The sequence below is a fragment of the Plodia interpunctella genome, chromosome Z (assembly GCF_027563975.2).
Source record: "Plodia interpunctella isolate USDA-ARS_2022_Savannah chromosome Z, ilPloInte3.2, whole genome shotgun sequence".
NCBI lineage: Eukaryota > Metazoa > Arthropoda > Insecta > Lepidoptera > Pyralidae > Plodia > Plodia interpunctella.
In genome coordinates, this window is record NC_071324.2 from 10,176,558 (window position 1) to 10,248,646 (window position 72,089).

Below are 72,089 nucleotides of genomic sequence, written 5' to 3' on the forward strand. Positions count from 1 at the left end.
GTACAGTATTGAGATTCTAGCTCTGTGAGATCAAGAGGTGGTTGCTTATGAGGGGTTGCAGACCAAATGGAAACGAGCCAGCGGTTTCCTATAACCAAATAGTGATCTAAATTAAGATTTTCAATCAGAGCATAGTTAGTTTCAGGTGTGATGCTAAAATAACAAGAAATTTAACACTGCTGCTATGAACTATCTGTTAACAATTTCATAAAGAGAAAAGTACTATCTATATTAAGAGTTTGTTGAATTAGTAATCTACTTTAATACCTGTATGTCTGTCCAGCCAGTAGTCTGAATATCTTGAGCAACAGCACACAATGTTTAAAATTATCAACGATCCCAATATCACCGAGCTAATAGCAATCGCTATGTAAAACTTCGTGAAATCGCCAACGTGGGAAACAATCGGGTTTATTGCTTTGTAAGTACCATTTCCTGTAAAGTAAGCAAGAGAATCAGTTCCCGACATTCTCTTATATGTACCTGTAGAAGAAAAAAAACAATGAAGACTCAAGTGTATCGTACTCGTGAGCCGCACCTACAAAATGTTATGGGCGTGGTAAAAACTTAAAAACTGTAAACTGCTGTTGTATTTTTATGAATACCTATAAGAGTTTGAAAGCAACATTAATTTTAAAAAACATGAAAGTATGATACTTACTGTTCTTTGTATTGAAGTGAAGATAAAACGTTACTTAATTCCAAAATACCCGAAAAATATACCGATTTTTACTAATGGACGAGCGTTTGCAAGCGGCGACCGCGTCGTTCGTTTCGTTTTACCTACCTAGGTAGGTACTTTTTTGATTGATTGACTAGACCACAAACAATATAGATTTTGACAGTAATATTAATGTTGCCATATCTCAATATTGAGCTACTAAAGCTGTTCTTCCACAACCAGTCCAGTCAACTCTTTTTCCAATACGTAGCCAGAGACAGCTATGGGTCTATATTTTTCATTTCGCTCATACAAGAAAGTAATAGGGAATATTACGCAAAGCTCGGCGCAGATGGCGATACTGGTACAACTAGGGTACACAAACATCGCCAATTGAGGCAAAAAGCGCCAATTTTCAATATTGTTGCAGAATTACGACCAAAAATACCTTCTACGCAAACGTGGTGCAAATTTAAAGGAAAAAGGAAGGATTTTGTGGATTATCCTGAAAATAATAACACTATTTTAGGTTATGTTCTGCATTATATGGTCAACTGTGGTCATAAACTGATATAAACTTGATTTTAACTGAAGATCTTACCTGTATGAAGTCCATATTTTAATAAGTCTTCACATATGAAGTGTTCCGAGCTTTTTTCGACTATTTATTACGGGTCGAAAATGTTACAGCGTGAAGCGTATCCCATAGTCTTCGAAGTTTTTTATCTTGTGGAAAGGATTAATAAAGTACTCTAAAAAACGTTTTAATCGATATAGCAAAAGGCGGCAAAGCTTTTGTGTACCTAACATACAGTGCTGTACTCTGGCGGGATAAATGTGCAGTGATAGTCCCTATTAAAAGACGGCGCTGTCTCCTGTTGGATGTTTTCTATTATAATCTTGATTGACCAATATATACGGTACATTGCCATTGCATTGGCAAAAACGTATTTCGTCAAAATCAGTTTTCTTCTTTTTCTTGACAGACTGTACAAGCCTAAATCATGAAAAACTAGAAAGGCACCTACCTAAAAACGATTTTTGTATTCAACATTACTTATTTCAAAATTAAAATACTTGTTTTATTAACTGTACTCCACTCCAAGATTGATTCTCGTTTGTATTTGTAAAGATCCGGTTGTAATTTTACGACCGGCCGTGTGGCTAACGTAAACCCTCTTTGAGAATGGTGTTGTAGATGTCAAGGCTTTTTTATTTATCTATATTTTGAAATAAAAATAAAAGTCATAAATGAATTTAGGTATACATATCTCATTTATTTAAAAAAAAAAAACACAATTTAGCATTAGAATTAGGGACTATCATAAGTTGTTTTGTTCATCATGTTTTTGACACAATCAAACATATAGGATCTTACAATAGTAACATCCTATTGGAGAAAATACCAGTAGACAACAAATATCATGCCCTGTACCTACCTATTACAGAATAGGGTTTTACAGAATTATCCTGCAGATTATTATTCTTCAGATTTATAACTATAAGGTATTTTAATTTCATTTAGTTCAGTATCAGCATTATGAAATTTATCCATTGTAGGTGCTTTATAGAACAGATATCACGTAATTTGGAGTCTTTATTCACCACCACCAAGAGTAGTTTTACCTACTCAAAATAACATAAATTAAGAAGAAAATATCGTAACACTTTTTCTTTTTCTATGTCTTAGGATTTTCGAATGATGAGTGTTTTACCTACAAATAAAACAGAAAGAGAGAGAGAAAGAGAGGAACACCTACAAAATTGTGGTTAATTTAAATTACAATCTCGTTTGTAGTAAGTATATTAACTAATTTAAAGTAGGTACATCATTAGGTACATAATTAGATTTTGAGAAAAGTCTAACGATTTTATTTGGATAGTGTTTCTGCACAGGAATTGATTTACGTAAATGCATTAAGTAGTAAATGTGGTAAGTGCCACAGGAAAAAATGTGATGCATTTAAAAATTATAAACTTACATTTAACAATATAAAAATCATTTAAAGAAAGACATGGAAAAGGAAAATGGGAATATGCATGGTAAAAAGTAAATGCCTTTTTCATTAAGTATACCTACCAAATATATATATCAATGGAGGAGCTATTGGTATAAGGCTAAATCTTTCGTTTCTTTTTGTAGGTAAAACAATATTATTTGTGCACATATGTAGTGGTGTCCAAACAAGCCAAGTCGCAAAATCCAGCAAATTTATATTTTTACACTGCATAAAAATACATTGATGGAAAGAGGCTCTATAATTAGCACTTATTACTTGAAGTTGAGAAATACACGTTACCTATATAAAGGTGTAAATTCAGTTAATAAGAAAATGAATGAATTTTATTATATTATTATGTAAATAGTCATTTATTACCTAGATAACACTGGATACCGATTCGAAAATTGGGAATATATATATATAAAGATATACCAACATTCCCCCACCTAATATACAATAAAAAATCAAAGAGCGAGGTTTTGGGACTTCATGCACATATTTACATACGAATATTTTATTTACATGCAATACACAACAAATAAACTTCATTAAATTAGGATTATTATATAAATTACAATGTCACAGTCCCGCCGGAACATTTAATATAGAAATACACTATTATACACTATTTGCGAATTCAGACGGAGGCAGACGCGAATCAAGATCCATTGCTTAGGAGGCATGGGCGTTTTTGTTACACCAACGAGAAATCAGCAATGTACGTTGAATTCGCTACGTTTGGTGAACTATTACTTGCTTTAGAGTATTCGACCTCCATTGCTGGCATACTGGCTACAAACATCATTACTGAAACACAGTATAGGGCTCATTTCGAGGCCTGCAAAAGAGCTAAACCAATGTTGTATTCCGCTGGGTATTCTCATCCTGCATAAAGGCTGGTTACAATCTATGTTAATAATGTTTAAAAATATCCAAACCATTGCACAGTATTCGAGTGAGTTTTGTGTATAAAAAAACACGTGTATTATAATACACGTAAGAACTGTAACCACAGAAACCGCTTTTAAAAGGCTCAGTATGCCAGCTGTTAAAAACTTGATTTTATTTGAAGTTAGTTTGTTTTACTTTTTATTTCTTAACGTAACATTTTGGCACAATCCTCAGTTTCTTCACACATGCTACCTTCCTTGACTTTCATTACACCTGTAAATAAGAATGTAGGTAGAAATTAAAAAGTTAGTATAATAAATAGGTAGAAGGTAGAAATTCAATATAATTTTTGTAATCACCACAGCTCTATACTTATCTAAAACTTAACTAAGTATATAGGTATCATAAAAAAATAGCATTTCATAACTAGACGTCTGCCTCAGGATATTATCTCAATTTATGTCAGAACCTCAACATATTTAATTTAATTGCGAATTTGCTATCACCGCCGCATGGAGAACCAGTATCGTAAAATTTTCTGGACCATATGTAAGACTACGAATGTCCACTATGAAACACTGAAATCTCGCAATAGTCGGTATCTCGCATTTTCCCGGTTTCATCCTTAGCCATTGAGCGTCGGAACCCAGGGTCTACATTCCTACATTTTTGTCTCCACTTCGCACGGTCGTCGGCATCCCTGGTCAGACCATAAGCACTCATAACATTCTTGACGACCTCGGTGGAGCAGTGGTAAAGTGCTTGCCTCTGAACTGAGAGGTCCCGGGTTCGATCCCTGGTCGGGTCATGATGGAAAATGTTATTTTTCTGATTGGCCTGGGTCTTGGATGTTTATCTATATATGTATATGTTATAAAATATAGTATCGTTGAGTTAGTATCCCATAACACAAGTCTAGAACTTACTGTGAGGCTAACTCAATCTGTGTGATTTGTCCTAATATATTTATTTATATTTGTATTATTCATTTGACGACATCGAGCCAACATTTCTCGGGTTTGCCTCTTATGTCAGGGGCACCTACCTACTCAATTTGCTAACGGAATATTCGAAGTAGGTATTTGCGTGTATCATGCTCTTGCTAAAAAATGGACGAGATAACTCACCCCGCCGTAGTTTCTCTTCCTGGCCAAGACTGGTGGCCGTCCAGGGTCCTGTTTACTGCAAACAAAATTAGTCATGTGATGTAAATTTATTAATAGATATCCAAGTGGCGTGGTTCTAGAAATTTTGGAATGTCTGTGGTCTTTTTCTTCTTTCAGTGTTCTACGTGAAATGGAACACTTATGTAGGTACAAATTAATGCTATTACCTCTACCTGTAGCTAAGTACATATGCAAAACTGAGAAAAAAACCGTAAAACATATGAATCTGTATCCTACCGATTATAGTTTTCAACAGTTTGCAAAAATAGTTTACATCCTTCGTCGGTGCTGGCACATGCCTGACACAATTTGTTTGGCACAACCGGGATGGTTTAGGCCATTTCTTTATTATTTTGGTCGATTGTTATACCGTCTAACTAATAGTACCTATCTATAACTTATTTCACATTCAAAGCCCAAAACGCTACCGGTTGTGCTAGTAGCATCTCCTCTAGCAGAGATCAGGTGTCATAGGAAACATTTTTATAACTAATTATGTTTTACGTAAGCTAACACTCGCATAAGCAAATTGAACACAACACAAGGGTTCTAGTAGAAAATCATTAAAGTGAATGCAGTACATATCGGAAAATCATTTCGCTTAGCGCATATCGCGGTGGTTTTAGGAGTCGCAAACATTGTACATACAAAAATCAAAATGATACAAGATTCATACACTTACCTATACTGTCCTATACAACGGCGGATCTCTTACATTCAACCGGTGATAGGTTAACATGATAAAACGATATGAATGAATTGGTGGCTCTAGCCTATGTGCAACAATCGTCTAAAGGTGCCATGACACCAAGTGAGCGAATGCTCATTCTAACCACTTAGGTGTCAGTGGCTGTTGGCGGTCCGCCAAAGCCTCTTTATTATGCCGGCAACACACTATCTCGGAACTCTGACAGATGCCGACGCGAATGCATGAATATTGCCTAGTGTGTATGAGTGCTTTTATTTAACGTAATGAAAACCCAGCCTTGCCGAATCCGCCAAGTTTTTCGAACTGAGAGCTGAGGGCGAAGTGCTGGTTGGCGTTTCACTTCTCACCATCGAATCGATTCGAAACGAGACACAGCGACTCTGATCAATGACATTGCGGTGTGGTTGTCGTTGCGTCACAATGGCGCTCTATGATTAGTTAGCTTCGTCTCACTGCGAATCGACTCGATGGTGAGATGTATATAGCGAAGTCGGACTACGCACACTGGTTCGTGATAGTGTGCAACCGACAGTGGCTAGAACGGACAAAGAACGAACATGCATTCGTTTAATCATTAACGCCCCCTCGTACTTATAATATAATACCATATTATTAAGCAGTCTTACAGCTCTTTCTGTCCGACAGTCTGTTTTTTCTCCTCTCTCTCTGAACAGGCTTGCGCTTGGAGGTCGCTGACCTCACCAGGCTCTCGATAATTTCTTCATCGGGCGACAGGTCAACGCTGAAATTGAAGTTTATTTTGATGCAAACAATTTAGGGTGAATTGCACCGTCAAATTTTACGTTGACTCTAACCGGTGCGCCGCTGACGTTAAGACAAATGAAAATTCTTGTTTTAGTAAACGTCAAAGATGACGGTGTAACCTACCCCTTACATTGAACATTTTCATTTATGAGACCATCGTTTAGATTTTTTTGTATATATATATATATTGTTCTCTGTAACAATTAAACTGGGAATACACAAAATTTATCGAAGTACTTGTTTTAATTTGACAACTAATTAAAATAAGTGAACAAACAAATGTAAGTGACAAAGTGGGTACTTATTTGTATGCTAGGCATAGCACAACATACGCAATCTTATCCTTAATCATGAAAAGACTTTCAGGATTTTCATGGGGTTTTCATCTATTGATTGTGCGATTCCTTTACGTGTATAATTTATTAAGTTTTAACCTGAATAAAGCCAGGACGGGCCGCTAATCTATACTATTATTATAAAGAGATAAGCCTTTGTGAGTTTGAGGCGGGTATTCTCCAAAACTACCTAACCGATTTCAAAAACTGTTTCGCTATTGGAAAGGTACATTATCCAAGACTGCTATAGGCTACACTTTATTTCAAAATTCCCATGGGAGCGAAGCCCCGGCAAACATCTTAGTATGTTTGACAAATAAATGATTGATTGAGTACCAATTGCTCTTGACGATGGGTCGTCGCATGCTGGGCTTGCGGCGGCTATCGGTCAGGCTGTGGGAGTCGGCGTCGGTCTTCAGGAGCTCCTTCAGCGCGCTGTCGGCGCTGTGGTCGCCGTTCTTTGTGCCGTAATTCGTCACCTATCGAGATAATTACATTAAGTGTGTCGTATTCGCACTATTACCACTCATGTTTATTTCATCAAATTTTCAGGCGTAATAGATAAGTCTTATGATATTGAGTTTATTATTGTTATTATTTTATTGTTATTATTTTATTGTTATTAAACTCAATCGTTTGAAACATAAGTTAGACAGGACTACTATACAATTACTGCATGAAAAAATCTGTGAAAACATGTCGGACCCTTAGCTTTAGTGCTCAAGGGCTAAGGAATCAAAGGGGAAAACGCTAAAATGAGAGTGAGAAAAGGGAAATATTGTGAAATTGATGGATTACGCAAGAATCTGATAATTAGGCAATCTTTTCCAGTTAATTATTAGTATGAAAGCGATTCATTTTAGATTCCTAAAATGAACAGCGTTCCGTAAAAGTTGATCGTAGGTCTGTTAGTGCCATTTTATTGACTAGATTAAAATATAACATTTTGCATAACAAAATTGAATATTCACATCAATGATCATCTTGCCCCTGGTCTTGTTCCGTTCGCGGTGGTTGGCCCTCTTCTCGAGCTGCTGCAGCACTCGCTCGCGCGTCGTGCGGTACTCCAGTGCGAACTCCGCGATCACCTTCAGAAACTCAGTCGCCTTGCTCTTCGACACGTCTGCTGGAGGCACCAGCAGGTACATCAGAAACTTGTCAAACCTGTAATACATCCACAACCAACCCCAAAAGATTAACCACAAATAGAATATTCGCAATCGCTTAGCTGTGTGTGTCTCTGAGCTCAGGTGTGTCGATATCTTTATTGAAATTTGAGCTCGCAGTAACAATTCGAATTTCTTTGTGCAGCTCAAATTTCAATCGAACTCGTACCTGTTCATAACTCTCTTTTTGATCTCTGTCAACAAGATGATTCGTTCAGCAGCGTCCGTCAGAAATTCATTTATCTTTGTCTTAAATATTTGCGGGTCATGTTTCGCTATTTTCTTCAAGTGGTCCCAAGCCGCCTTGCAGTCGGCCTCTAGCTTTTCCAAATTTGCGCTGAGCATGTCGAAATCCACCTTTGATGCTCTTATCACTGGACCCACCTGGAATATATTGGGTATTGCTTTGGTATTCTTGAATTGAATCTTACATAATTAAACTACATAATATACCATTTCTAAAGATTTATATTCGAAGCTCTGAAACCAAACAAGTCTGTGTGCTGAAATATTAAAAGTTTTAACTATTATGTACAAGAATTTAATACCTAACATAATTCCCCCTACTTATCTCGTTCCTTTATCGAACGCATGACATGATCAAGGTTTTTATCATAATTATGTGGTCGATATTTGTCCACATCGCACCTATCCATTCATCTCCTGCATGTTGTTATGCAATTGTGATCCCGAAATCGATTTAGGAATCTTCACGGCAAGAGCGAATAGTATTTGTATTTGTTTGTTTACGTGTACCATTTAGAAAATTAAGTTAGAAAGAGATTAAAGTTAAACACACTCAAATTTTAAAAAGAGTTGTAGAACTCACCTCGCTAAACAGGTCCGTAGTGTCTGGGAATTTTTCAATGATCATTTCACAAACATGGTATAACAATGGGTGTTTGTGAACTGTATCCTTAACCTCCATAACCTTCGACAGATAATCTAATCGGAAGCCTTTAACTTGGCTACCATTGAGGAAGCTGCCAACCGTCCGCAGTGTTGACAATATCACTTTGAACGTCTTGTTGTTTTTTAAAAGTTCAATACCTTGCATGAGGTCCATTAATGGTTCCGCAATTTCTTTCTGTGGACATATTATACTCGTATGTATGATGTATAAAACGAAATTTCGGTATTCGGTCTTAAAGATCAAACCCAGAATCAAACATTAAAAATGTATACCTGTCTATAAGAGTTAATTAAACGATTTATGAAAAAATAGCTATTTACCTCCAAGTTATCGAAGTCTAACTTAAAGACCCAGAGCTTGAGACGGGACGACAGTTCGTTGATGGAAAAGGTTAGAAGAAATTGTTCGGCACTGCCCAGCGGTAGATCTGGATTTGCATACTACAAAAAGAAAAGATAAAGAACTTGCAATGAACGGCACAATCTAATAAAAAAAATACTGCAAACAATTTATTGGACATTAACATTAAAAAATATATTATTATCTTATATCTTATTTCAGTTTTGGTGAATGGTTTCGATTGAGAGATAACACTGCAGAAAGATATCGATGATGACAGTTACCTCTTCTCTTCACGCTTGATCTACTCAAGCAATCCTAATGAAAAACCTGATAAGAAATGGGCCATCAGACCATGTGCACATAGAAGGACATAGGCTACTCTACAACACAGAAAATACCGTTTCCATGGATAAAATACGTGGGCTTAGATAAGTAGCTAGTACCTGTGCTTCTTGAATTTTAATTTTTTCCTCTTCAGTGGGCAGAATAGTCAATAGCTTCTCAATCCCTTCCCGGCTGATGACTGTAGCGTCCATCTTCATAATAGCAGCTTTGATTGACTGTGGCGTTGGCAACTTCTTCATCGCAATATTTATTGCATTTGATCTCTTTGCGTCCAAAACGAGGTTTCTCTTTGGTTCTGATAGTTTCTGGAAATGTAAAGATAATATTTTCTTTCCGTTATTTGACTAAAATAAAAGAAGTTTTCCATTCTTTAACTAATTGAAATTGATTTAAGATTTTAAATAAGAATAAATAACAATACTTACTTCCTGATGTAGCAAAATCAAAGAACGGGAACAAGGAAGAAACATGAAACAAAAAAGTAACAATTATTTAATGTTCGGATGGAATCTGGGATATACTTATTTGAACTCTAAATCTGTTAACTTACTTTTATATTTAAGTCATTGGTTCTGGACTCGAAGAGATGCTCCAAAATATTGGTGTCGATGGGTATTTCTGGAAGGTCATCCCAAATGCTTCCACCGACTTTAGACCTGAAGTTTATAGGTATGGGGTTGTCTTGGATTTCACGCCAGAAAAGTTTGACAGTCTTTTTGTTTTTCTTGATGGTTGAGCTGTCGGAGTCAAGGGGCTGTTCAATGGTGGAGGAGGGTTTGGGCGGGGGAGTGGGGATACTGTGCATGCTTTGGAAGGAATTGGGTAGTGGGGGCGGGGGTCCCGCGAACAACATGTTTGGAGGCGGCGGGGGAGGGCAAGAGGGTGTGTTGGTGGCAGGCGACGTCACGTCGTAGTCCAAATCCTGTCTCAGCTCCGAAAAGTCCAGGTCACAAAGGTGGAATGCTCGCTCGGCTGCGGACTTTTTCAGCTCCTCCCAGTGCAGGTCGTTCTCGGATACTTTCACCTCGTGTGTCACTTTAGGCGCTTTTTCTATGCTTGGACTTTTTATAACTTCTGCAATTATACAAGAGAGTTGCGTGATAATGTAAGATCTAAGTAATGAACAACATTTTAATGTATACGAATTACCTATATTTAGATAATTTATCGTTATAGATTTAAATTATGGAATATTACCTTTAGTCTGTGATTTAGCCAATTCTTCTTTTGCTTTCGATACAATTCCTGCCATCTCGGCAACTCTTAATGGTTTTTCTTCTGTTGTTGGACTAACTGGACTGGTCAGTCTCTGTGCCAATTCTTTAATACTATGTTCTCTATTTAACAGTATCTCTCTATCATCTTTGACTTCAACACTATTCTCCAATTGTTTTTGACGAATTGCTGCTAAAGCATCAACACCGTTTACGCTGTGTCCCAGGGTTCCATTTTGAATTCTTTGCTTGAGACCAGTAGTATATCTTTGGTTACCTGAAATAATGTATTATGAAAGTTAATAATGTATTAGGTATTTATTAATATTAGGCAAGTTAATAATGTATTACAAAAATTCTATCAAAAGCCAAATAAGCCAAAGAATTCATGAAAAAATGCTGATGCGAAAGATAAGTTTAATTGAGTGGGTATTTAGTGTGTTAGTAAATGAACAAACCATTCATAAGAGTTTCAGCTGGTGACCCGTTTTTAGACGAAAACCATAGCGGGCGTAAACTTTCCTCCTGGTGGCCATTGTACCCGTTCGTGTAATGTGTAGACCCATTTGAGTTAACTCCATTCTTGACAGGGTCATTCAGAAGCTCCTCTTGATGACTGATGTGATGAGCTTGTCTTAGGAATCTTCGTTTTCTTAAAGTAGTTCTTAAGTCTATACAGTCTTTGTTGTCTACAATAGCTGGCAGGAATTGTGGTCTATGGTTGTTCTTATTTTTTTCTGGTTCCGGAGCTTTTGTTGATGTTAGTGAAACGCAAGACACTGAAGCATTAAATTTTTAAAAAGACAATGGAAAATATAAATATTAAGTATTAAGTAGGAATCATGATGATGTTGGTATAAAATTAAATTATGCGCCACAAGGTTACGCGCGAAGTTATTAGGGCAATATGATATTTTCAAAGAACAAACAGCGCGTGCACAAGAAAAAATTCAAACTCAAGAACACCATACAATTTTATACAAACACAATTACAATTGTAATACAAATCAAAGTAAGTATCTGTACTATATACCTTTCTCTTTCATCTGTTGCCGTTTTGATTTCCTGCGATCGGGTGAATTTACATGTATACTTCTTTGGCGCACTGTCGATACTATAGATTCGTCTAGAAGTCTGTAATAAACGAAAAAAAAAATTAGAAATGCACTATATTACAATCTTGATGATTATTTGCAATATCTTTTACTGAAAAACTGAGTAGATAATTGTTAACTACCATCTCACTATATCAAAGTGAGACGGTCAAAATCTTATAGGACTGGTAGATCCAGAGAATAGCGCTATGAGATACAATATTTAAAAATAAGTGTGTAATTAAGCGTATCACTTTGTACTGAAAATTTAAAAAAAAATGTATAATTATGTCATTGATATTAGCAACTAACTTTAATGCAGTGCCAGTTTCATCGCCATCTTCGTATTGAAGCACAGCACTGAAGATTTGCAATTGTCTTAACAGGTCTAAATCAGTGCCTTGTTTGGACATGTATAGCTGAATTATATCATCCATGCCTTGGTCCTGCAAGGCATCTACCTGATCATAGTACGTGTCTCTGTTTGGAATCTTATTCAGACAAGCATTGATGAGAGTTGTGGCATATATTAATAGTTCTGTGTCCGACGCATCGACGTCTTGAAGAATCTTCATCACATTATACCAAGGCCATCTTCTCAGCGGGTGATCGACTGCTTTTATAGCTTCGATGAGGAGTAAGCTATTGTTTTCAGAGTATTCTACGAAAATGACTAGTAATTTGAGGGTGGTTTTGACTACGTGGCGGTATACGCTAAGGATAAGAGAGTAAAGCCATTCGATGCAACCCTGGTGAGCCATGACGCCGTGCATCCCGTCCACGTATAACAAGATCTGAAAGCATTTACAGATAAGATTAATACATAAATAGGAAACATTTGCGTTTTGGCAATTGACAATGGAACTGATGATTTCGTCAGATCTATCTATATGTTTAAGTTTTAGTAATAGATGTATCTGATTTCTCTTTTTATAATTTTTATGGAAACGGATTCAAAGTTTAAACAAAACAAAATAATTTCGGTACCAAATAAATTCTTGGGTTGGGTGGGCAGTCAATAAACAGAGGTTTAAAATGATGAAGTTTCTAACTAGATGGTACAGTAAATTTAATCAAGTTTCCTCTGGACTATAAAATAATTCCGGCGTATAAAAACAGGCTGAGTGTTTAGTGATAGCTAGATTTTATTTTTCTCCAGCTTTTTTACTTTAGTAGTAAGTAGATAATAAATATTTATATATCTTATTATAGGTACATATTTAGTAAATTATTTACATACCTGTCCAAGGGCTCTCAGCGTGTAATCGATGTAGTTCTGCTGTTCGAGGTTGCTGACCTGCATAAGGCAATCTAAGCCCTTGTTCGCCACGAACTCGTGTACGAAGTCTTTGTCCATTTGCAAGATTTGCTTCAACGAGAACAGAGCTCGGCGCAGATCCCGACCTTGCGTGTTTAAAAGCCTCTCTGAAAAGGTTAAATGAATAAGCTCTTCAACGCGGCTCGCTAGACCTAAAAATTATTTATAACTTTAATCAGCTGAGCAGATTTTTTTCAAGAGCCCTCGAGCAGTGGAGCGTTCTTGACGCATATAGTCTGCTCTTGCCTTTAAGTCGCAAACGGTCGAAAATACGAAACATGGGGTTGAGGTGGCTTCGCTCCTTCGCGTTCGTGCATTTTGCCTGTTCGATGCAGATAACTGAGACAATTTTGATGAAATATAGTTAAAATAACATAATCGCGGTCAATAAAATAGTTCGAATTTCTTTAAAGATGATGATGAATCCTATGATCCGACTTACCAATGATAGCATGTACTCGAACTGGGAGCTGGGTTCGCAGCACGAGCGAATTCTTTCGACTGAAAATAAGAAAAACTCAAGATCAATAATTTCAATCATAAAAATAATAAGAATCGAAGTATTTTTATACAAACACTATAAAATGACAAATACATAAATTCAATCAAGCTTCGAAGGATGGCGTCATGTTCGTTCTTCTTTATAATTTTGTACAGTTTGTTCTAACAATTGGACAAACGAAGGTGGTTTTGTCCACTCAATTTACATAATTGGCGGCTTTGGTGGCAGCGGGCGTTTTCACGATAATTATTTATTTTGGAGTACCACATCCATCTATTTTACTAAAATATTTAAAACTTTAGTTAAAATTGATGGATGGATGACATATTTTGTCGTTTTCATAGACAACTTTAGGTGGTTTTTTATGTACTTTAAACAAGTTACTTAGTTTACTGCATTGTTTACTATTGATCAACACTAAAATAAAAATTATTCTTCTGTGAAAATGGGGACCTCTTTACAATATTTCTGTTGCATTGTAGATAGATACTTGAATGCATACGATCTACTGACACTTTCAGCATGTAAACGGGATTACGGGATAACATATTTTACGAAACAGAGTGTTTCAAAAGGTCTAGTCTTATTTACTTGACAAACGTTATAGCTGGTAAAAATCATCAAAATTTAACGATAAATCACAGACACCACACTGATTGTCCTTTGGGAGGTTTCGTTGCACACTCATAACACTCACTCTTCTTCATTTTCCGTTTCCTCGTCAAGGGATTCCTCGCAGAAGCCGGAATCCATGGAGAGTTGAGTCGGCACGAGCAAGCGTTGGGCTGCCCGTGGCGCGTCACAGTCAGCCCACCACCACAACTCATCTGATTGATTCATTTTCTAAACTAAGCCTGGGAAAATGCGACGCATCGGAGGATACTACGGGATGATGCTAAGTAACGCATGGGAAATTTACTTGTTTTTTCACGTTCTGATTGTAATACTAATATATATTAAATATATATATTAATAATAAATAGTTTGTTAATACAATGTGAATAAATGGTACTTTTTAAAAAACGTGTATTAATTTAGAAATATTGTAGAATATCTCGAAATAGGGGTTGTTAATTTAATATGGCAGTAAATTTAAAACTTTTGTACCTTTGAATTAATTCAAAGAAGTGGATAAATTTATCATTTTAGATTAGGTTTTGATTTACCGGACTCCCGAAGTCAGGAAAGAGGACTGGGCAACGTGTGTTAACGCGGGCGGCCGCACACGAAATGAGGATAGGGGCAAATCGACCTAAATAGTCCCGGTTCCAGTGTCAACAATCCATTCGTCACATTTATTTGATCTAACCTACGTTATTTGCACGCTCAACAATTTTATCAAGTTCAAGATCATGATGTCATAACTTTTTTTAAATAAAAAAAAACACCTTTTGTGAATTTCACGTCACTATGCTGCTGTTTCCTGTTTCATTTTCTAATGATTTATGCTTCATTTAAGTATGTTCACTATTTCAGCTATATTTCACTTGTTAGGGCGTTGGCGCCGGTATGGTCACCCACTCCGTGACTGACCATACTGGATTTGCTTTACTACCAATGTAACAGGCTACGAACCAGTGGGTGTTTGAGCTTCTTCAGATTAAACAATGGAGACTATAAATTATTGGCACTATGATTTAACCCGAATAGTTGTTGTTACCTTTTTGAAACACACTGTATTGCAGCTGACAAGTTCATTGTTTTCGAACGAGACTTTTTGCACAAATTGTGAGCGATTCAAAAAACTTCGATAGAAACACTCACGGTTTCGCTGCCTATAGTTTTCTAGACTTTCTACGGCACAATGTTTATACTTAGTTCGATAATTACTTACATCGATTTGACAATATTATTTCCGAGCGTGTTGTAGGTTAGACTTGCCATTTGTAAGTAGGAAAAAAATATTGGTAGGTATTATGATATTTTAAGTGGATGACTTTACAACTACCGCCAACTAAATATTTTTTGTTAACAAAAATTCTGATTACAAACAATAGTCTCTTATTATTTTGATTTCTGATTGCATTCATATTCATGACGTCATGAAGCTTTTTTTAATGCACAAAATTCAACAGCTGACATAAACACCCAGAATTGCAGGCAAATGTCTGCGAAAACTGCGAAAACAAATACTTTTTTTTTGCCTGGTAGCGGACGAGTGTTATAGTGACCTCACACCAAAGAGGTCGTCTGATGATGATAATGTTGCACTTCACGTGTTAATTCAATTGTTTCATTTAGTTTGGCATAATACTTATTTACTAGGTGTACCTTTAAGGTGTGCCTAGATCCCTTTTGCATTTTCGTTATTCCCTTCGTAATACGGATTCGGTACAATGGATCTTTTCGATATAAAATGTAATCATTATAGTCAATGTCATTTTGGTCTCCCTAAACAATCTGTCGACTTCCTCGCTCCCCCAACGAGTTGATGGGATAATGTACGGAAGCTGCAACTGCAGTAGGATATGCGCATAACATTTTAACACACACATACCCAACTCCATTCATATTTTTGTTTGTTTTGAATTTATGTCTTGTGTTTTTAAATAGGTCTACATATAATTTCTTAAAATCTTTTTAAGACAAACGTTTGAGTCAAAGTTTAAGTTAAAGTTGTATAAGTTTTGCGACTATTAGCTAGGATACAATGAATCCTCCACATATCTTTGTACAGGTCTTATGTATGGAAATATGGTATGCGAGGTTCTTTGATAGATATGACACTTCTTTCTCTCTCTCTGCTATCGCTACAGAATAGAGGGAATAATTTTATATATTAAAAAAATTGTTTTGTATTGTAATTGTAACTGTTGATATAACTGGCGTCGAACTAACAACGCTATGGGTATTTATGAATATTCAAATGAAATAGGTTCGCATTGAAAAAATAACCAAGCAAAATTTTGAATGAACAAGGAACCGAACTAACAGGCATCGATGAATTTTCACATTAATAAGACATCTTTCCTCACGAAGTTCCATTTAATTACTCGTAGGCATATCGTACCGACGATTGTTATTCCGGATAAAGAATTTTCTGACTCAAATAAGGAATCTCATCTTTCGAAAGTGTCCGACCTTCTAATATCATTAGGATTAAAATGTCGAGATCATTTTCCTTTGGCACGCTGCAAATAGATCACAACAAGATCCAGCACATTAATTCACGCGGCCGAAAATTCAGGTTACCTCGTGAACTATTTTTTATCTTATGTGATCTGGTGGTTTCCTAGTTCCGGGTATTGATTTGATATTTATTTAACGCTATATGACATATTTTATAATGCTGCAAGATAATTGTACTCACTTATCTTGTAAACCTTCCAATTCTTCGTCCTGCTCGCCCAGCGTGGAGTCCAGATCCAGGTACGGCCCGTAGTCTCCATCTTTAAAAACTTGAAGAGTCGCATCGTCCAACTGCAACAATGGTAGTTTTTCTTAGTAATAGTAACTAAGTATATTTTCTTTTCTTTTATTTACACGTGTAGTATATAATAAAGCATAGCAGAATATTTTTATTCAAAACTTTTCGGAACAGTTCGCCAAACTTTGGCGGATTCATGAATGGTTTTTCATTGATTATTTCAAGATAAAAGATTCCTAATATATGGAAGAGGAAATACTCCTAACATATGGAAGAATTTCTTTGAACGCAAGAAAGTACCAGATCATGAAGAGATATATTTATATTTAGAACTCCATCTTTGTTATACTCTTAATAATGTCAATACCAGATTGGAATCACGCAGATTGCTCTTGGCGGAACGAAGGCGGGAGCTGCGTATGCGGTTAAATTTTCCCCGCAAGTTCGTTTTATTACAAATATCCACTGGTAGATGGCGTTCTCGATAAACAAAGTTTTTCTAATCGCGTGGTTGAAAAAAGGCCGCTTACTTGACGCCATGGAATGGTCTAATTAGTTGGTCCAACAGGATTTTCTTCTTCGAGGTTTAACTAGTTTTGCCCAAACTTGCTAGACTAATAAATATGATAAATCACTCTAAAAGGCAAAACAAAAGACGACCTATAAAAATAAATGTTCTATTTAATCAGAAATAAGGAAATAACTAAAATAAAACGAAATACCGAAAATTAAAATGATCGTGTTTAGTAATTTCAATACTTTCTTATTAATGTGTTGGTGGTATCTTCTTCAAGCATTTTCTTCAATTTATAGCGGCATGCATTCACATTGCACACTATCTGCATCAATTAATATTTTGAAATGCCCGAATTATCTAGAACGTTATATACATTATCTTGGAATTACTATTGTTATTTAAGCTAATTTCCATTTTTTAAATAACCCAATCTGCGACCTTCACAATAGGTAAGGATTGGTATTGTGTAATCACAGGTAAAAATGTACTTTTACCTGTTAGAGTACTCTTTTAGTCTGAGGGCCTACTTCTCGGAATTCTACGAACATATTCTTGGGATTTAGTGAATATTACAAAACAATTATGGAAGGCGAAATTAAATTTTGTGAAAACAAAATAAGCGTGTTAATATATTTTAAAATAGAGGAGGAGCTATTCATGCTACAAATAAAGTTTCCACTGAAATATCTGCTAAGTATATATGTATAGTATATATATTATCTAAGATCTGTACTGGAATCTAAATGAAATAGTGATTTATCACAAAAGCCATGAACAAAAAGTGTAAGAACGAAATAATTATATATATAACATTTTAATTTATTTTTTTTATCTTATGCGTGTGTATCTTGAAGTTTGGAGATTTTGTCTACTCGTAATCCGTTCTTAAAACTGTTGACTGAATGTGCAGTGACGACATTCTCATTGAGTTTGTTCTAGTTTCACACTACACGATTTGATGGGACATTTTTCTTCAGTTTCTTCTCATAGTTTTAAATAAATGTTAATTCGGCATTTTTTTTCCAATTTAGATTATAATTAGTGCGCACACATTGTATGCACATACAAAACGCACGGACTTTATGCGATTTGTTGCGGAATAGCAAGATCACGGGCTGGCAACCCGCCAACTCACTTCGTAAACTGGAGCGAACTGGAAATAGCCATGTCTCTTCCCTCTTGCTCGTCCAGTTTCGTCCAGTTTCGGGAACTAATTCACAACGTTTACTATCATCTCACTGATATTAAAATTTAAAATTCATTATTTAACTTAGGATGTTATTTACATCACTTTTTGTGGTCAAAAGTGTACTTCAGACAAAGTTTACTACCCACTTCCAAAGCGCAGGTGAAGAAGATAGGCGCAACAAACTTCACCGCAGACTTTTCATAAATTATCAAAATATTAGGGACGTAGATTCATAGATTATGGTCGGTATTACGAACTATAAATAATGTTATTACTCTGTGAAGACTACTTAAAATGACTATACTGATATTACAATTGATATGTAAATATGAAATTAGGTGTAACCCTGAATACTACCGGGAACAGCCGAGGTTGAGAGTGAGGTAACTAGGTAGTGAAAGATTATTTAAGTACTGGGGGGGCTACAATGGAACATAAAACACATAGGATGTAATTTGCGTCTACACCTTTTCTCTTTTTTACACGATATAGGAAAAATAGATAACCCGGACATAATAAGGCGCTATAGGGCCTACACCATGAATAACTTCTGGAAGTACATGTAATATAATAATATAGGTATATGTGAATTTGGTAGTTCAAAAGCATCATGGTCGTGTATCAAATCAATCAATTTCTTTAAATCTGTGCCCCACTTTGAGAGTTTTGTGGGTAGTTAACGAATTAAATTTAGTCATCGGAAGTGAGATTCGAGCTCGTCTGTTTTATTAGTCGTTCACTGCTCTCGATTTCGTTTGCCTGAAGACAAGTCAGTCTTCACTTCCAACCACCACATGTGCCTACCTTTAAATCAGGGATTCTCAGTTACAAATATCTCAGGTGTTTTATGTCGGGTCCAGTTGAAAACTTGAAATACTTATGTACTTACATACAATTATGCCAGACCAATAGTGTTTGTGTAGGTACTATTTCAATACCCCTATTCAGATCTTCGCGTTCTAAGCTGCAGTCTAATTAACCTAAGGTTAATCAGGGCCTGTCTAGATTGACACCTAATTAGTCCGGTAGATAATGTTGAGTATACATATAGTGGTTCGACGAATATTCTATGTCATACTAGTGAGTGTCTCTCTCTGAACTTCCTGCCGACCTGCTGTTAAACTGCCGCTTTCCTAATTTTGTCGTCTCCACTTCGCACATTTTGAACACAAACTATGTGCTGTGGTTATGCTTCGCGATAGATCTTTTTCGATGCGTAACTTTAGCAGCATAAATGGTTTATGAGCAATCAAAATAGGAAATCATGGATTTTGACCAATCAAATTGTAGGTAGCCCTATTAATTGATTGGTCACAAAATCCTTGGTTGGTAAACATGACATAGCTATAGAAACAACATGATCATTGATCTTCTTAGATCTTAATATAAGAACTTATATGGATTTTTATCACGCAATCAAATGCTAGTCATACTGGTAAATCTATAAATAATTTCGCAAATGAATCGCCTCATGTTAACGGTGGTTTCGTCGAACTATGATCAAACAAATCTATTTTTGTGTGTGAATAATCTGCTTTTTCAATGTATGTTTGAATATTAGTACCTTAATCGCGGATAGTGTATAACCTAGCATCCATTTTCATAGAATTTATTGGCCATTGAATAAAACGTAAAACGAAAAATATAATTAAAAATGAATACAAAAATTACCAATTGTTTTCATTTTTAGCCTAATCCTAACTAATATTGTAATGCAATATTACCTCTTCAAATTTTTGTAATTAAGGGGAATTTCCGTTCATTCCGGAAAAATAATCTTGTTCCTGTGGGAAATTCACGCAGGCGAAGCCGCGGGCAAACGCTAGTCTTTTATACACCAGCACTTCAGAGATTTAGATGACGAAATAAAGCAGGCATTATATCATATTGTACTTATTATGATATACTTATAATTCATTACAAAACCTTTTTACACAAATTCATACAATTTTAATGATCACAAAATGCTCGACCAGCTGAAAGTCGCAATTTTATATCTATTAAGCCGTTTAGAAAATATTTGTACTTACCAAACCAAACGTATACTATGTATATTTTTTAATCAACCAGTTTAAGGTTCAGGTCGAAATGAGCTCATCTCATTCATGAGACATTTAGCAATTTTTGCGGTACTTATCTATATTCCAAGGAAACATTTTAAATAACCGTGGGACAATGATGCTATTTGACATGACACGAATTGTTATGAGTAATTCTGCAGCATTTTAGTCATCGGTGACAACAGCCGGGGTATTTCAGTAACTGCTCTCGTTTCATAAGCGCCTAGTAGACTTCGTGTCTGGGATACTACTGCCTCGTTTCTTATATTAAGTAGTTGAGTCATCTGCGTGTTTTATAATGTAATACCAGCTGGTATGCCTGTAGCTGGCATGTGCATGTGGCATGCAGTCTATTTGCACGTGTAGTCAGCTTGCATGCGATTGTGCAAGTTACTGACTATAACCCATAATAACGTATACCCATTATAAAATAAAAATAAACAAATATCTTACATAATTACCTAATAGTCACCAGAAAATGATATTTTTTTTTCAGTTAATCACTTGGCACATTTAGCTTTGAGGAAGGTGGACTAGGGGTTCTGACCTTTCAGATTATCATCATCATCATCGTAATCGTCAATGAACTTTGTATTAGTAACATATGGCTAATTGTGAATAGTCTTATCCGACCAATTTAACAATAAATAAACACGGAAAATGATAAGGGTAATGACTAAGAGATAATATCCGAATTACGCAAATGTGATGGTTCGCGATATTCTGATGTTATCGCTGTGTAGAACGCATTGCACAATAATAATTCGTTAGGCCAAAGATAATGCGATGCACTCACGTTTACAAAATTGTAAACGCGAGTGCATCGAAAAAGTATATTTGCCCAATATATTTTAGAGTAAAGCCTGAACTAAACAACGTAGGTATGTATGTATCTGTACTAATAATATTTCGATTCGCACGTAACGAACATGTGTATTTGTCTAAATAATAGTCACATCTATATTTGTCACTGATTTACGAGTGTTAGTGATGTCACTTGTCTTATGTCATTTAACCTTGCAAGGACTTGTTACAAAAATGACATTTTAACTGGTTGTGAACTAACACTATCGTTCGGATGGACCGATAAACTTTGTCGTTAATTTTAAAAACTCTCTCTAAAATCGAGTCTAGAACTGAAAAAAACATTCGAAATTACTACTAAATTACTAAAAACATTTTATCTAAAATGACGAAAAAGACTGTAAAATATAAATATAATTTCGTAAACAATAACCGGCAGGAAATCTTTCACATTTATGCAGTATAAATGTTTATGCATATTTTAATGTATACGTAAATTCACATAAGATTTAGCGGAACAAATGAGTTTCCGTTACGTTACCATTTTAATTAATTATATGCTATCTGCCTACTGCACGTATACTTGGCCTGGAATGTGATTTTGTAATATTTATACAGATATTATTAGGATATTCGTGTATTACAATTTTCTTTGAAGTTAGAATTACAACAGAAATAATTTAAAATAACTTCAAAGTCGGTTTGTTACAAGACAAATTTCATTTATGAAATGTGAAAAAAGGAAAGGAATATTATGTCATCTCACCTGCATGTGTGCACAAAGATTTGGAGTAACGAATATAGTTCATGAGTAACCTGCTATTTCTAGTTGATGGTACATCTCCAGCATTCGCATACACTAACATTTATAGATGTATGAACTCTTTTTTGCTCCATTTACAGAAGAATATATAAGTTATAACTACGTAATTCACACATAAATGAGCGCCTTCCCGCAAAGACTCTAACGCAAAAGCAATTTTTTACAGTCAACTATTAGTTAGTAGTATACCTGATTTGATATGCTTTGTCTTATTGAGCAATTATAACACAAATTTAAAATTACATTTTTTAAAATATAAACTGATAATTACATCGAGTTAGCTAAAATTCTTAGATATTTTAAACTGTTTAATTAAAGAAAGGGTATATATCTATTTAACATGTGATAAGTTGATAAGTTAAATCTCACTTACACACTTGATGTTTAGTACGATACCTATTACTTTAGTATAGCTGACATAGGGAGTTATACCATGTTACGGTATAATCGAATAAGACATGTACCAATTTAATATGAAACAGGCGTAAAATCTTTAAATGATGCAGGTACAGTCAGGATCGCCTGTCTCTGCGCAAGTACGTTTTTCAAATAAGGACTCACAGATAACACGATCAAGTCAACTAGCCAAATGCAGCTCTTCTAGTACGCTTAGTACAGGTTAGAAAATAATTTAATCAACTATGGATTTTTCTCGTATTCTTCTCAAACACAAATCACATTGCGCTATTGTTGTTGTCGCGTCACAAGACCACACTGTGATTGGTTGACTGAAGTCTATAAAGAGATGATCATTACATCAGTATCGACCATGATCAACCGGATTAGATGACCTGACTCGACTAGTGTTACTCGTGGAAGTTTTTGTTCATGATTGTACATTTATCCTTGCAATCGTATGTTTAATATCCGTTTAGTTCAGATTAGTTTCGTACGTCAAGGCGATTTAAGTTACAAAAATTGAAACGTGCAAAAAAGAAGAATATTTTTTACGCTTCAGGTTTTTTATAGAACGTGAACAATTCAAACTATTGCATTAACATGCGCTTCGAATGCAATATGTAACCTAAATTAATTAACAAAATTGCATAATTGTAGTATATTAGGTCTATATGTAAGTTACTACAGATTTTTCTCATAGGCGAAATCTCAGTTGAGGTTTCAAAGCTACGGAATTAGTTAAGAAATCATCGGGATAATTATAGACTATGTTTACACCCTGCTATTTTAGCAGGAATTTTACTGAGTAATGCTATTTAGCATTACTCTAATGCTAGTAATGCTAAATAGCATTACTCAGTAAAAGTATTGTATGCATGGCATCAAAAATTTGTAACAATATTCCACAACAATATAAAAATCAGAATTAATTTAAAAAAAATACCTTACTTATGGATAAATGTTATTATAATTTAAACGATTTTTTAATGCTACCTAGACTCAGATAATAAATTAGTTGATTAAGTTACTTTTATTTATTCGAATTTGTTTTGTGGAATGATAGCATACTCTCTATTTAAATTTGTATACCCCTGAACTGTGAAACGTGTACGATTAAGTTTTTTTTTTAACAACACATTGTAAAAAAAATTTAAACTCATGTTTTTTGTAAATAAATTATCATTGTAAAGACAAATGTTATTTATTTGTTAGGAGGAGGTCTTTACACATCCTCACAAACTTTAGCATTTATAATGTTAGTATTGTATGATTGTAAAGGAATCTGACAAACTTGTATCTTTTTCAGAGTTGTAGGTGTACACAATAATCCTCATGTCGACATGGTGCTGACATCTAGTGTTTCATACTACCCTCAATGGGTTTCAAAATCTACAGATGGCCAGGGGTTTATGAACCTTTTGAGGGTGACTCGCCTCGACATGTATCCGGTAGGTGACAACCTACACACTACCGCTTTTAACGGACATTGTTGAATTCGCTGATTGCATTGCTGTTTACCCAGTGCCGCCAAACTCAGACAGATGCCGACACGGATGCATGAACATTGCCTGAAGGGCCTAGTTTGCATTGAGAGCTTTGTAATCATTCGCCAAAATTTGGCGAAGTAGGTTCTTTAGAACAAATTATATGTTTTCGGACGATTGAAGCCGACTTAGCGCTTTTGTAGGTTGTCGTTTTTATAATAATTATTAAATAATAAGTGTTTTAATATAATGATGATTATATAACAATGAATGTTCATTTTAAAATTGTATGCTGTGCGTTAAACCTCCTAGATGGCAGTTCACGAAATTGAAACTCGGTTTGGTTTTCCTTTCCTTTCCGCCTATTTTTACTGCGGATAACATAGCTGAATGTGTCTTCATAAACAAAACTATATAAAAATGTGCTCGCTGTGTATTTTGGATAGAATACTTTGCTTATACTACCAAAATTATATAACGAGGTCCGAGTTTTCCGGAAACTTCTAACTAGGAGCAAGTACAGTACATTGCCTTGTACGAGTTCCTAATTACACATGCATTTATGTGCATGTGTCCCCAAGGATTTAACGTACTTCTAAACTATTATATATAAAATCATAGGCAATTTCGCCGTTCCGAAATGCCAGTAGTTTGTAGCTTGTGAGAAATAACTATAAATATAAAGTATATTGACGAGAAAAAGTGCCTGTGAAGGTCTAATTTCTGAATAAATGATTTGAATTTGAATTCAAAAAATCATAGGTTGCCCCGCGATGTTTTCCTTCTGCTTCACTTCTCCGCCATGGACATAAACAATATCTCGACAAGAAAATAAATCCAGAATCCGAATCAAAAAAGTCTAAAATCCAAATTTTCAAGTCACTAACTTCAACGGTGTAGAACTTTCATATAAAAGTTTTTCACCCCTTTCACCTCCTTCGGGGTAGAATTTCCAAAAATCCTCTTTTAGTGCTCACTTACACTCCCCATACCTACATGCCAAATATCAGCTTCCTACGCCCAGTAGTTTCGGCTCTACGTTGTCTGCCAGTCAGTCAGTCACTCAGTAACGGAAGAGTTTTTTATATACTGATGCCTACGTGAAGTTAAAGAGGATGTAGGAGCCTGTGGGATTTTTAAGATTTTATTCAGCCTTCCTCATTAATGTCATCAAACACAGAAGAACTTTTCAAACTGGAACTGTAGTTACATATAAGCACGTTCAAAGATTTAGCAACGACCTAGTATCCTATCCTAATCCTATCCACGATATGCTTAAATGCGAAAGTATGTTTATTTATTTGTTTCTTGTATTGCTTGTTTGTAATGCTTATAAGCTAGTACATAAAAAACAAACAAGGTGCCAGTTAGTTTGGGTGATCTAACTATAATAACTAAAGAAGTAGTTACTAAAGAAATTATGCCTATTTTTTACCAAAAAAGTGACAGATTTGCGATTTGACAGCTATGACGTAGAAGTATGTAAGTTGTAATATGGAACTCACCCTGTGTGGCGCTTGGAGTAATCGGTGTACAGCAGCGATCTGATATGAGAGAGGAATAGTCTTATTGAACGTATGATACAGCGGCCTCGAGGGTTCCCTCACATTGTATTCCATGAACGGATCCAGGTCATTTAAATATTGCACTCTGCACACAAACGAGTCTGCCCCCATATCCCTCATTGTTACATTTATCCCATTAACCACGGTCACACCATTATTTACCCTGCTTTTATCATTCCCTTTCACCAACTCAATCATATTAAACACTTAATTACACTTAACTAAATCACAGTCAATGCTTAATTTTATAACAAAACACTTGAAATTATCACAATATTTTTATTTCAGGAAGCCGTTGTTCTTAATTTAAATTTTTGAAATTGGCGCGGAAGATTACGTGTTGTCTATAGGCCAGTGTTATGTAGTGGTATTGCCGAAACGCGTCCGCCGACTGAATCCACCAACGTTAACACAATGCGATATGCACGTGTTATGCGAAATTCATTGGCGATAAGCTTATATGTATGTTTTGATTTTACAGCAAGTAATCAGGAGGTGGTTTTTATTGCTCTATGTTATTTCCAAATTAAAGGAATACTGAAATTATATTTTTTTATGTACTGCTTAGTTATTTTTAATTTTAGAAACAAAACAGATCGAAGACAATAAATTAAGACCGGGCATTTGCAAGTTTACTTCCTACAATTTTATGTTATAAATTACGATACTGAAGTTACTAACAAAGAGTGCTTAAATTTCCAAAACGTGTGGTATATTTATTACTCACGTCCTGCTTCTATTTGTATTCCTTCCTCTTACCTGAGGGTCGTGCTCATTAGTGTTCAAATGACTAAAGAATTAAATTTACAGAATAGATGGCTTTTATTATATATAATATTAAAAATAAAGAATATTAATAAATATTTCATTCCGTGAAAAGCCTTTTATTTGGATATACTTCGGTAGGTTGTATTTTTTACGAAGATATTCGAAGAAGATATGAATTATAATTTTATAAGGAAATTATATTTATAAGGAAATTATATGGTTGGACAATAAATAACTACTTTTTCAGAACAATATTTATGACAAATTTAACAAAATTGAAAGGTTTTATTTTTACGCTGACTGCTCCGTGGAACCAGGGAAGCGAAAAATATAGAAACAGTTGTGAATCAATCAATCCTATATTTATTGAGAAGTGCGAATATAGTTTTTATCTATTAATAATTGATTTTAATTTCTTTTCGTCCGTAGTTAAATGACACATAGTTGAAATTACAGGGCGTGGAAAATTGGAATTTTGTATGTGAAATATAGATTTCCCGGAATTCCCATGAGGACGGAATTATTACACACGTACGAAATCGAGCAATAGCTAGTTTCTTATATCGCGTAATAAAATAAACAGGAACACGTATTTATTTTTTGCAGACTGGATGAAATTGAAGTTACCGTAATAAAGACGTAAACGAGTTTAGTTTATACATTAAATTTTGTTTAATTTTTCGGTTTGGTATAATGTCTTTAAAATATGACTACCATTTTTTTATTGAAGTAACCCACTGAAAATAACAGGGATTTTTTGTCGTAATTGTAATAGCTATAGTAAAACGCCAGATCGTCATTCAAAATGTCTAGATTAGATACAATCTCTGGCAAATATTTGTATTCTTTTTCATAGATGAGATTTATCTATGGTTGTGCAGAGTCCGTTATCTGTGTTAGTGTTAATCGGAGCCAGTACACTGCTTTGAGCTTAAAGTCGGCCTTTGAGTATGGCCCATTCATTTTATTTAATTAAGTATGAGATACAGTTATCTGCATTCAAAATTACCCCGCTTGGTCTTTTTGCGGTGGTAATATGGGCGAATTCTTATGGAAATAAAGCTAGTTGTTAACTATTGTTAGCTGTACCTATCCAGGAGTTTAGTAAGATTCTTAGTGTAGTCACTGACTAGCCATTGGCGGGCCTGTGACCCGCGAGGGGCAAGTCGTGGGGCGAAGTCACGACTCAACGTAAATAGGTCGTAATACTCACTAGGAATAATAAACACTAGGGTTTCTCGAAAATATTTTAATAAATACTTTGCCTATGGTCACGGTGGGTCAAAGTTTTCAAACGTTTTATGAATTTGTCGTGAATGCACGCCTTTATGTATTGGTCACGCTCGGGGTTTCGGGAAGTCTTCTATTTGTATTGATTTTAGTAAAAACCTTTGAATATAATGTCTCGCAAACAAAACACATCTGGCATTCGAACTAGACTGCATAATCATTTTAGAAATTTATTTTTTCTGATAATATCACAATCACTTGTCAATGTATTAAAAGACGACTGTAACGGATAGTCTAATTTAAAAAAAAAAGTGATTTGATTTTAAAGAGTGATTTTAAAAGATTAAACTATAATACTGAAATGGTATCTCAATTTTTTCAGCACCATGTAGTAAATTAATAAAAGAAAATTGAAATATGGCCGACCAATATGGTCATTCCATGGAATTAGTAGGTACTCCGTACAACGCACAGGATATTCATATTTTGACATTTGAGTTTCAAATTTAATAGCTTTCATTAGTTTGAAAGCCGGGCGTCATTAGAGCTCGCTATGCTATTCTATTCTAATTTTAACTGGTCCTATCCTAAGTAACTGCGTTATGTAACAGTGCGTGGGTATATGGGACCGGTTAGGCAATAGCAAATAGTGGATTCCGGTGCGCACGTCTAAAACCATTCCAATTTGAATCCTAACGTATGTATTAGAAGGTGAAGACTTTGTGTTGTTGTGTTTAGACGTACTTGTGATTTGGTGCGAATGCAAAATTGTTATAGGTCGGCATTAAAATTCATTAACAATATTCGGACGTATCTTTCGTAGCTTTTATTATATTCTTTACACTTCATTGGAACATTGATTGATGCATAATTATTGAAATATAAGTAGATTAGTTTTAAAATGCATGTTTAATCATCATGTATAATCTTAATGCTTCTTTATAAAACAAACAAGTGTTATTAAAAGTTTAATGAATTCTAAAAATTTTTCGTAAGAAATATAATTAACTAATTTTAGTATGCTAGAGATAACAAGTAATAAAGTTCTTGAAAATGTATAAATTAGTAATTTCGTTTTGAAAAAATTGCCTGCGGAACGGTTTATTTCTTTCGCCATTGGGTTATGCAAGTGCAAGGATAGCATCTAGATGAGTTAGTGCATGCCTGGGCGTCGCAATGGAATAGAAAGCGAACGGTTTTCCATTTTGTGTGATGTAAACACTGACCATGCGGTAGGTTGTTATGTTACTGACAAATTAATCTTGTTGGCTTTTACCCGAGACGGTAATGGGTTTAGGGTTGAGTGTCTTGCAGACTGGCTAATTCGGCCTTCAATACCTGTGATTTCACCCGAAAGGTAGTTGAAAAAAAAGGAAGGACACCACACGAAGGTTTGCTTCGCTTGAAAGGTTTTTGAAAAACGAAACACTCTTTCTGTAAATAGTTTGTGGTCGATTGTGGTGGATGTGGTTGTGATGCGATCCTATTGTTGTTCAATTGTATTTATTATCTCCAAGATTTAAGGGTTAAGTTATTTGCTATAAGTAGGCAGTTATAAATATTTCTTTTAGAGTTATTTTTTTCGTTTTCCGTTGGTTTCTATAGGTTTTGACAATGACGTGCGTTGCTATGCGTCGAAACTAAAATTTCTACGTTTTTCTGCGTTGATCCGTCGACAGACGGAGCGCGACTGAATATAATGGTCGGGCGTTTAAACGATAAGCATATAACATAATACTATTATTTAATTTAAGCAACTATCATTAACTGCTTACGCTTAATATTTTAATACTTGGGCAATTCTAATTCGTTTAGATATTTCAGTCATTGAAATCGTTCAAAAATGAGCAAATGAGCAAATTAAATTCTGCTACAAAATATATATTGGCAACTTTTTTCAACTCAAATGGTATTATATTTAGAACTATTATTATTATAAGTAATTGTATTTTAACAATATTTTTCAACGAAAAAAAAAATAAGCTATTATAAGCAGTTAAAAGCTAATTTTGAAAAATAATTTATCAAGTCTTTTATTTTTTTAAGCCGCTTAGCCCACATCTAGTTATAGTTTCGAAAATTTGATTCGAAAATACCGAAGATACGTTCGAGTCGACTTATACGTGTCGCGCGTTGTAGTGCTTCGGTTTATCTACAGTAAAAACATAGAGGGTACATAAGTCATTCATATTCTAAATAAAAATATATAATTAGATATATATACATATATATAGTTTTCCGAATCGCGGGTATGTCATTGTAGCAGAATGAGGGCGATGGCTGGCAAACATTCCTCTTGGCTGGGTGTTTATCAACCAATATTAACCATTTTATTTGGTACAGCGATAACATTTTTTTTCTAGTTCTTAAAAAAAATTCTTTTTTCATAGACAAACTACATACCTTTCTATATGATGAACGTTTCGTGAAAGTTAATATTGGTTATTATTAGAATTGTGTCTGAGTGATAATGTTTTAGTCAATCGACACAACCGCGCAAGAACTAAAAACTTTGACACACTGACAGTATAACCTGAAAGCAAAACTACAGAAGCGAAGACCCGGCCTATAAGTATTAATACTTATAAATAGACTACGTCAGCCATTCTCTGCTCATATTCTTATTTTTAATAAATAAAACATCTATTGTAATGTAAAGATATCTGATAGTTTAATATAGAATGTTGAATAAATGTTTATGAATTGTAAATAGTTTACAGTGCGCCACCTTTGTTGATTCGTATGTTTGGATTTTTTTCAATATAGTATTTGCTCATTGCCGCCATCCTTGATAAAACAATATTGTTTATTTTCAATTTGACCTGCGTACTGCACGGTCATAATACAGATCACATTAGTTATTGACGTTTTATAATAATTATTTTGTATCCAGACTTCAATTTTTTAATTTACAGTTTTTATATCTCAGCCATTCTTTATATCACTTACCATGCAGACAGGCTACGCGAAATAGTAACATACATACACACATACTTACATCTTAACAAATTTTCGCATATATAATATTAGTACCTTGTGGCACATGTGTTCTATCATGATTTTGTGTGTGCCTGGCGAGATCGTCATTTCCTGTCGCTTTTTCGGGTGATGATGCAACTTCCGTAAGGAATTATATACATTTTTAGCTTGGTCCAGGATGCAACGCAATAAGACGTTGTAAAAAGTTTCCTAAAATATTGCGGTAAAATTCAAATTCTTTATTAAAATTAGAATGATATACATCAATCATTGACGTAAAAAATATACTTAAACATATAACATAAAAACCATTTAAATAGTATTGACTATTAGCCAAATCTTCGATATAATAATAAATCATATTTCTTGTACCTATGTTAAGTAACATAAAAGCCATGTACCATAATAAACGATAATAAAATAATGTTGCTAGATTAATATTATTGTAAAGTAAGTTGTTTATTATTATATTATTGTATATATTTAAAAATGCCATTTGAAAGCTGAAAATTTTCAGGAAACTCTCCATAGACTAGAAAATATTACTGGCTTCATTTGTAATTGTATTACTCGCGTAGTACGAGACCACAGCAACGAGCAGGCAGTCTGAACAATCACACGATCTTGTGGATAAATAATATAATGAATAGGAACACCAATTGTTACCCTACATGAATCTGCTTCCGTTGCAGTATGGAATAGAATATTTTCGTTAATGTGGTACCACATATTCATGAAATAAATCAGGGATAAAAAAGTAGCGATCCGAAAAACACTTGCAAAATGCTTTAGAGAAAAAATAGTAGAGGCTATATAAGTAACATCGTTTCTTCCTTACTGGCTCCAATAAAAACAAAACATAAAATGAGCCAATTTAGCTGCGAAGATTGAAATAAAAAAACAATCAAGCGTTATATATATTTCCACCTAGGAGTCCGTTATCGTACCTAAACGTGGCCATTTAGTGTCGGTACTCGCTGTCTCTGATATCTACCCTGAAAAGCCTTGTATAATTTATCCTTACATATTATAAAACACCAACGGATGCGCAACCGTGTCTTGCTGCTAGTATATTATAAATCAATGACGACCTCGGTGGCGCAGTGGTAAAGTGCTTGCCTCTGAACCGAGAGGTCCCGGGTTCGATCCTCGGTCGGGTCATGATGGAAAATGATCTTTTTCTGATTGGCCCGGGTCTTAGATGTTTATCTATATATGTATTTGTTATAAAATATAGTATCGTTGAGTTAGTATCCCATAACACAAGTCTCGAACTTACTTTGGGGCTAGCTCAATCTGTGTGATTTGTCCTAATATATTTATTTATTTATTTTATTTAATGAAACTCTGTGGCTTTTTAAACACTAGAGTGCATTTATTCACATTATGTACCATGGATACAATTTAATACTTTTTTAATATGGATTTAGAAATAAAACAGGATTGTTTTATTTCTAAATCCAGATGCTGTGGGAATTTGGCTGTTTAAAAATCACCTTGTGTAACACACATAAAAAGTGATAGTAAAAATCTGTACAACATACACACGACGTCATTGTGTTATCTTGTCGGTTGACGAGACAGAATGAGAATATCTCAAAATAAGTGACGTGTAAATCTTGTGGTGTGCCAATGTGTGGAAAAGTATAATATTACATCTCTCATTGATTTTGATATGTTTACATTGTCGACTTTCCCATACTGTGGGGTACAATATTAATTTTATAAAAAAATCATGGTTTACACTAAACTTGTTCATTATATATTATTTAAATGTGCAAATGCACATTGAACAAACAAAACTGATATTTAAATTACAACCTCACTTTAATGTACTATATTCATAGGCAGATGTACAAATCGTAAAAGTATTTTATCAACAGATTCACCAACCACTTTATAGAAACTGATTAGTTTATGATAATTGACTAGAGTAGCAGCTCTATAGCTAATAAAATATAAATAAATATTCCTCAACAGATTCACCAAGTTCATCACCTCATTTCTTGTCGCCATTCTAAACAAATGCATTTTTAATTGCAGCATTCCATTGTCCGTGCCTCCCATTTCAAAGTGCCTGCAATACTAAACACTAGCTTCTCGGAATAACCCAAGGGCCGAGGGCAAGGGTGTCAGCCAACGGGACCCTCTGTAATGTTGAAGACTTTACAACAAAATAAGTATGACAACGTTGCAAGGAAGCTATAATTATGACCGTCACTTCCCAGTGTTTGATAAAGAGTTGCCCGTCAAGCGATTCTGGTAACGTTACGGCATAATCGAGTTTCTATGAGTATATAATAGTAGTTCTTATTGCGCATAAATAGAAATAGTTATTACAAAAACACAGAAGTACGATACTAGTCTAACGTTAGCCCCCGGAGAAATTACAACCTTAGCAAGTCTCTGACCGAATTTCGTCGTGGGAATTGTTTTCCTTCCATGGGCAATTAATATACTACTATTTTAAATTAATCATTGAGATATTATCGTATAGCTTCGCTACCGTGGGAATTTTGAGATAAAAAGCATCCTATGATGTTCCTGATACTAATTTGTCAAAACAATAAACAATCTACGTACGGTTTACATTCTAAAGGCGGATAAGTAACATCATGTATATTTAATAGAAACAATCGTTCGCCATAGAATAATAATTTACAAAGCTAATTGACAAAGATCAAAGAAACAATTTCTCAGCCTCCACAGGATTATGAAAATAAAGATTGCGACCGGCTGATCAATCTAAATACCAGTGTTTCAATTTTAAAATCGACAACATTGTCAGTCAGTAAAACAATACTGGTACTGATGGATAAACTTAAATTTCAAACCTTTTTAAACCTATTTCTAGTCACGATTGTGGACTTAAGCCTACATTCTGACGTACGACCTTGTCCATGTTTAACCTATGGTCAAAGTTGTAGAAGACTTACTTCCATATAATTAATATTATTTCATGAGTTGAGTTTCGTTGAATTTTCATTGTCAATTTGAGCCACTTTTCTAGTTTTGCGTCTTCAATTCGCACCGTCGTCTTCGGTATCCCTAATTGTAATTTCGCTGCGGTTAGAACATTGGCAAGCATATCATCCAAATGCGTGTCGTTCTTCAATATAACTTTACCACAAGAAGAACAAGTTAATTAAGAACAAGATGAAGAAAGGTCAAATCTATTGTGGGGTGATTGTCTTAATGATTCCTACCTAAATGTTAGAGGAGCAAAAAAATTGATTAAAATCTATCCTAGGCCACATGGCCAAGAATGCCTGCGCCTGGAGTCCATTTTTGCCTACCGTATCTGCTCAAGCGTATACGATCTTCGTCTTTAAGTTCAAAGGACCAATTATAGCGTGGTATTAAAATATATACCTACATATTCTGTGAATACATGTCAGTGTAACAACACCGTATTGGTGTCCTGTCCCAATGGCTCCACGCACTGCACTATGAAGGACTTGAGCGAGGCCAATGACAGCGATCAGCGTGATACGTGTTACGTCGAACACCGTTAGAATAGGCATTCCGACTCGACAAGAAGAAGAAAAGAAGAAAACACTGCGAACACAACTCAAACCGCTTAATAAATCGCCGACATTTTTACACTTGGGCCCGAGTATCGTTGCGGTGCGATGACGTCCAATCCCATTAGGCCTGCACGTGGAATCCTTGCCATTTCACACTTCAAATAAATAAATTCTCCAGCATTAGTGCATTATGTGGATCACGTGGATATCGCGTTTACTGACCTATGTTGAGTCGGTAGGCGTTTCGTCGGTTTGGGCCAAGAACGTCAGAACGCACATATGACAGATTTGCAAATCCTCAGTTATTAGTAATTTGTCACAAATGGTTTGATTTAAAGAAAGAGTTATTTTCAATAAGTGTATTATGTTGATTTCAGCTTTTGAAAATGTACGTTGATTTATAAGGAATTTTGTTATTATCATAATTATCCTTATTTACCATCATTTTATTATACAATTCGAGGTTGACCTGTCAATCTGTGAATCTGTCATTACGCGACTCTGTCATTATGGGAACCTGTCTTTACGCCAATCTGTCATTATGCAACCTGGCATTGTGGGTTTCTAAGAGGAGGCAAGTTATATGAAATTATTTATCACCATTTTTCTGGGATCTCACATTGCTCTGAGATCCCATACCTCTTTTACAGGCGTGAGTGAAGCGAGTGTGACGAGGTGTGAAGTTCTCCGATTATCGATTCATTACAGTGTGAAGCGCGACGGATGGCGGCTTGGGGGTAGGCATTCCAGGTTGCGCACCAATACCAATGGCACCTATTCGAATAGCACCTAACGGTTGCTTTTCTACCACCGGTCAATATATTTTTCAGATTCTATTCGAGAAATAATTAACATGTATTCCTTCTAGAGTTCGAAGCCACACACATTTAATATTTCCCAACACATCGCTATTTTAGACAAGACACATTTAATGCCATCTGTATTTATGTATTATCTAGATATCTATATCTTGCACTGCGCAAGAAAAGTCCGGCTATGTAAGAAAAAGTTGGATGAACGAATTTATGCCAGCTCTACCGGCGCGCACCGGCGAGCTAGCTACTTGCGTCGCAATCATTTTAATTCTCACTTGTGATACTCTAATAAGAACATGTTTTAATTATACCTCGGACAGTACCAGAAAATATACATATATTAACCGATAATCTTATCAGAACCGTTAAGTGCTATCAAAATCGGTGCTATTCGAATTGGTGCGCAGAGCGGCGTACCTAGGCATGGGTGTCAAATTCTGTCTCGAACTGCCACTTCCTTTGCCTTCAAACTTGAAAGAATCCAGTTTGAACCAGCTGCCGTCGAAGCCTATAAAAATGAGCGTCGTCCGGATTAATATATAACGAAATACGTTGAAAGAAACAAGTTTTCTTGTATATGCGAATAATGCCTTATTTCACTGTTTAATGCAAAAACGCGACGGAACATATAAATACATATATATATGTATCATAGATAAAAGAAATATAAATAGAAAATACTTTCAATCGAACAGATTCAGTTTTTTCGATTAGTCACAATATGTCGATACTTTTATAATATACTAGAGGTCCGTACTGGCATTGTTCGAATTAAAATTCAAATTATTTATTCAGAAATTAAACCTTCACATGCACTTTTTCAACAATAATTTAAAAGTAGCCTGAAGTTATGTCTGTCTTTGTGCCAAGTTTTATTAAGAGTAATGTTTGCGTTTATTCATTACAAACAAAAATACAAATCCTTTCTCTTTATAAATGATGAAAGTATGGATTTGTTCATTGTGATCATTTTAAGAAATCCTCAAGTGAAACCATAATTAAAATCGCTAGTATTTATCATACCGAGTGTAGTACTTAAGAGATAACTGTGAAAGTAGATGGTATGAACGACGAACTCACGTTTATTAAACCCCAGGTAACATCGTCATGACTGGCGAAGTCCCAAATCAACTAAATGTCAATTCTAATTTTACGCTCTAAACTGCTCTAAATGAACCTTTGTTATTGTTAAATTTTTAGAGTCGGGTATGAGTTGAACAATATTTCTTATATTATAATTTGAATTCCACAGATTGTTAAATATCAATGTTTATTTATTAGTTTGTTTTATGGGATGATAGCATGATTTCCGTTTAAATTTTCATACCGATAGCCGGTGAAAAATGTACGATTAAGTTTTCTTTTAACACCAAATTGTTAAAACTGTAAATTCATGTTTTAGCAAATAAATAAATATTTGTTTCAATATTAATTTATTTTAAACCAACGCGGCTACAATTTTAATTTGGATTTATATTTAAATCCTAACTAGTAGGTACTTATTATAAATGCGTAAGTTTGTTTGTTACCTCTTCACACCTTATCTACTCAAACAATCTTCTTGAAATGTTGCATACATGTAGTTTGAAGTATGGAGTCTTCACCATAAATACCACATAGGGTACCTTTTATCCCGGAAAATTAACGCGGGCGAAGCCGCGAGCAAAAGCTTGTCAAATATAAATTCGAAAAGCAGCCAGTGTCTCAAGTCCAGGCATGCGAAACGTTTATCGGTTTCCTAATATTGCTCTATATTTGCATATTAATTAGCATTGCATGTGATGCAATAGGCACGAACAAAAGGCTTGGGTTATTATTTAGGTTAGGTAGCTAAATTCAATGCTACAGCTATTATGTAATATCAAATAAAATAATTTATATAATAATATGACAACTCATATTAATTCTCAATAAACCGATGTTCAAGAACACTGTTCTAACAGTGTTCAAGAACACTCCTGTTTATTGAGAACTTCTTTGACGACATTTGAATAAAAGTATCTAGCTAAAATGGGGCGGTCATCTAAAAATGAACAATGAATAGTGAAGAATTCGAAATTAATTCCTATGTATCGATGTGTGTGATTGTACTTTGAGCTGCAATTAAGAACGAGACGTTTGCGACGACGTCATGCGAACTAATTTCAAACAATGAACATGCGTGGAGCTTCGTCCGTCCCATTTTGAAATAATACCTTCGTGATTCACAGTTTACTCCAAGTTTTTACTTGAACCGATTACTGCAGGCATTTCCCGTGACCATTTCGTCATAAAATACTTAATGCTTGGATAACAAAATTATTTAAGTGGATGACAAAAAAAATATTTTGTGAGATCTTTTCTTTTTTTATTCCGATACTGTCCAATGTCCATCACTTAACTATATTTCATATTCATATTGCAGTTATTTGGAATAACTTTCTAGCCTATCAACTTTGACGTTAACTGTAACCTAAGCGCCGCCGTCCTTTGGACTAAATGCTGTTGCGCCGATTTTTTATGAAATTTGTAAAATACGTAGTTAATAGATCAAACATAGGATGGTCGAAGATGCGGGCGGCGGATAGGTAGTTGTTATATATGTTATAAACATACTAGTCATAAACGCGTGCGCAGCGCATTACACGAAGCGTCACTTCTATACGCGCTATATATTAGTATCTTTACAGACATTTAGCGGGGGACATCGAATAGTGCTTTCGCTCGTTTTGCGATTTAAGTCTTATTGAAGACAATTTGTTCATCGCGTGTTTCGCAGCGGTGGGATTTCCATTATTCCTCATGAAGTCATAAATGTGACAATCACAACACAAACCGAAAAAAAATTCGCTAACACGATTCGCTAGTATACTATGTTGAATATATATATAAAAATATATATAACTCGCCCGGGACTTCATTACCCTATGTGTTATTCCAGATTATATTCTAACCTTGTACCAAATTTCATAAGAATCGGTCCAATAGATATTGCTGAGATAAAGTAAAACACACATAGGTACATACATCGAAGTCACGCGTCTGCAGTTTTAATTTTGTATACTATTAGTCTAATCATTCACATTGAGAAGGTCAATAATTTAGGAGATAAAATAACAAGACAGATTGGAACAAGGCCACATGCTATGAAAACTGACAGTTTATTAATTTTACACAGCATACCCGCCGCTAATTTGACTGGCAGATATGATAACAGATTAAATAACTTTAAGATAATAATTATTCTCATCAAAGGAATAAGAAGTTGTAATACAAAATAAAACGACAAAGAAATTAAAAATTCAAACCGGAAAGTGGTGCAGTTTCCATGGGACATACACGCGGTCGACGTCGCGGGTACAAGCTAGTATAATATACTTAAAACTTTTTAATGTAAACGACACAACTACTTAAGTATATTATTCGTCGGCACTTTATAGTGATTATTTTATAATTATGCGAAATGAAATAACGAAAATGATGACACGAATCGTTTTTGTCGATTATAATGATATCCTTAGAATCTAGTACCTAGCACATTAAACACCTACTCATGTGTTATTTTCCCACGATTCAATATTTATGCATGGCCATACGATATTCCGTCCTGCACTAGTTCATAATGAAGAAAGGGACAAAAGATTTGTGTACACGGGACCATGCCTGTTTTCGTATGCTTCGTTGCCTCCGAGGACCTGTCTGCATATTACTATGCTTCATACGATTTTAAACAGATTATCCGAAGTTTTGTGGCAATAAAAAACACATTAATATGAATTTTTCAGATACTTTGAATGTCTATGTTTACGTATTTATGACAACAGTTTATTATACTTTGAGTACATTTGTCTACCTTGTTTGAATTGCAATTGAAAGTGAAGTAAAACAAAATATCAATTTTCTGTCTCTCTCTCTCTATCTCCGCATGTTCCCGGGGGTCAGCGTAAAAAAACCGTAAAATATTTCGTCCTGTTCTTCTATCGCCTTTTCGCATTAGTCCGACCAATCAACGCATAAAAGGATATAACAAGAGCATTTCTCCATACAAACGTTGACCTCTGTTTTTTCCCTGGGTACCTAATTATGTTATAGTGATATGTCAAACCCAAGTCGAGTTTAGATCACAATACGGGTTTAAGAACCAGACAGCTTGCCACAAACTTTGCCATTTCTCATCAGTGAGTGTCTGCTTGTTTGATTACAGGATGATGGATGAAGAACCTTGTGATAATTGTAGTATCATGCCGGCCTTAAATTACGACAAAAATAAGTCAGTAAATACTTTAAATAATGTTTTAGACTGAAGGCTTACTTCTTGCGTTGCGTCATTCGTCATTCGATGTAACGAGAAATGTCTTATTTATTCTTAGATGGTTACGAACGTAGATCATAGAGACGAATCAACACGGTGGTTTATAACATTGCGTTGCGGCGAACACGGGGTGTTGGAAATGTAAAAAAAAAATGTCATCCTTACGATTTAAATTTCATAAATGCCATCTGGATTAAAATCGGTAAGTAAATTAAGAAATCCGCACAAATTCCATTGGAGAGTTTTAAGAGTCATCAGACGACTAGTCGAAAGTGTCCATAAAATTAAAACTACGCCATCATTTTATGACCACCGACCTATTTCATACAAGCATTATTGATCAAATGAAATATAGAATAGAAAACAATGGCTATTATATACCTATAGATTTCACTCGTAAATAGTTTTATGTTGAGCTTTCACCGCATACAATCTTTCTGGATAGTTTGTTCGGAATGATCAATAAGATTCTTGTACATGTTACTGCATATGCTGAACATTGCATGGTTATAAATAGGTACTAATATGAATAGCCACGTAGGTATTATAAAGGACTATATTACCTACTAATTTTTATTATATTAATTTTTTTTTGTTATTATGTGTGTGTCTGTAGTTTTTTGAATAAACTTATTTGTATTCTATATATATTCTACTATGTACGTTATTACCTACATCCCTTAGAACATATTATACAACAAAGTCATCTGTTGGCTCTTTCTATTCTCGATAAATGTTGTTTTCACCAATATTTCACCAAAAACAAGAACAAAAATGTTCTTCTTCAGGAATTACAATTTTTGAGGCAAGTGTATAATTTATAAGGGAAGCCGTAACGGGCCTCTAGTCAAATATAAATGAAAGATTATCTGCTCTAACTATCCACGTGTAAGAATATCTTAAGATCCACCTTAAAATCCATCTAAAAATCCACCCTCATTAATCATGTTTCTAAAAATATGATTGAGTAGTCACTCTACAAACGAGAAAAATCAAGAGCAAATTTTTTTCAACTGTTTGGGTGTTCAGATGGCATAAACCGAAACATACAGATATACTAGACATACATACAAGACCTGGACCCTCAGTTTGCCCGGCCGTTAGTGGAGATGGGTTTATTTAAGCACAGGTATATCGGCGTAAAGAAAATTAATATATGGATTTCGGGCGTCATAATTATTTATGCAGCATGACATATTTACTTTACTTAAATTATTGATGTCTAGATAAAATGATCCTATTTACACTAGATTTTCTCCTCCGGTTTTTAGTTTTTTAATGACAAATGTATATAAATATCATATTATAAATCATAGTATTCGTTTATTATATAGATTCCAAAAGTTAGCTAAGTTTAACTAAAAATTTTCTCTCTTCTCTTTTGGTGGTTCAGAAAATTCAGCGCTCAGATATTTTCGCACCAGACCGTCAGTTGATTAGCTACGTCCCTTCACCGAGGCCAGTTAACCAAAAAGTAGAAGATGCGGCATCCCTGTCCCACAGTCTGTGCCAGTGACACGTTGACTCCACGTATCCCCGTACGGAGCTAACTGGCAAAAACTTAACATACTTGATTACGTCGAGACTTCGAGACCAGCCGGTTTTTACGACAATCAATGGAAGCCAATTTGCCTGGTACGGTTAATGTGATTGGAGCTTTATTTAACAAGATATAAGAATTAAAAATCAAAAGTAGTACATACAAGTGCCTAAAAGTAAGTAGGTTAGACCTAAATGTATGATATGTATTTAAAACGTGCCAAAAAGCACAGATCAAAAAGTCTCGTCGAATTAATTTTACACTAGGGTATTATTTTGCTATCCGTTTTTGCATCATCTTCGATTAATAAAAAATATTATCTTGCTAATAATTATCTGGCTAAGTGTATTAAAGATTAAAGTCTACAATTTGAGAATGGCAAGCGATCACCGCGACTACTTAGATTACGTAGACTGACATAGATTGTCGTTACTTTTGATTACATGGGTACAGACAGACACAGTATTGCGTTTTTATCCCTTATGAAGTAGAGAGAACCAAGACAATAGGCTTATTATTAGTGGGACTTGTTGGCATTTAGGAATTCATAGAGGCAGGTCATCGCCCATGGAAAGAATCTGTAAGCCTGTTCTTTGACTTTAGATAGGAAAGGGATGTAGGACTAGGCTCCAACGTTCAACGGCTGAGGAAGAATTCGGAAAAACGCTCTGATAAGAGAGAGTGATAGGGTATAGGATATGTAAAAAGAATCCTTTGATCGGTAAAATTTAAGATCTAGACTTTTGGCAATGCGTTTTTGGCGACACGCGTTACTGCATAAGAAGCGGTCAATGACCCGCATCTTCTTGTATGAATCCGATTTATTTTTATAAGAAAGAAAAACTTTATTCCTCAAAACTAAACACACACATTTTATGCTTAAAGGACGGATTGTTATGAAATTTGGTACACGGGTAGAATATAACCTGGAATAACATATAAGGTAATTTTTTCGCGAAATTCCCATAAGAGCGATGCCGCGGGCGCAGCTAGTCTGTTATATTTTTCAACGAATTACCTAAAAAGGAGGAAGCTTTGAACAAAATTTTTTAAATGTATGTTCAAAAAGATTTGTTAACCGATTTTATTGTTTTTCTTGCAATAAATATTATTCTGATTTTTATTAGTCCATTTAGGTACCTAATCTACTAATATAAATGTTTAACTGTACGGTGGAATCTAAAACGACGTGTTTATGTTTAGCCTAATCATAACTAATATTATAGAGGTGAAAGTAAGTTTGTTACCTATTCACTCTTTATCTGCCTATCAAATCTTGAAATTTTGCTTACATGTAATTTGGAGTCTTGAGAAGGACATAGGTTACATTTTATTCGGAAAAAATAAATTAAACACACGCGGGCGTAGCCGCGGGCAAAAGCTAGGTGGTCTTATAACTTGCACGTACACTATCGCCGAACTTGGACAGATACCGACGCGAATGCTTTCATTTACCGCATTGAACAACCAGCAACGTATGCCGTATTCGCTAAATTTGTCGAACTAGTTGCTAAATATATATATATATATATATATATATATATATATATATAGTTGCAGTTCGTTTTCGGTGATTGTTTCATTGTTATCATCGGTTGTTCGAAGGGGACCCAAAAATGTTTACCACCCCTAGACCGGAAGGGAGGTAAAAAACATATGCTAATTTGTACCCAAGGCCGGCAGGTACCTTTTTGAAGAATTTTATCTCGACTCTTTTAAATGTTCGTACGCTATAAATTGTATGCAAATAAACACTTTCTTTCTGTTTTGGAAAATTATTTAATTTCAAATTAATTTAACGGTTTGTTGTGAGAAAATACTGACTGCCAAAAAAGATAGCTTCATCTACTAAACACGATCATCAGCATACGAAGAATATGATTCTGGAGAATATTTAAACAAAGAAAATAACAAACCCATCCATTGGGAACAATCTTCTTGAAATATGAAAATAAAAGATTTGATTAGGGCTATTTTTAACTGACTTCAAAAAAGCTTCAAAGCTTCAAGTAATCTTTTATTTGATACGTTTTGTATTGTAGCCCAATTCAATTTTTCAAATAAACATTTTTAATAATGTCAATTTTGATAATGTTCCGATCTGCTGAACTATATTTAAACCGGTTCCCTTTTAAGACGGTAAGACGCATAATTTATGGAATATAACGCTGGAGAATTAGCGAGTAAATAAGAAATCAATTTACAGTATTAATTATACAACTTGTAAAAGTAACTTGTGGAAGTTTCAAAGGAAGTTAACAAAATAATGATGTCACTTATCAGTAGACAAAGCAAAGGGAGCCAGTTGTTGCCACAACACGTCTGAACATCTGACTGCTTGAAGATTGTCAACATATTTTGCCATTGTATAAATTCGATATGCCCACAATATATAGATCATTGTATTCAGATCATATGCCGAATCCGAAATGTTTTTGAAAGACGGACCATTATTATCTACCACAACTATCGGCAGTACTACCACTGTAAGTCAAAAAAGTAAAAAAATTGAACCGGCTTCTTGAAATAAAACTGTCCACGAATAGAATACTGTAACTAAAACTACCTTTTTGAGATCATACATAGTTTTTGTCACTGATAACACTGCACGTTATAAGGTTTTTTGGGACTTCGCACCCATTTCACTCGTCCGGTAGGCTCCGACTCGGACAGAGCCCCAACTATTACTGGAGTGGTCTCGAGCCGGCTAGCGGCCGCTCAGGTAAGGTTTTCACGTTGCTGCTAACCGGAAAAATTAAAAATCCACGTGCTCGTCGCCTTCTACCTCTACCTGAGCAAGTTTTCACGTGGTGGTATTGCTACGAAACTAACATTGTAACATCGCTCAGACCGGCTCGGAGGAAAGAGATGAAACGCGAATAATTCAGTTTTTAACACATCATTTAATTATTTTTAATGGACATTCGGTGGTTAGGCCGTTTGATTAGCTGTATAGATTGTAACCGTGTTGTGATAAAAAGTGTTTACGATTATATGTTTATTGTAAGGAAATGTACTGCATAACCTAACTAACGAAATTTAAGTGTTTAAAAATGGTTAAATGCAAGACAGAACATTCTGCTCATGACGTCATCTTTTTAAAATGTCAGCAGCGCAGACAACACGGCCGTCCTGCTCTCGCGCAGTATTCCCATAGGGGACTAATTCAAGGATACGGTGCTCTTCAGTTCACTGATCTCTTGTGCCGAAGCCTTAACTCACTAGTTTCTATTGGAGACAATGTATTAAAAACTGTATGTATGAATATTTATAAGAGCTCAGGAATTCAGCTTAGACATTACCACTTGACTGTAGAACATGTAAATTCTCCTGTTTATGAATAGGAAAACCTTCTAGTGGGCAGTCATTAATGGAAGTCCGTATTAACCTGTCATTGTTTATTGTTGTTCATAACGACGGCAGGAATATTTTCAAAAGACCTTGTCGACCATGCTCAGAATATATTGGAGTCGACACACAATAGAGTTACATAAAATGGCATATAGTTAATAATAAAAATATTTCCGATTGCCGTGAAAGACATAATAAACGTCTTAAACTTCGCTTTTCATTAAAATTTCTTTTTTCTTTATGTAAATGTATTGTTATTTAATAACCCCCTTTTCTTTGATAATTTTTCCCCTATTGTGTGTACATATATAGTGTACATGTCGATTTGTTGTATTGCCTTATAATGTACCGATTATTATAGTGTGTAAATTTAAGACTTACCTGATCTTCATCTCGATAATCGACGATCTCGCTCCTGAAATGACACCATATATTTTAGTTGTCAATTTTCAAATAATAACAGAGTAAGAGTTTTTTCAAAGGTAAATTATAGGTAAAATATTTATGTAGTCTCTCCAGAACAAAAATAACCTAGTTATTGCAAATATTCGCAAGTCCAGCTAAAGGAATTTCCATGTGATTCCATCTGTCTAGTCGCTAGAAAGTTGGAAACCAAGACACGTATTGTTTGGGCATGATTTCCCTAACATGGAGGACAATACGAGGTTGGAACTTCACGAATTAGCGTGTCTATATAATGTATTATCTAGATTAAAGCTTTATAAAAAATAATCTCTAAATAAGAAAGAACTCATTTTACCTGCATCGGAGTTTTTTGATGACCGGCCTTTGTGCAGTACTGTCATGGATCCTGACTTGAGTCGGATCTATTTCTCTACATTCATCGTCATCATCGTAGGGTATTTGGCCAGTCCGTCTCGCCAAAATTGAATCCATGAATGGACTGTAGATCTGGCTGGACGTCCCTAATATATCATCAATATCCATATATCGGGATATGAATCTATCCATATTCTTTGGATAAGTAGAGTGTCGCCGTCTGAATTGTCGATTATTTTCATAAGGTGAAGTCCGTCCTCTGTAATCTTCATTTTCCTTTGGTGTTTCGAGTCCTTCAGGGCTTCTTCTGTCTCCTAAAGGCTCATCATCAGGCAAATGAAGCGGAAATGGTGGAACGGCTACAGGTGGAATAAATACTTCTACTTCTTCAGAACTTGAACTTTCACTATCATCGTTAGGAGGTGGTGTAGGCAGCTTTTCAATACCTTCTGGAATATTCTGTCCACTAGACAGCCACCATGGTTTTTCTCCAGACTCAACATGTCTGATTCTTCTCAACGAAAAACTTCTTTGCTCTGATCCAGATTTACTTAAACTACCTTGCATTTCGGGTTTACTAGTCTGTGAAGAATTTTCATTACTTGTAAGCCACCAGTCCTTGGCATCTCCTGATTCAATATGTCTAACTTTGTAAAAGTTGTATTTTTCACTTTTGTCACTCTCACTAGATGTTTTTCTCGGAGGAGTTAATATTTCAACGCCTTCAGGAATGTTAGCGTTACTATCTAGCCACCAAGGTTTTTCATCATCTAACGCTTGAAATTTCGTTCCAGATTTATTTTGCCCAGAATTTTCAACTTGCTGTTTTGAAGATTTTTCATTTTCACTATTTGATTCCATCCACCACGCTTTTTCACCTGACTCTATTCTTTTTATTTTTTTACACATTTTCTTATCCGGAGTTTGATTTTCACTGCTGGTTGTTTTACTTTTTTTATCAGACTCTGAGTCTAGCCACCAAGCTCTTTCCCCGGATTCAATATGCCTTATAGCTTTCAACTGAACCAAATTATCTTCATTTGAAGCAATTATGTTTTTACTTTTGCTAGACCTATCACTTTCTGTAATAAGATTCGAAACATCATTTCCAGTTGATTCAGAAATTGAATTTTCAGGCCAGCGGCTATTATCACTTGAATCTTGGTGTTTCATTTTAAATAAGTTGGTTACAGGTGCAAGAGCTCGAATCAAAAATGATTTAGCTTCCTCAGTGCCATTTTCATTTTTCGCAGGTGATAATTGTTTTCCAGATTTATCGCTTGGTATTGATATTTCATCAGCCGATGTTCGAGATATGTCTTGAGTTTTAGATTTAGATATTGAATCATCTTCACTTATTGATGACTGCGTTGACAATGTAATACTTGATTCTGGACTATTACTTTCTCTCGATTTGGAATGTTTGAATTTCGGATGGCCGTTCGGAATATTACTAGATGATGACTTTTTCGAAATACTTTTTGGTGGAGAAATTAATGAATCTTTTTGTTTATCACTTGACTCATTTGTTTGGTCCAAATCAGTAGAGCTGGTGGACTTACTTCGTTTTTTTACGACTTTTTTCTTAGACGACGAATCTGATGATGAATCCGTGCTAGATTTTCTTACTTTTGTTTTTTTCACTTTGGTAGTTCCTTCAGTTTTTGGAGCTTGAGGTGGCAATTGACTACTGTTAGTTATAGTTACTTCAGGTGAAACCAATTCACCAGCTGCTGCTAAAGGACTTTTAGCCCTTTTTAGTTTGAGATTTACATTTATAATTATTTCGGATGTATCATCATCTTTATTATGTTCATACACTGCAACAATTTCTTGATTTGATTCATTTGTTTGATTGTTTCCTGTGGAATTTGACAAAGATATACTTTTACCATTGGTGTTGTTAAAAGGACTAGAATTATTACTATCCCTTGGTGGTGGCTCTCTACTGTGACTTCGACTGCTTCTGTCACACGAATTGTTAGTTGAGTTTTCACGTAGCGTTGAATACTGTGTAGAATATCGTCCAGCATATCCTGTGTAACTATTTGGAGAATAATAAGTCCAGTTAGTTGTCGTTGCTCTTGATGTGCTACCAAATCTGCTGGTCCTCGTTGAATCATCAAGTCTATCTGATTGCACCTCTTTATCAATCATTTGTGGTAGTTTCTTTAATCGCGTAATTGACTTTTCGATCGTTTTAGCCATCTCAGCACGTCTACTTCGTACATAAGCAGAAGATCCGGGTGGGGTAGGTGATGTATGTCGGGTAATAACTGTTATTGTTTCAAACCCATTTTCATCATTGACTTCATTATCATCGCTCTTTTCTTTTTTATTTTCATTTTCTATTTTTTCAGGGACTGTCTCCATGTGAGATACCTGATTGACGTCTTGAACTATGATCGAGGGGGATACCGGTTTTTCAGTCTCGGTTTTAATTGTTTCAATATGATTCACAGGAGACACTGAAGTTCTCTTGACTGTAGGAGGACTTCTCAAATAATTTGAAGACAAACGATTAGCTATAGCGTATCTATTCACACTAACTTCAGGTTTCGTTTCTGTTCTAGAAGAAGGCCGTGTGTAATTTGAAGTTCGTGGATACAATTTATAACTCGACAGGCTACTGTAGCCAGAAGCCTTATCAGTCTTGCTTGGAATGTCTTTGTCGCGATCCGCAGGACTAGGATCTCGGCTTTTTTCTTTATAATTTTTTGTCGTTCTTCTTTCAGGACTTAAATGTCTTGAAGGTCGATTGTAACTATATTTCGATGAAGATGATACGGGACTAACATCTCTACTTTTTGTGATTGAAGGCACTGTGAGTTTGGAGTAGTCCTTCTTTTCGTATTTAGGTGTTGTCTTTTCGTATTTGGTTGTTGTTTTATCATTTTTGCCGTAGTTAGCGTATCGGTTGGCGATGGTTGAGATGGGTGATTCGTCTTTTCGTTCGGCGCTGAGTATGGGAATGCTGGAGGACTTGTAAGAAGGGGTGGTGCTGATGTATTTGGCGGTGACTGAAGTCGGCCGGTCGGACGTCACGCCGGATACGGACGAGCTGCGCCCTGTGTCTCGGCTGCGGCCGTAAGATGATGTGTCGTACTGTAACATGAAAATAGTACATTTTAAATGAATGCTGATTTATAACTTTCACACATTTGGAAAAATATTTGATATGTTTTTATTTATAAAAGCGTTTTCAGATATAAAAATTAGATGCTAACTATCCGTTTAAAAGTCTAACTGGGTACATGTATATACATAACATAAGCTCCTATATTCTTCATTCAACACCAACACTATAACGCACGAAGACACGCATTTTGCAGCTTAAAATAACCAAGGGAATGCGGGTTGCATCGGCTATGGTAGTTGGTACACAACTTTTCATTCGATTTTGACCTTTAACATCTACGAAATATGAGCGAGGGATTAAAAGAGATAAGAAACATGCTGGGACTTTATTGAGCTCTCAGCTTTCTGGGTATTTAAGGGCTTGAACCAGACTGATTAATAGTGGGCTAAAGATATGAATCCCGAGTCGGTTTATGGTAAATCTCCTTTATTAAAATTTTCAACGCTTTCTAGGATGGAGGATGTAATAAAGAATACATAAAACATATAAAATTCCGATTTATATATGTAAACTATACTAAATAAGTTGTCGGGATATTTATTTATTTAAATACACATAACAAATAGATAATTAATGAACATATAGGGATAAAACGTGTTGTATCCCGAATAAAGCTGTACTAATTTTATTGAACCACTTTTAGTTACTTAGAATAAATTATTGTTATATTCTATTATATAAGTACTAATATATGCAATAAAGAAAAACCTAATAGAGTGTTTACTTTGGTCCCAAGAAGGCTGGCAGTTCTCAGGCTTCCTCGGTGTGTGGCAATTGTACCAACAGGAAATCTCTATCGACCAGAGCGAATCAGTACATTTATTATATTTACGCTCAAGAAACATTAATTTTATACTTTTTTATAGCCTATAGTGCCAGCACTATTAGTACGGTACTGTATCCTGACCCCGTTAGTTGGAGAGATACTTCTGGTGTTTTTGTAAATAAGTTACTAGGTACTTCCTTACATATTATATAACAAAGTCCTCTACCACGTTTGTCTGTCCGCGGTAAACTCAAAAGCTTATGCACGGGTTTATATGCGGTTTTACCAATAGATAGTGTGATTCCTAAGGAAGGTGTGTAGGTAGATGTATGTTTTATTTTATGTTTTTTTTTTCGGACGAAGCCGCGACGGGCCGCTAGTACATTTTACGTGCAATACAGTTAATTCAAACAAACACATTGAAAAATTGAATCGTTCGCAATCGATCAGTTGAACTCACCTGGTGTGAAAAATTGAAATGTTTCTTTAGCGTGATAGGTATCTCTAGTCTAAGCAATATCTGATATATGGTTTCTATTCTAGTGCCTTTTAGGCTGCCTTTATACTAGTAGGTTTCTGCATGTAAAAGTCGATGAATGAAAAGGGCATTATAAATTGGAGATTATTTTCATCAGCAATGTTCTAACAACTTACAAAATCTCAATACCATAAATAAAGCCTTCAATTATCGTGACTCTGTATACCCCGTATGTCAAATATATTTAATACTGTATTTTGAAGACACGTTTTTTGATTTTCTTGTGGTTGCTACTTGTTAATTTTGTACGTGTTAATTTTGTAGTAAGTAGGTTTAGAATTATATATATATATATATATATATATATATATATATATATATATATATATATATATATATATATATATATATCGCTTCAGTACTCACATAATTTCTGAAGGACATCGTGGCGGTCTAACTCGTATCCATGAGTTGAGATCTTGCTCGCTCTCAGGAAATCCTGGAATTAAAATAATACTTATAATTATTATTAACATCGAACTTGAATTGATACCACAGTTCGGGGATTCCCTACAAAAAATTATTAAAATTAACATGTGATATTGCCATTAAATTAAAATATTCACGACTTGCAACTATAGTCGACGGTAATTCCGACTCCGTCGGTAATTAATGAGCGAGCCGTATTTTAATCTATTATTCCCTACAAAGACACAAATATTTGGGTTTGAATAAATAATAATAAATAAATCATTTTATTTCAAGTAATAACTAGTACAAAAAACCTAATACAAATGCCAGTGACCTATATTATAAATACCTTACAGACTAACATACATATAAATAAAATTCATTGAGTTGATTCATTGAAATTGAGTTTCAATTAAAAACGTTTAAGCCCTACAGGGCTAAATCGCGGGGTCAAATAATCTAAGTCTTACCCTGGAGCTATTTAACCGTCGATATTTTTTAAATGTTTGAGCCGTTTTATAAATGCAAACCGTTTTTGCAGCTAAACATATTGGTTCTAGAGTGAAGAACAATATTTTTTTCATATAAAAAATTCAAGCTCCAGCCTCGAGAAGGCTTGAAATTAAAAAAAAAACGGCTACAGTTTAGAACGTCTTTAAAAGCGACTAAGCTTAAAAAAGTCAAATGTTTTTGGTGTTGCCTTTTATAGTACTTAGCCTTTAATTTTAGTGTAAAGGGCTCAAGCCTATTGACCACTACAAGTCGATCCATCCTGTCACATTGACACATCATCACCTACATTCCCAAGGACGTAGCAATGATACAAGCTTCTTAGGTACTCGTAGGCGTTTCTTTCCTCTCTGATTGTTCTTAAAGGATGCGCGGATCAAAAACTAACGAATGATCCATAGTGTGATGTGATGCTTGCTTTATAGTGTCAAATAGAGTGTATTGTGTCATGTAATTATCTCTATATTAATGTATTACTGCTTAATTGCATGTACAATAGAAATTATTTTTGAATAAATAATATATAAATCTATACCATCTATTATAAAGAGTTAAGCGTTTGTGAGTTTGTGACCTCGAGAGTTTGTATGTTTGAGGCGGGTAATCACCAAAACTACTAAACCGATTTCAAAAATTCTTTCACCATTAGGAAGGTACATTATCGAAGATTGGGGTATTATTTTTATCTCAAAATTCCCACGGGAGCGAAGCCCCGGGCAACATCTAGTTTTTCATAATTTTATACAGATTTACATAACTATAATATAATAATATTATACAGAAATACAGACCACATGGGTTTCAAGCGACGGATATTTATTTGAAAAGAGGTCTACGACAATGGACATGTGACTGTGAGGTCATGGTCGGGTGACTTCTAAAGATTCCACTAAAAATGGCAAGAGAATACCAAGGATACACATACGTTCACGTAGTTGGAGGAGGCAATGGGACTTACATAGCTAGAAAACAAGATTACAAGTATTTTACCCCATTCTCATTATATTAAAATATTATAATACTAAAAATAATAAAATATTAAAAACAGAATGTATAAATAATATATAAACCACCACAGTGGTGTAATTTATAAAAAATATTACACATTCTGTTTTTGATTTAAATAGGAATAGATTTAATATATTACAATAACGTAGATACTTACTGTATATTAAATCTATTCCTATTGAAATAAAAAACAGACTGTTTATTAATTTTTAAAAATTCATCGTAAACCCCTTTCTCTATTTAATTAGATAGCAGGTATTCTAGAAATTCTATCTTTACATATTATAAAACAAAGTCCTCTACCGCGTGTGTCTGTCTGTCTGTTCGCCATAAACTCAAAAACTACTGCACGGATTTTCATGCAGTTTTCACCAATAGATAGTGTGATTCCTGAGGAAGGTTTAGATAAATAATTTATTATGTATTTACCCAAGCGAAGCCGTGGCGGGCTGCTAGAGTAATATATAGTTATACATTTAATAATATAGTTGTATAGGTAGGTATGATTTATAGATTAGGTTGGAATCTCGTATTCATAGATTTTTTTATTTATAAGGACACCTATAACTATCACGGACTCTGTAGTATATACCTATATACTATAGTACGTAGTAGTAGTATGTAGTATATACCTATGTACCTACATACATCAGCAAAGTAACAAAAAAGTGATAGGCAGTCTGTCAGTCTGTATATTTATATCCATACACAAATACCCGGACATACGAGACAAAATTATGCGAGTAAAAACAAACAAACTGACCGTAATATACTCATAAGAACGGTATAACAAAACTGTTTAATAGCAAAACACAAGTACCCGCATCCAGTGGCGTAGCTTAGCAACTATAAGCCCTGGTGCAAAGTTATATGGGGCCCCACCACAATTTAACTGTTTGTTATAAGGAATTATAAGTGTGTGAATACAAATAGCTTGGTCTTGTGATATGTTGTTTTTATTTTCGGATAACTGACGAATACGACTAGTAACTAAATATATTAGTAATAAAATATTTTTATTACTTATTTTAAGTCAATTTTGAAAGATTATTGGCCACGTTACCTAACGGGTAAATGCTATAACAGTGATAATTTACCTATCAGATTTGCTACTATCATAGATTTTTTCACGTGTCTATCCACCAGCACTGTTTTCCAGATCGTGGTACACATAACTCAAATAAAATATAGTTCTTTGTAGTAAAATACCTAATCACACAAACTAAAAAAAAATATTATATAGTCAAAAATATTATGAGTGTAAATAGAACACTCATAATATTTTTGAAGACAAGTCATATGACTTGTCTTCAAAAATATTATGAGTATGTGTATGATAAAGTGAGCAAGAAAAAAAGTGTTCCCACGTCAAGCCTAGGTGACATAAACAAAAATTGTGGTTTTTTTTTCAACTTATCTGTGCGGCTGACAAAAATATGTATTTCACTATCAAATTATAGTTTACTAGTCTCTAATCTAAGCCGATGACGGACGAACTGTAACGGTTGTTTCTTTCGGAACGCTAAAAAGGAAGATGGCCCTGAGTGGCTTTGGTCCCCGGTGCATTGTAGGTACTTCAATAGATACGCTACCATGGACGGCGTTTTGTTCACAGAAATAACCTCTGTGAAATATTACCCAATAATAAGTCGGAACTGCGTGGACATTCGTTGTGGAAATTTTATGGTCGTTCAATCCAGTGTTAAATTATACGTCAACTGGGATCAATATGTGCGGTGTCTGGGCGTGAAGCCACAGTAATGATTAATGAAATAACAATACCAAAAATATACATTCCAGTTTTGCATAAAAATAATGAGATTGTGCCGAAATGGAACCCAGCTCAGCTATTTGCTATTACTAGGAAGCCATAGCGCTGATTTTTAACTGGTACCAAAACACAACAACAAATTTGTGCCCAGTAACAATAGATAAAGTATGTCCCTAGAGAGACCTTTTCAAAACATTTTTCACAACGCCAGTCCCAATCGAAATTATTCACTACAGAACGGACATAAGGACTGGTTTGTTTCTGGTACCTACGAAACTTATTATTTAATTCATACGATGGTGTAATTGAGTATAACAAATATCACAGCACAATATTGAACCGTAACTGCATATATATGTTAACGGGACAGACGAGGCACAAACCTTGTAATATTGCTGACGTTTCAACGACCTTGCAGTCGCCGTGGTCGCAACAAAAGGTTAGTGGTAATATCGTAAATATACCTATGTAGATATGATCAAAGCGCTAAACTTTGAAAACACTGTATTGAACTGTTGATGCAGCGGTCAATCGATCCGAAAGCGATACTCGAGCGAGCAAATAGCAATAGGAATTGATTTATTTCTGTCTAGCGCCCCGAAAATAAATGGCCTACTCGGCTAGTGTCAAAGACTTGCGATCCGGTTGTTGCCTCTGAGGAAAGGAGGCCAGGCCAGCTGGCTTCCCGGCTCCGCCGAGCCAAGATCGGACAGGAGTTAGGGTGGGTAGCACCGTCAACTTTGACGTTAACTTTAATGTGCGCACATAAACGCAAAGTAGGCCGTTTTGTAAGTCAACGTCAAATTTGACGGTGCAATTCAACCATAGCAGGTTGATATTAAAATGTAATTCTTTGTTACGTAATTTAATTTCGTAAATGTTTGAGTATAATTATATTTATTTAGTTTTAGTTTATAATTACTTTTACTATATTTTTAGTTTGATAGATTTGAGTTTGTAAACATATGTTTAACCTAAGTTGAATATATATTAATCAAATAATTATTTACTTATTATCATACTAGCGGCCCGCTCGACTTCGCTCAGGTAAAAGCATAGGTTATACTATACCTAAACCTTCCTCAATAATCACACTGTCTATTGGTGAAAACCGCATAAAAACCCGTGCAGAAATGTTTGAGTTTATCCCGAACAGACATACAGACGTGGCAATGGACTTTGTTTTATAATATGTAAGGATAACAGATTACATATAATTTAACAAGATGAGTTGTCAAAACCAGTCTAAAATATAATAGGACTATTAAAATACACATTTAAAGAGTCCTATAAAAATAATGGATATTCTCGAATGTACGAAAATTATGATTACTAATTTAATTTTGCAACAGACAGATTATTATACTAGCATGACTGACTGATGTCGACATTTTATCCACAGCTGTAAAGTTTTTTTTTATTGTGGTTACGTTACAGAACAGGTTGACTTCATATCGCCCCGAGGATGTGATGTGAGGATGTGATACGTAGAAAGATTTATATTAGATACCCGGGAACGCTTAAAGATTCAAAAATATAGTTGTCTCGGCGCTCAATACGAATTTGTGGCTTTTGGCGTTGAGACTTTAGGTTAGATTGTACAGAGAGCTCAGCATATGGCTGAGGGAGGCAACAGGTGACTCTCGCTCGGGTAGCTTTCTCGCACACCGAATTTCCATTGCAATTCAGCGCGGGAATGCTGCCTGTGTGATGGGCACCTTGCCTAGGGGGCCTTCTTTAGATATTTTAAATGTTTCATACCCATCAACCTCAACGCCACACCTACATACTCGCATTTATTTGAATCCACTAAACACTGGAGAGTGTGGATGTGGATGCAAGCCAGGTCGGTACAGGCCAAAAATATTCTTCTAAATATAGATTATCTTGCCAAATAATTGCTAAATAATGTAGGGTTCCGTACCTGGCCTCTCAACCCGACTGACCTGTGTAGGGCTATCGCCTTTTTGATGTGTAACATTTTTTCATATTTTTTTCTTAAAATGTAGATACAATTGCATAATGTAAAGGTAGGTAGGACAAGGTTTTGAAACTAGTGACGAGTAGTTAAAAAAGCATTATGAGTCAGTTATCCGTCAATGAAAATTATTATAACATGAGTGCGTGATTAAAACATCAACATTCATCTTTTTTACTTGAATTTTTTAACTGTGCCACAGTTTCTGCTTCACAGAAAAACACAAGCGAAAAGTTCAGTCGAACCGTATTCGAACGCATCGACCGATCCAACTTTTTGAATTAAATAAATAAATAAAATAAAAAATAAATATATAGGAGGATCAAATCACACAGATTAAGTTAGCTCCAAAGTATGTTGCTATATTCTATAACATATACATACATATATAGATAAACATAACGATGCTATATTCTATAACATATACATATATAGATAAACATCCGGCATGATGACCATTAGGTATTGTGAGTTTAGTTTAAAACTGTGAACCGAAATTCACGTTGTTACCGGTCGTTTGTTGAACCAAACCTCGGTTCACAGGTGACAACAGAATGAAAGACTGGGTAAAATTGTTATAAAACCGGTAGAACTCAATTTTGTTGTGTTTGTGTTTGTCTACATCATACACGTACTATTTATTTTTACTATACTCGTCTCGCCTGACGTCTATAAATACGACACGACGCCCAATCCTGGGCAATGGGATATCCTGACAAAACGGCTTTTATGTGTCCCACCCCACTTGTCGTAAACATATCCGCAGTTTGTCGGTCACCCTCCGGTCGTCGTCTTAACGCAGCTGCTAATGCGACTAGGCAATGCGACGCAGCGCGACGCGAATCTTGATGTGATATAACATGTTGTTGTGTGTACAGTGTCGTGCTGTGATATGTTTACAAAAGCATTCAATTTTAGACTTTGTCACATTGTAATAAAAACCGATGTGTACCCCCGATTGTGCGATTACACCTACCTAGGTTTAGCTGGCTAGACCTAAGTGCAGCCGGTCTCGATTACTTTTTTTTGAAGCCTTCTTATGTATATTACATACTATGTATATTATATATTATGTATATTACTACATTAAACATGGGATATGGTTATTTCCGAGCGTTATTAAATAAAAAATACAACAACACCGGTACATAAGGTAGATAACTACATTTTTGATTTAACCGGTAATTAATCCACACGTAAGTATTTTTAATACCGAGTAGAGGTACACGGATGTTCCATTATTTGTCCAGTTAAAAGTTTTACCCGACTGCATTAGATACCAGGTTATGTTTATTTAGGGTTGTTTGAATGAGAATACTATATCGAAAATTAGTATGTACGAGTATGTATGGGTGATTTTGTTATGAGTAGGTACATAGCATGTGCATACATTAAAAACTATTTTTAAAAAATAATAATGATATGAAAAAATTCAGGAACGAGTAAACCGGTAATTTCCTTGTTTTAAAAAATATATACGAGTATGAATGGCTTGTTCGTAGATGTATACCTTAGTTTTAAAGTACTTCAGTACATTTCAGAAAATATTGTTTTCCCTTTCTTCTACTGGGAACGAGTGTTATAGTCATTTGATTTTATGCTCCTCTAAATATTTTAACAGTTGGATGGAGGGATCTATATTATTTTATGATGTTGATAAATATTATGACATAGAATAAATTATATTTTATTGTTTCTGGATTCTCGTTACTAAACGAATGAAATCAGTAAGGATCGTACAAGTAAAACTGAAATGACAGTTTGTTTGGCACATAATTTCGTAGAAACTTGTTTTTTTTTTAAATTGGCTATGACGATGCAATTGTCCAGAAAATTGTCTAATAATACTGAAGATATTTTTAATATCTATAATATAATTATCAACAGGACTCTTATATTAACAAAAATAGGGAGACGCCAGTTTCCTAATAAAATGAGAATAGTTCTGCATTGAAAGAGATTATCCTAAAAATAAGATTAGAACAGTAAATTGTTAGGTTAACAGCTAAGGGTTAATCGAGAAAGTTAAGTGTTGATATCTTAATTTCGATTGATTATTGTTACAACATCTACTAGTGAACTAAAATGTATTTTTTGTAATACGAGAATTCCTTCGTTGGAACCAGACATAAGTTTTATAAATTCAATTAGAATTAAAATTTTAGCATTGTTTATTCACTCATTTTTTCTTTTCTTCTTCTGTTTTCTTGTTGTTTGATAAAGAAAGAAGAAAATGTAATTTAAATTTGATGTATGACCTCCGTATGAGTAGAGCAAGGGACAATTCTAAGTTATCCGTCCGTTTTTATCTGAAATTCTTTGGAAAATACCCAAAGAAGAAGCTAGTGGCTGCAAAACATCAATATCGTTTATGTAACAACCGCGTAAAATAATTAAAATGGCGGCGTTACGAACCTGACACAGATCGGAGCCAATTTTCAAAACAACTATATCCGGCAGAGGTACATCATAACCTTCGTCTGTAAAATTAAATTCGTCCTGATTTTTTCTACCAACTGTTAGACATAATGGGTTAAGGATACCCACAGTAATATATAAATCTGCGAGGATGCATATACTACATTTTGATTTGATAGTTTTTTTAACGATCACACAATTGTAGGATCGAAAGTCTAAAGTGGATATGTGCGGACAAGGTTTCGCAAATCTTTCACTTGATTTATAAAAGCGAAAGCGCTTAATCTAACCAGAAATATACGTATTTTATTGACATATTTTAAAAGCAATCTTTTTCCATTTTCTTTCATTTTTAAAATTGTGACTATGATTTAAATTCTTTCTAATTATTTGTTTGTTTGAATACCTCGATACGCTTTACTCAACCAAACTTCTTGAAATTTGACATAAATAGTTAGGAGTACGGACAAGACTACATTTCATCCAGGAAAAAAAATGGAAAATACATACTAAGATAAAACATTAAAACTAGTTACTTGGCTAAAGAATAACCAGGAATAGTCTCGTAGTAAAACAAGATAACGGCGTACACTACTCAATGCATCTTCAAAGAATATAATAAATCAGCCATCTTGCATTTTTGTTAGCGCAGTGAATACGACATTTTTATTGCTAGTGTTTTGAAATCTAGGGGTCACTGAACCTTGACTAATGGACAAGTCGCCCATAACTCTCCTTAGAAATTAGGACAATGCTCATATAGTTACTTTTACGAGTAGGAAAGAGAATAACCAATATTATACTAACTCTACACGAGTGACAAGCAGTACTCTTTTACATTGCGCTAGTCTAGTAGCTTACATTTTGATACACGAGTACATGTGTGACAAAATGGACACAATCCCAATGTGAGACTAAAATTGGTGCATGAAAAAATGAGTCTTATGTCTTTACTTTGTCGTTCACATTTATTCAAAATAGACTACTTTATACGCAATAAATAGGTAGACGTAAAAATCATACCATCCTACTAATATTACAAATGCGAAAGTTTGTGAGGATTTATGTATGTGTATGTTTGTTACTCTTTCACTCTCTTTCAAAATCTACTGGACGGATTGTTTTGAAATTTGGTACACAGGTAAAAACATTTAACATTGTTTAAGGTATTTAACTTTTGGGAGCCAATAAGAAACGACCAGAAGCGTTACTAACTCTGAGTCCGTTTGCCTATTTTTATTTTATATATTTTATTTTTAAAGGAATACTTGTTAGTCAGTTACATTATATAAATATCTAAATTGGCAATTAGCAATCGAGCCAATTAAAGGTCCTAAATAATAATAATAAGATAATAAAATAACAGTAATACAAATATAAGCAAGATAGCGAGCGTTCTATATCTATCGCAGGATTGTAATTATATATACAGAACATTCGTTAATGCATCAAAACCAGATTATATTATTAACAACTCTGCAAAAACATATCAAAGTTCACATAAAAGTGTTTTTAGGTCACATGTCAAGGATGTGAGTGGTAGCTTTCTTGAATGTGTGCACTGATAGCTCGTATGGTAGATAAACACTTTCTAAAAAACTTTTCAGAATTCTAAGGCAGTTTTACAACACTGTAACATTAATTTCGATTTTAAAATATTTTTTGTACATAAGTTCTGTTAAAAAATAGGTAAATGGGACTCCAATTTCTTAATGGAGAAATCCTAACGCAAAATCTTTGAATATTAACATGAAACTCTGAACGTAACGTAACGTAACTTAAAAAATACGAGATACCAATTAATTAGAAGTATAGTTTTTCTGAAGTCAATAAAAATGAATGAACATACGCTGGTGCAGGTTTACAATCAGAAAGAAAATAATCATACACGATTATTTTCGTTCAGCACCGTCAGTCTTAATTTGTGCGCTGTTTCGGTTAATTTCACTGCACTATAGCAAATACCATAGACCAAAACAATAATAGTAGTATCGAGATAAAATATAGTTACACCACTAGTAATTTTAATCTAAAATATAATATTTGAATGTTAAATGCATTCTTACCTGTTTCTTATTATGACGCGATCGTGCGCACGCGGTAGGGCGGGCGGCCGACGACTGGGCGGGCGGCGCGTGCGCAAGTAATGTCTCGAATGGCGGTCGGTTTACACTGCGCGAGCGCAGGCCGTTATCAGTCGTTTTGAGATCGGAGGGTGTAAATCATATTCAAGTATTGGCACAGATCAGCGGAAGTAGTTTATTTTTTGTGGATGCATTTTTAATGATAGAGGAAGGAACTTTACTTCTATGCACAAAAAATCAAAACCCAATTAAAAATTGTTAGAAATCCTAATGTTATATGTGCAAAAGTAAATTTGTTTGTTACCTCTTCACGCTTTATTTACTCAACCAATCTTCTTGAAATTTTGCTATATAGTGTGAAGTACTGAGAAGGATATAGGGCACCTTTCATCCGACAAAAATAACTGCTCCCGTGGGAAAACACGCGGGCAAAGCCGCGGGCAAAAGCTAGTTATAAATAATTGGTTTTTTGTTTGTAATGAATAATCTCAAAAACTACTGGGCCGATTTTGATGAAATTTGGCACAGAGATAGACGAAACTTTCCGAAGTGACATATAGGCTACATTTTTATCAAGGATATACCCGAGCGATGCCGGGGCGGGCTGCTAGTATAAAATAAAAGATTTGTTCTAAGTGCAATTAATATTACGAGTAGGTATGTAGGTTTTAGGATATTCCTATGTGAATCTTTGTATTTCGTCACAAGGTTTATATGTGTGAGAATAATTCAATTCTTTAAATTACCCCGAGTAACATTATTTTACCTATAACATATATATAATTATATAAAAGCAGTATGTTCCGTAAATTGCAGGCAGTGAAATAAAATTTCGACCAATATAATCGAGTGGGGTCTCAAATTGAAGAATTTTAAATAGTGATCATAAATATATGTTTAGATGGGGTTGCACCGTCAAGTTTGACTATCACTTTAACATGCGTAGAAAATCGCAAAGCACGCCGTTATGTCTGACCAATAGCGGCATGCAGGTTAAATTCAACGTCATAGTTGTATGGTGCAACTCATCCTAAATGTGTTTTGTATGTAAATTCGTTAACTGGAACAAAATTGAGTAAAGCGCGGAAGTTTTTTTTCATTTTTATAACACTGGTTATTTATTTAAGTGTCAAATTTCTTGGAAAATATATAAAGTGGGCAGGTCGCTAATCGTTGTCCATCGGCGGATACTTTTTGGCACTGTCGTGCTTCCCGGTCCATCCACTTCCTCGCTGATGACGTAAATGACGACCTAAAAACCTTTTCTTAGTTTTAGAGAAGCAATTAGAAATGACCTGTTATTTTTTTGGTCTTAATTGCTCATTTATGTTTTACGCTTATTTATGCTCCTAATCATGAAGTTATAGATAATACTGGAGCCCACACTACTAAGAACTTTTTGATGCAAAGTATATTAGTATATACTGCTATCTCTTTCATCCGGGGCTCGACATCTTTTTCTTATGTATTGAGAGGTATAATGTATGGGGGTGAATTTCACGAGCGGTTTAAACTCCGCTGCGGGCTGTCATTAGTGTTTATTAAATTTTACCATAAACATTTTTTTTTATTTCGTTTATCTATGTGGAAAGGCAAAGGGATTTAAGCCCATATAGTCATGGTTTTCTTATTTACTTCATAATGTTGTGTTATAAGGTGTGAGCAGTAGTCAATTTAATTACCCAATTTTATAAATAAGTAAAGTAGTGTACAATGTTAATTTTATAAATGTTTAATATAAAAAAAATATTCTTTATTCAAAAATATTGTCAAACGCTTCAAACGCTCGTCAAAACATGGATGAATACCCACGGATGTTCCTTCCGCGCGAGAAAGGGAAGTCGGATCACAGTTGTAAGACAATATATAGAGGGACCTTGCATCATAAAGTTCGTAGTAGTGCGAGCGCCAGGTATATCTGGATTACATGCTATTTTTGGATGTACACGCAATTTTGGTCACTAAACTTCCCTGACCATTACAAGAGAAGAGATTAAATGTAGCGCTGTTGACGAACAACACTGGGTGTATATTAACCACAACCAACTTTGACCATTACATTTGTTATTACAATGGCGTAATAGTTCACCAAAAAATAGTTTTCTTCCTTTTCATTACAGACTGTGCCTGTTCTATATCCCGAAATCTTACAGGAACGACGTCCCGAGCAAAGATTTCTCTGAAACTATCCAACTTAGTTAGATAAGTTAAAACTCCGACCCTTTGGGCAGACAATATAAAACACTCTAAAATATGACCCCCAACCCTCTGTAGAATATCATTTCAGCTTTCACTAATTTCAAACTTTACTGTTCCACGACAAACGGATCAATGCAAGATTGTCTCGTAAGCGAAGTGCGGCAGCGTACTCGCCCTTGACTGTACAAAGAGTATGAAGCATGGAATTAGTAGGTACTCCGTGCAACCAAAGTGCTTACTAAATCCATGGTATGAAGACAGATTTATTTAGTAGCCCAGTATTCAAGGTAAACAGGGTGAAGTAAAAGTGAGTAGACGCTCACTTTGCAATCTGACGCTGAAAGGGATGCAGGTATAGGTATACAAATTTCTATGATTATTATATTTATATCGTTATCTATATCGGATACGTGTATATATCTTCAAAAGGGATTCCTTTTCAAGGCCATTTTTCTTCAAACTATGGCCACTAGCTTATGCAACAAAACTATAATTTCAAAATATTATAAAAACATGTTTATTATTAACTGGCTAAAATAAAATACACATTTCTTTTGAACTTTTATTGCTTTTTTTGTTTCTTTAACATAAATAGCATTTATATTTAAATATTACAAGTTACAGTTACAAACGTGCAATATACATTGCACAATTAATAAATAATAATATAAAATTATCTTTTTTTTTTAATTTTCAACTACTGCACCTAAAATACGGTACATAACGACATGGTATTCTATAGCGTTGGTGACCTTATATTAGAAAAATATCGAAAAAAAAGCTTAAAGTGTTTTTGGTTCCTTTATTTGGTTGTTTTAGCGTTACATTTAAAAAAATGGTGATGGGACGAACGGTCGGCGGTCGGCCAGAGTGTGGAGACACGCATGTAGGGCAAGCCTAGCGCCGAGCACCCGTCCCGACTCGCAAACTCAACAACAGATGGCACTAGTGACTATGTTCCCACTAGCGCCATCTATTGTTATAGATCATACATTACTTAACGAACGACTAGGCTTATACCCGACCGGAATTGCGCCCCGATATCGACTGGTGGAGAGAAATGCTGTTGTGGCGGGGCGAGGAGTGAGGGGCTCACTCTGTGCTGAGAGCGCGAGACTCCTGGACCAGGTAGACCTGGGATCCGGGCACGGTGGAGGTGGTGACGAAGGTACGGTGCTTGGCGCGGATGAGGGACAGGTTGCTCTCGGCCACGTCGGCGCGGTCTTCAGCGGCCTCTAGCTCGCGTTGGAATCGTCGTACTCTGGTTACGCTCTGCTGGGATACGCCCTCCTAGAATTTTAAATAGTATCGTAAGTAATGTAAAGTACAATCTAAAAGAGAACTTTGCTGCCAATTACATTGCCAAATTATGTGAAAGTAATGGAATTATAAAATTAGATATTTAAAATGATCATATTTAGTTAATTATGTACCCCAAAAATTATCTTATTTTAAATTTTATAATAATTCTAATCATAATAATAATCAATATCAGACCTGTTCTTGCAACTGCCTCTTGTAAATGTTGACCTTCTGGGAAGTCTTTTCCAGGGAGTCTTGGAGAAGGACAATGTTCTTTTGGTCTTCCTCGCATTGGATCATGACCTCCTTGAGCTGACGTTCCTTCTTGCGAAGGATCTTGATTGTCTCAGCGTGTCTCCTCTTCTCCTCATCCATTTCGAGTTCCATGTCCTTGATACGGGCTTCCAGTTTGCTGATAATGCGCTTTCCTCCGACAATAGCATTTGCCTCGACCTCTTCCAGGCGAACGGAAATGTTCTGGAATTTAAAAGTGTTGTTAAGTAAATTAAGTACTTTTATACGATATAATGCACCTGTAGATTTAGAAGCAGTAAATGCATTTATATTAAGTTATCAAGGGTCAAGGACAATATTCCCTCATGTTTACTATTTATAAGCAAAATATGAATTTATCATAATTCATCGGGTCAAGTAACGAAAGGCATACCTATATTACATGAGCTTATAATTATAGTACTGACCTTGACTTCGATCTCAAGGGATTTCTTGACGGCTTCGATCTTCACAATCCTTTCCTGTTCCTCATGCAGGTGCTCAACAGTGTGTTTCAGTTCAGTCTGAAATAAAAAGAACATAAATCAATCATACATTGTAGTTTCCTAAATTATTTATAGTAGCAGTTCACTTGGCAAAGGCGCTTAGTTTTGGGGCTGCTAAATATAGTTCGATATTATTTTCAGATCATGTTATGATTGAAAAAATACTACGAACTAGTTTCAATTATTTACTTTTTTGAGTTCCATATTTTATAAAAGTTTATTGATGTGAATGAACATGAAATTAATTTATCAATTGGTCAAAAATAGATGAATCTATCTAGATGGTCAATTAGAACCTAGAATAACTGATTCGGAAAGTCTTTCACTTTTTCGCCATCTAATAAATATTAAAGGATACAGACCTGCACACGCTGGTATCTCTCATCAGCCACACGCAGCTCCTTGGTGATCTCGTCGTAGTCGGCGGCGACTGCAGCCAGCTCCTGCTCGATCTTGGCCTTGCTGCTGGACAGGTTTACGTTGATGACGGTCAGCTCGTTGATGCGGGTCTGCGCTTCTTCGTAAGATTGCTCCACCACACGTTTGGCGCGAAGGGCCTGATCGCATAACAATTAATCCATGAGATCTATCGCATAACAATTAATCTATTGATGATTCTGTTAATACACATAGATGGTATATACGACTGTTAGAAATTGCTATTGTAAGTATTTTACAAAATTATGTCTTGGAATTTGTTAGTTTTATAATTCTAGCTAGTTAATACAAATGGGATATCAGAAATGCAAAACCACCTTGGAATTTATACAAACATATTATATTCTTTACATATAGTTATGTAAAGAATAAAATATGAAAGGTAACATATTATGGACATGTACTGACCTGTTCGTAATTGCCACGGATCTCTTCGACCTCGCCGGTGAGAGACTGTATCCTGCGCTGAGCGACGCCGTACTGGTCGAGGGTGACCTGGAGTTGGCGCTGAACCTCATCGTAGTGGGTTTGGATCTCAGTGAGCTGGATGAAAGAAAAAATCATGTAATTCACTGTCTCTTTCTACTTATTATTTAATATCGAAAACAAATTTTTGAAAATCTAATATTGAAAATTTCTAAAAGCTTAAAGTAAATAATTAAACTATCTCGTATAATTTGTAACCTATTACATTGTATTATATTTAGTTTCTTTAGTGATAAAATTAAAACAAAATTACCTGTAGAGATTGCTTCTTGATAGTCTTCTGCAAGTCAATATTGGTCTTGTTAGCGACGTCCAGAGAGAGCTCGAGTTCAGTGATCTGGATCTGCAGCTTCTTCTTGATGCGGGTCACCTCAGTCTTCAGCTTGGTCTCAGCCTCGACTACGCGAGCATTGAGCTGCTCGATTTCAATGCTGGTCTGCTTACTGTTGGCAATAGAGTGTCCAATAAATAAATAGAACTACACTATATTATTAAACATTTCTACAAGACTTTTTATCAACTACAAATACCTCTTATCAATCATAATATTTGTACTTATATTTTCGAATTGCTTAATTGTTTCTTTCAACTCTTGCAACGGCTGCAAGTACGTTTCTTCGACAATAATTGGAGCTTCGGTTTTAATCCTCACAATGCATGTTGTTGGAGAATGTTCACGCACAGCCCTTATAGTTTCTGATATGGCTTCAGACATTTTATTTTCTGAAACGCTTGAAAATTTGTGTATCGATTGCGAAGCTATATTCTGAGATAATGCTGCATAGTTGCGGTCAACTGCTTTTTTTCTCACTTCTAAATCCATTTTTCTTATTTTTCCATGAGCGACATTCTTTCTGCTTTCCTCAAGTAATGTTTGAGCAATAGCTTTGGCTGATTTTCCTCTGTACATGAGAGCTTTGCCTCTTAATTCAGCTCCAACATTTGCCTCTTTTTCGTACAACTCGAGTTCTTTTTCTATTTCGTCCATTCGTTTTTTCTGCCTTTCCGCTTTGATTTTTTCCCTATTGATCATTTTCTTTTTAGCTTTTGTCGTAACACTTTCGACACCAACGTGTTTTGTCACATTTGCTGCAGCAGCTGTAGCTATTACCGAAAAAGGAGTACGTTTAATTATGTCAAAAGTATTTAGATCACGTTTGGCTTGTTCAGCTACTTCTCGAGAAAGTTTTGCCACTTCTTGATCGGTATACGTCTGAACCTTATCGTACTTGTATTTATCTAAACCTCTTTCATTATTCCACGGCAGATGCGGCGGCTTGCCAGCGCGGCCCTTCTCTTTCTCCGATATGTAGTCAATCATTGGCTGATAAAAGTTGATCCCGTAGCCATAATTATCTTCGTAAACTGCAGTGGGTGGTCTATGCCACTTACTATAGTTAGGCACGTTAACTGGTGCCATGATGAAATCGTTGAAAGATTACTGTCTACAATTAATTTCGATCGTTCGATAATTTCGGCCTCACTGACAAGTGTCGCCAGGGACCTAGGTTGCGTAATTGGGCCAACGCTGTAAACACCACCGTCTTTTGTACATTTTCACTGGCACTTAGGTGCCAACATTTAAATGCAATCACCGATAAATGCACCAATCAGGTGAGCGGTTATATATAAATGGATGCCGTGCCAATAATTTTAGATATATAAAATTATTTAGCTCCTTGATTGGATACTATCGAGGAAGTTTGCGCAAGTTTAACGCATCATGGTCCAATATTAGGGTTACTTTGAGGAATCTGCGCAATTTATGTGTAAATCTGCGCAATATATGACGTGCGTGTGAAGGGCTAATAGACTTTGCGGTCTTTATTTTGTATAACTAATTAATATATTGAAATCAGAATTGATTTGGCTTTGTTCCATTCATGGATGTGTGTCATGGTTGTGATTATTGAGGCCTGTCAGTGGCGTGCTTTCATGACACGTGTCACTCTGCGGGTGTAGGGGAAGGATGGTGGGGCCGTGTTGAGAGATTCACTCAGTAGTAGTTCCGAGTCGAGTATCGCCTAGTGCGGTGTATTCAATAGAGTTATCGTGTATTCTTAATAAATATTTTATGTTTAGCTGCCCGGTGAGTCATGTGGATGTTGTAAAGATTTTATGGGATTTGTGATGACTGAAGGTTTTGTTTGTTTTGTTTTACATGTAACTTTTGTATTGGTGCTATGAGGATGTCGGATACTTACCGAATGGCTTCGATCTCTTCCTCCTTCTCTTGGAGGCGGCGCTCGGCCTCGTGGCGGAACTGACCCAGCTCAGCTGTCAGCCTCTGCGCACGCTGCTCCTCAGCTTTGCGGCCCTGGTTTAACAAAATATTTTTTCTTATCTTAAAACAGTAAAGAACCACTTCAATGCACGAGGAAAGGCGGTCGGTTGCAACGTACATGCTGCAGAATGTCGCATGAAAAGGTTTTGTCCACAAAATAATAATGTGTGTTGTCTGATTGTCGAAGATCTGTGATTGTAGTCAAAAGTAGGTTTTTATTGGAAGTGTAATCAACTCTCAAGAAAATCGCTCTAAATGTATACTTAATTTTGAATTAGTTGAATGATTAATCTTCATAATGTACTCGTTCTACTGACGTACACGTTGTCATCCATGCGAAGCGAATGTAATTTTTATTTAAGTGCTATTCCATCTCTATCCTTCTTGTTTGCCAAGTCATCCAAAAATACAATTTAATTATAGAACTGACATTATCATAAGCTATGCAGCAAGGCGAAGCCGCGTTGTTCAAATAAAATCTTCATTCTTCTACTTAAAAAAATAAATATTATTTTCAAAGAACATTTCTATTTTTTCGATTTTGATCTAGTTTTTTTTTTACTTAGATGTGTATGAAATCTGTATGAAATGAGAGAATACAAGCAACTTTTACAAGTTAGATGGTGACGTCGTAGCAGTCACCGGGAGGGTATGATAAAGTACGAATACTGCCTGCATGTAACAATCTGTTACTATAATAACATAAATTTAATACCTTTCTTTAATTTTAAAAACGCATTTATTTTTAGAGGTCATCAATAAATCAGTTGGATTATTTGGTTGCCACAATTAATATGGATTTCTGTTTATTATTGTCTTTAAATCTTGTCTTATTTATTTCTTGAACGCTGGCTAAAATAATATTCATATGATTATAAACCCAATTAACTTTGTTCAGTGAATTTATATTCTACATGTCTTTCATCAACATTACGGTTTTGTATATATTGTGTATATAATTCAATTAGAAACACTCGTAATTCATGAATAAACCGCATTATTTTATGACGACGAAATAGTTAGCCAACTGAAACCTAACTAATCACAGAATCTTCATAATCATCTTGAATGAATCATCTGAATATGAAATAATAAAAAATATCTTTTCTTAATGGTACTTACGGCCTCTGCCTCTTTGTACGCGGCAGTGAGTTCCTCTCGCTCGTTCTCAAGACGGCGCAGCTCGATTTCGAGCTCGTGAAGACGGCGGGTCAACTCCGTGAGGGTGGCGCGGGCGTCATGCAATTCATCTAGAACAAACAACAGTAGTCAAATGTTTGTATCCACTGCTGTACGTATGCCATGCATGGATTTAATCCACACTGACAACTGAGATTGACAACTAAAGTTGCCAAAGAAGAACTATTCTTGCCACTCAACCAGTTGCCAAAGTCGATGCGGCGATCCTGGTTGTCGCATGTAGTTTGTCAACTCATTAAAAGTATCACATGTTATTTAAAAATGATAAGCTAACAATCAGGATCGTAAAATTTGTTTAAAAACTCAACGACGCTTTATAAAGTGGATGGCGAAACTGTGCATAAAAAATAGTTTTTCCTAATAACAACGCGGATAACACCGCGATGTGTACCAAATAACTAGTGTAATGAAAAGACGAAGAAGCTCACCTCCAAGTTTCTTGTTTTCGCGGCCAAGAGCGTCCTTCTGCTCGCGGGTCTTGTCGAGTTCGTGGCTGACGCGTTGCAGCTCGGTCTGCTTGTTACGCAGGTCCCTCTGGGAAACCTCGTACAGCTGCACGGTCTCCTCCAATCGCGATTTGATCTCGATGTTGACGCGCTCCAGCTGTTCCGTCCTCTTCTGCAGCTCCCGAGCTGTACCGTTCGCCTTCTCCAGGTCGATGATAAGGACCTCAACCTAAAGGACATTTGCAACATATGTGTAAATAATTTTGTGTATCGTGATTTCTTCATATAAAAACAGTCAGCCGTAAGTTCTTGCATTAAACTTACCCTAGAGTAATTGTTGCCAGCTAGGTTTTAGACGGAAATCGATTTTCAGAATCAGTCGTTTATTTAATGAATTAATTATTACTAAATTGAACTAGCCAAATTTTATAATTTTTCGTGGACTTAAATTGACTGCTCTTTGATTATTTGACTCGACTCGTCGTCGATAGCTATCTATGTCCCTCAGTATACATAATCTAAAAATTGCAAGTGTTTAAGTATTGTTTTATTTATTTTTTCAAACTTTATTTACCTAAACGATTGTAAAAAAATTATGTAGTTATAATGGCAATTAGCAAATAGTTTTACCTCACTTTGCAGACGAGACTTCTGCTTCTCAATGTTGCTGATCTTGGCGATGAGGGTCTCAATCTGTTCCTCTTGCTCTTGGATGCGCACGGAGTACTTGCGACGGATTTCCTCGATCTCCTCAGCCCTGGCAGCCGCCTCGGCCTCGAACTTGGACCGCCAGTGCTGGACCTCGCCGTTGGCCTTCACCAACTGGCGCTCCAAGTCCAAACGGGCCTCGGATTCCTCCTCCAGTTGCACGCGGACGGATTCCAGGTCAATTTCAACCTAAAACATAATTGAGTGTTAGTTTTAAATTCTGTACTGTAAATAGGATCTTCAAAAGACTTCGGTGGTAAAAGTTTTAAGGACTAAAGACTCATTTTATCGTTTATTTAATGTTTGTAAAACTCGAAAATCAAAATTCTGCTGGAACATTTTTCGGAAAATCTTTGTATCGTTGATTTCCAATAGTTGCAAGGAAGTAATGTCTCATTTAATGGAAGTAAATAATAATGAGTCTGTTATGATGAAAGATTGTGTGATGGTGTGAAATTGTGTTACCTGGTGCAGAGTAGCCTCAAGCAGAGAGCGCCTCCTGTCTTCATCCTCGAGCCTGCGGCGGGAGTCTTCCAGCTGGCTGGCCAGCTGGCTCTTGAGGTATACCACATTTTCGATGTTCACCTACAATCACCACAAAATGAAGTTTAAAGGAGAAAACAAAATAAAATGACAAAAGTTTTGTTTTTTCAATCACGAGCTAAACATGTTTACAATGTTAAACAGATAGCTAAACACTGTTTATAGTGTCTGATATTTCAACTGTTCTTAATATTAAGAACTACGTACGTTTCGATTAGATATTTTGTTCTTTTCAAGTGTACAAGGCTGAGTCACTGTGACGCCCTCTCAGAATGAACGTTGCAAAATATCATTGTGTTATTGTATGAATTACCTTCAGGTCCTGAACTTCCTTGATGAGCTCAACATTCTCCTGAGACAGGCGCTGTTTGTGTGAAGTGATGTCGACAATGGTGCGGTTCAGCTCCTCAATCTTGATGTGCAGCTCGCTAATGTTGATTTCGAGCTTCTCCACTGTCTTGCTAATGGTGATCTTTTCCTTGGTCACATTCTCCACTTGGGCCAACAGCTCGTAGACCTCAGCCTGGAACTTGGACTTCTCCTTCTCGCTCCTGCAGACAATGAAATGGCTTGTGCAATCACAGGGAAACACGATTGTAAAGATGATACCAATGTGTAAGATCTGATTACATTGGTGATTCAGAGCGCACAGCTTAATCTATATTTCGCACAGCGTATTCTTAGAATTACTATCATTTTCACATTTTTAATAATATTGGTGAAGAGTGTGATGATATTATGAGAGCACTCGTATTCTCACCTGGCTTTGCTCTTGGTAAGCTGGTCGATTTGTTCCTGGAAGTCATTGACGATCTCTTGGTGTTTCTTCTTGAGCAGGTGGGTGGTCTCCTCGGACTCCAAATGGACATCTTCCAGTAGTTTGCGGAGCTTGGTGAGTTCGGTGTCGCGTTTCCTGTTGATCTCGAACTGAAAAATATATGACAACATTTCAAAAAACGGCCCCAAGTGCACTCGAGGCACACTTTAGGAATATTAATTATACTTTTAACATAACATAACGAGCGCTCCAAAGTCCAGTTGCAAGCTATTTACTAAATTTATTTCTGGTTATTTGATATTACCAAGTTTAGTAGTTACAAATATCATATTTATTAGTCAACTGGCCATTGGGGCTCTCATTTTTACTCTATTTTTCAACCAATGGATTTTTTTAACACATTATTCATTACCGTTTCAAATTCTTCTTATTTCTGCTGTATTATAAAATCTATTGTTTCTTTAAAAATATGCTGAAAAGAAAACACATCAAAATACATATCGCAAAGCAGTTCGAACTGGCAACATAAAATAAATTCGCATAGCAATAAACTTAAGTTACTTTAAAATTTTATGAACGTTTTTCATCAATCTTGATCTACATTTCTTCTTAATGTTGAGTATTTCCAATACATTATCGTAGGTGATCTTTTTCAGAATTATCACATATTATTGTCTAACTTTTAACTGTATCTCAATTGATAATAGCAGATGATAGATAGGTAGAATTGATTCAATACCATTGGATCATTTACAATTTCTGAAGTCCACTCCTCATTGTTTATGCAAAAATCAATATAAATTTTTATTTCATTTTTACACAATTTCTCTCAAAGTATTTCTGTTTTCATTTGTATATTGTTGTTTGTTTCCCTTCTATGTAAACAATCTTCATATTGTGCACCTATGCTTGTTTGAGGAAATGTTAATCAGAATATTACCTGTTGTCACACTATATTTTAGAAAGGAAACGATTAGAAAGTGTAGTTACCTGGCTTTCAGCCCCGCCTTCAGCTTCCTCGAGCCTCTCAGAGAGCTGGATGACTTGCACGCTCAAATCTGCTTTCTCCCTCTCGATCTGCAATATTCACCATCATTAACAAACTATGGCTTCACTTCAAATGATTTCCATTAACATGCTATGCTTCGTAGTCTACATATTAATATGTGAAGAAGTTTGTTTAGATTAAACAATACAAAACCGAGATTACCAAGATTCGTGTATATTATTTTGTTTAAACATGCGATTGATGTAGTGTTATTACATTGGAACAGATTTGAGATAACTGAATTATGGTGATGACGCATGTATGTACCTGGCGTTACATTATAATTTCCCACATTTCCCGTTATGCAATGCCGTGTACAGTACACAGCAACAACGTCCTTCA

The 72,089-nt window shown here is 35.3% G+C and overlaps 3 protein-coding genes across 5 annotated transcripts in view; all 3 read right to left on the reverse strand.

Moving 5' to 3' along the window:
- LOC128683389 (uncharacterized) overlaps positions 1-18 on the reverse strand; it is a 1,107-nt gene extending 1,089 nt beyond the window's left edge. Inside the window, exon 1 of the mRNA XM_053768999.2 lies at positions 1-18. This exon is cut by the window's left edge and continues 1,089 nt beyond it. The gene's annotated coding sequence lies outside the window, so the exon portion shown is untranslated.
- A 1,927-nt stretch (positions 19-1,945) lies between these two features.
- Positions 1,946-59,606, reverse strand: Fhos (Formin homology 2 domain containing). Of its 2 annotated transcripts, XM_053767862.1 has the most exons (22): positions 59,519-59,606; positions 49,723-49,795; positions 44,894-48,018; positions 44,515-44,548; positions 16,735-16,844; positions 13,365-13,423; positions 12,845-13,029; positions 11,917-12,398; positions 11,544-11,644; positions 10,969-11,259; positions 10,494-10,787; positions 9,847-10,370; positions 9,722-9,724; positions 9,395-9,601; positions 8,930-9,049; positions 8,526-8,783; positions 7,866-8,080; positions 7,502-7,694; positions 6,867-7,009; positions 6,057-6,172; positions 4,683-4,737; positions 1,946-3,828 (listed from the first exon to the last, which is right to left on the reverse strand). In XM_053767862.1, the coding sequence occupies exons 2-22, from the start codon at positions 49,738-49,740 to the stop codon at positions 3,804-3,806; spliced, it is 6,558 nt and encodes a 2,185-aa protein (XP_053623837.1). In that variant the 5' UTR covers positions 49,741-49,795; positions 59,519-59,606; the 3' UTR covers positions 1,946-3,803. The 2 variants fall into 2 exon arrangements, with proteins under 2 accessions (XP_053623837.1, XP_053623836.1); XM_053767861.2 differs by lacking the exons at positions 1,946-3,828; positions 4,683-4,737; positions 6,057-6,172; ... (5 more) ...; positions 9,395-9,601; positions 9,722-9,724 and having other exon boundaries at positions 9,817-10,370; positions 10,969-11,289.
- Positions 59,607-62,283: 2,677 nt separating this feature from the next.
- The window catches only part of Prm (Paramyosin), a 10,945-nt gene continuing 1,139 nt past the window's right edge, over positions 62,284-72,089 (reverse strand). Inside the window, exons 3-16 of one of the 2 annotated variants that reach the window (XM_053767859.2) lie at positions 71,690-71,776; positions 70,682-70,848; positions 70,235-70,472; positions 69,844-69,963; positions 69,301-69,567; positions 68,653-68,899; positions 68,147-68,274; positions 66,945-67,057; positions 64,994-65,183; positions 64,663-64,797; positions 64,179-64,373; positions 63,739-63,834; positions 63,233-63,514; positions 62,284-63,025 (exon numbers count right to left, since the gene is read on the reverse strand). In XM_053767859.2, coding sequence (XP_053623834.1) covers positions 62,828-63,025; positions 63,233-63,514; positions 63,739-63,834; positions 64,179-64,373; positions 64,663-64,797; positions 64,994-65,183; positions 66,945-67,057; positions 68,147-68,274; positions 68,653-68,899; positions 69,301-69,567; positions 69,844-69,963; positions 70,235-70,472; positions 70,682-70,848; positions 71,690-71,776 — 2,463 coding nt within the window. In that variant the 3' untranslated portion in view covers positions 62,284-62,827. Of the gene's footprint in view, positions 63,026-63,232; positions 63,515-63,738; positions 63,835-64,178; positions 64,374-64,662; positions 64,798-64,993; positions 65,184-65,270; positions 66,262-66,944; positions 67,058-68,146; positions 68,275-68,652; positions 68,900-69,300; positions 69,568-69,843; positions 69,964-70,234; positions 70,473-70,681; positions 70,849-71,689; positions 71,777-72,089 lie in introns of those variants that run through there. The other variant, XM_053767860.2, reaches the window with a different exon arrangement.

What these genes read in the sequence shown, in the direction of transcription:
- Fhos (XM_053767862.1), bottom strand. An exon ending in ATCAAAAAACTCCGATGCAG is followed by an intron (nt 44,549 to 44,893) that starts GTAAAATGAGTT and finishes GTGTCATTTCAG; the next exon opens with GAGCGAGATCGTCGATTATC. An exon ending in CGCTGAGAGCCCTTGGACAG is followed by an intron (nt 12,399 to 12,844) that starts GTATGTAAATAA and finishes AAATGCTTTCAG; the next exon opens with ATCTTGTTATACGTGGACGG.